At 36.9% G+C, this 72,089-nt stretch overlaps 1 protein-coding gene and 1 pseudogene across 1 annotated transcript; one reads left to right on the top strand and one right to left on the bottom strand.

Moving 5' to 3' along the window:
* The first annotated feature begins 7,896 nt into the window (after positions 1-7,896).
* LOC133799513 (phospholipid-transporting ATPase 2-like) lies at positions 7,897-12,128 on the top strand. The gene is made up of 13 exons (XM_062237525.1): positions 7,897-7,952; positions 8,029-8,171; positions 8,935-9,031; positions 9,211-9,320; positions 9,403-9,567; positions 9,864-10,018; positions 10,102-10,182; positions 10,348-10,471; positions 10,993-11,121; positions 11,214-11,247; positions 11,370-11,543; positions 11,683-11,734; positions 11,972-12,128. Exons 1-13 carry the CDS (start codon positions 7,912-7,914, stop codon positions 12,101-12,103), a joined length of 1,437 nt encoding a protein of 478 aa, XP_062093509.1. The 5' UTR covers positions 7,897-7,911; the 3' UTR covers positions 12,104-12,128.
* A 13,700-nt stretch (positions 12,129-25,828) lies between these two features.
* LOC133799514 (wall-associated receptor kinase 5-like) lies at positions 25,829-31,560 on the bottom strand (annotated as a pseudogene).
* Positions 31,561-72,089: the final 40,529 nt, after the last annotated feature.

The following is a 72,089-nucleotide window of genomic DNA, read 5'->3' on the forward strand; positions in this document are numbered from 1 at the left end:
TTGGTTGTTTAAACTTTTTTGTACTTTTTTTATGTTTTAATGATCACATGGAGTTATTGCAGTCGATGATTCCAAACAAGGTTAAAAATAAACTGAAATGGGTTATAGATGAGCATAATAAAATGTTTTTCCGGTGGCTAAATAATACAATTTTGATGAAGTTGGGAGAACAAAATCATGGAGTGTCGACTGAGTTGAAGCACATATCTCTTGGAGCAAGCATTGATGTAATAAAGCATCAAGCTTACATTGTCGGAGGGAAATGATTTCATACTAAGTCAAGAGATGATGCTCGACTGGTTCAAAATAATGGAGTAAATATAGTTGCAGAAGCTATACATTTTTCTAGTGCAAAAGATAATAACCCAATTTCAAACACAATGACATACTACGAGCTTGTTGAAGAAATATGAGAGCTAGATTATTCATTATTTCATATTCCTCTTCTTAAATGTTCTTGGGTAGACAACAATACTTGAGTTAAAATTGATGAACTTGGATTCACTCTGGTTGATTTAAGTAAGAAGGGAAGCAAGAGTTATCCTTTTATCATGGCTGCCCAAGCAAAACAAGTGTTTTATATAACTGATCCTGTTAATGATAAATGATCCATCGTTTTATCAGTTCCCGAGAGGAATTTCTCAAAAAAAGAAGATGATGATGAAAATTATGATTTATATCATGACTGTTTCATTGTTGGACAACCGATACATGAACAAGTTGAGAATATTCAGGACAATGATAATGATAGCGATAGCGATATCGATAATCGTGATTATCTTAGAAACGACATCGAAGAAGGAATATGGCTCGATTGTGAATCGACCAAAAAGAAGAGATCCAGCCCCTCGTAACCCCCGAGCCTTCGCGTCGTCCAGCCCTTTGCATCCCCGAGTCTTTGTCGATCAATGAGAGAGAGTGCGGCTGAGGGAGTTCGTTGAGGCTGAGGCTGAGAGAGAAGAGAGATAGGTTGAGGCCGAGAGAGAAGAGACAAGAAGCGGCTGAGAGAGAGTGGGAGAGTATGTTAAAGTTTTAGGGTTTTTAATTTTACAAATAAAAATTGTCTTTAAAAATATTTTAAAAAATTAATAAGTAGTTTTTTTTTATTTGAATAAGTAGTTTTTATTAGTTTAATAAATATATTATATATTTTTGTATTGGTTAATAGATTTTTCAGTTAAAAAAATATTTAATTAATTATATGATATAATAGATATTTTATTAATAGCTAATATTATATATTATTAATAATTTAGGAAAATTATTTAAATAACTTATTGTTAACTTATTACAAATTATTAGGACTCACAAAACGAGTCTTTAAAAGTCTTTTAGGACTCGCAAAATGAGTCTTTAAAAGTCACCATTCTTAATTTTTCAGCCCAGGTGTTTTTAGGACTCGCAAAGCGAGTCCTTAAAGAATATTAAGGACTCCCAAAGCAAGTCCTTAAAATTGTTAAGTAAAACACTCATTTTTTTGTCCAGATTATTTTAGGACTCACATATTTTTTTAAGACACTCATTGCGAGTCCTAAATTGTGTTTGCTCGGGACTTGAGTGTCCTAAAAACTCCATAAATATTTTTAAGGACTTGCATTTATGTACGTGTCCTAAAAAAGTGTCCCGTAAAGGGTATTTTGTAGTAGTGAAAAAACATGTTTAGTAATTTATATAATACTTGTGTTTATTTATTTGTGTAATTCATTAATACTTGTGATTATTTATTTGTGTAATGCATTAACACTTGTGAATATTTATTTGTGTAATTCATTAATACTTGTGATTATTTATTTGTATAATGCATTACCACTTGTGATTATTTATTTGTGTAATGCATTAATTTAAAATAATACTAATTGATTTATGTGTTGCAGATGGCAGATAAAAGAAATGACAATGAGAAACATCAAGGTCGTGGTAAAACAAGAATGAGTTACATGACCCAACAAAAAGCCAAAGGAATCAAGAAAGATCTTGAATGGAACGATTTGAGACAACCAATAGGTGATGTGTATACAAATATGATATCATATCTTGGATCTAGAGTACGAGCCACGATTTCTATCAACTCAGGTGATTGGAGGAAGGTCCCACAAGAACTTAAAGACAGTCTATGGAAGGATATCATTGTAACAAATTATCATTATGATATTTATTTATTTTTGTGTGATATCCAAATTCAATAATTACTTTTCTTGATTATATTCTCTTTGGTGGTCACAACATTCCTCAAACCTTCAAATGTGAGATTTTGAAAAAAGTTGGTCATATAATGAGGGATTTTAAAAGTGAACTCACTACCGAGTACATCAAACCTTTGGCTAAAATAGGTATGATGGAAGAACTCAAATTTCTCCCGAAGATGTATAGCGATATACTTGACGAAAGAGAATGGTTAAAATTTGTATCTAGCCGTCTAAGTCCAGAGTTTCAAAAAGTGCATCAAGAACAAAAAGCACGTGCATTACAAATGAAGTCAAGGCATCGAACATCTCGTAGAGGAATGACTAATATAAGAGAATATTTGGTAAGTATAATTGATATTAAAGTTTAAATAATGGTTGATATTATCGCAACATATAACTATAATTATCTTGTACATTGTAAAAAAAAAAAAGAACGAAATATTCAAAATCCAAAGAGGTATCAAGTTTGGCTTAGATCGCATGGAAAAAAATAAAGTTCTTGTGATAGAGTTGGATCGACAGATTGCCAATAAGATAGTAAGTTTTATATGGTTTTATAATTAATATATTGATTTTATTTATATAAACTAATTTGATCAAACAATATCTTGAGTAGGAGGAGGTCAAAGAAAAATTGAGTCATGGTAAAATTATAGCTCAGAGTCGAGATGACACCTTGACTCAAGCATTAGGGACACCGGAACACCTAGGTCGCGTTTGAGCTGGTGGGTATGATACTTTATAGTAGTTGTTTTATTTTAAGAATTATTTAGCTTGATTTATTGTTTGACTTGGTTGATTATTTTGTAGGTTCACTGCGACCGTGTCCAAAATGTTTGGAAAAAAACAAAAAAAAATGACTGCAAAAGAGGAGATTGCTTGGCTAAAAGCTAATATTAAAGAGCTAAAAAGACACAATTCTACAACAGAAGAGGAATTAGCTCAAAATGAGGAATACAATGAGGAAAACGATGAGTGGGGATGTTGAGTCTAGTTTTTTTCATGTTTAGGTGGTGTTTTAAGTAGTCTTTTATCTCATTTTTTCTTTCATTTAGTGCAGGTTTATGCTGTGTTTGTTTGTCTTTGTGAATATCAGGAAGAATTGAGTACTTGGAGGAAAAATGTCAAAGAAAGGGAAGAAATAACCAAGTTTTACAACATATTTTGAGAAAGGATGAATCTCAACATGATTTCGAGGTGTTGGTAATTTTTTGGGATAAAATCTTGAAGAATTGAGAAATTTCTTAAGAGCCGCGGCATGAGCAAAGTAGAGCCGCGGCTAGCTGGTGAAACAGAGCCAATGTTTTGAAGGAGAACTACGGGCCGCGGCATGGCTAAAGAGGGTCGCGGCATAGAAGGGCATCAACCTAGAAATCGTAGACACGGGCCGCGACATGGCTGAGTAGGGCCGCGGCATGGAAAGGACAAATCGCGAAGGAATTTGGACACGGGCCGCGGCATGGTGCATATAGAGCTGCGGCCCGCCTCTTTAAAAACTGAATTTTTAGGTTTTTATAAGGGGAAGGAAAGAAGAAGAGGACGTACGAATTTTTGGTGGAAATTGCTGGAAGGCTTGGAGTATTTAGTCTACATGTTTTTCTTCTACTTTCTGATGTTATCTTTAATTGTCTTTGTGATTAGCATTATGATTATGAACTAATTATCTGTTTAGGATTTTTAATTGAATCACTTGAATCCCTATTATGAACTAATGCAATTTCAATTTTCTTCTTCTTCAATTCCATATAACCTGTTCTTATTGATTGATTATCGATTGGCCATCTATAGTCATTATATATATGTTTTTAAATCAAAATCTGAGAAGTGAGATTTGAATATGCTGTGGTTATATTGGACATAATTTTAATTTGGAATGAAAGTATCCATATTAATTGTGTAACTGTTTATTAAGTTGTCGAGATTAATGCTACCTTTGTGGTTCAATTTACCATAGAAATATAGGAAATTGTCATCTAGGTTAAGTTTATAATTCATAGTATGATTATAGGCTGCTTTATCAACTTGTTAATTGAATTAGGCATAAAGAAGAAGAATTTAGTATTTTGCATTAGGAAATGATAGGGAAGATAGTTGATGAGATTAAATATCCTAATTATTTCTTCAGTGTTTAAATCCAAGGTTTTGCTATTAGTTGTTATTTTATTTAATTTTTAATTATTGTTTTTGAACATTATAGTTTCTTTTGCTGTGTCTATAAGAATCAAGAATTCTAATTGATCAAATAGAAAGAGAAATTAATTGACTGGTAATTGAGAATTCAGTCCTTGAGGACGATACTTGGTTTTTACCATATTATTACAAATTGCGACTGTGTGCACTTGCATAGCTTAAAAATTCGCAACAAGGGATACAATGATGAAGGACAATTTGAGAATCCAAATGATGAAGGAAAATATTATGAGAATCCAAATGATGAGTGGCAATGTTATGAAAATCCAAATGATGAAGTCTATTGTTACACCCAGATTTCGAGATTAGAAGTTATGACCTCGAAAATTGGGCTCATCAGGTGTGAGCTCGAAATATATGCAGACATCATATGGTTTAACCGTTGAATCTCTCTGAAGCAAAACAACGACCTCAAGGATGTGTAACCTCGAATATTTTCTGAGCTCGCGATGGGCAATGGCACGACACTTGAATATATTTTTTACCGATTGTCTTCAGACGAGATAGCTCAAGCTCGGGAAGTGCAAGCTCGGATGCAACAGCCTTGTATGCATCTACTTGTCCCGAGCATAGCGCGAAGTTGGGTGGCGAGCTCATGATTGACCCATAAGTCTTGACAGACTCAATGACAATTGCTGATCTCAAAGATCTGATGAATCACCTAGGATAGCCCATTACGTGTGAACATGTTTATTGCTGTGCAATCCCAATATTTAAGGGATATCATTTAATCTGTTATCCATTCCTGATCTTCATGGGACGTTTCCATGTATATAGGAGATAATGCATTTAATATCATTATCTCAATTGATTTACAGAGTATCTTCCCGAAATCTGTGGGAATGAATTCTGCAACCTTCTCTATAAATAGAGAAGGACTCACCACTTGTAGAGGACCAATTTTTTATTTCTTGAGAAGAAAACTCTGGGTAATTCATCTCTGAAGAATTTCCAAAAAACTCTCAAGTCTTAATAACATAGACTCGTGGACTAGGCAGAATCAACTGCTGAACCACGTAAAAATCCTCTTGCTTTTCTTCACTATTCATTCGCTTCATTGTTTTATTGTTTAATTGCTCTACAATTTAAGTTGACGAAAAACGGCGTCAACATCTATCGATTTGCCTCCTACGCAGATGATCATTTTCATCTAACCGAAGACTATCCTATTGGTGAATTCTACCAAACCATAGCGAATCCTTTTGATGAAGATGATCGATCATCAATTTATGAGTCCCCGCCATTGTCGAGCTATGAAGTGCGATTTTGTTATGATAATATTGACAATGTAGTGGCTAAGGGTATAATCATTGTACCAAACATGGGTAGTCAAATTACCATCCATGGAATTGTACTTGATGATTTAGTTGCGAGGGTTTAGCTTATGAATGTCTTATAAGAAGAAGTTGAGATCCTTATTCCCTTTGGTAACATATGATATGTCGGGGACGCACGAGACACATTCCTGCCTTGGCCAAAAAATTTAATCGTGACTTGTCAAGTATAAAATTATTTGCTCAAATATTTAAATTTTATTTTTAAACGGGTACACTATATTGATATGTTAAATGATATTATGTAGGGTCCATCGACATCTAAACACAAATCTCTATCACCAAGCCCACATTTATCATTAGCTGGATCTCTCGTAGTCATCCCCGTTGAAATAGCTCAATCAAAACCTTCAAATTGGTTAAATGATAGTGAATGAGTATTATTCCATTAACGGAATAGATGGGGTTGTACAAGTTCCCGTTGACCCGGAGTTTATAGGAGATCGCGAGGCTACCTTCATTACTTCGGAAGACGTTTATCAAGCAGCCTCCATGGATTATATTGGATCCTTAGCTTTGTTGTTTGGTATGAGGTATGTATCAATCCAAATTGAACTCAATCTGTTATGTCATTACAAACTATTAGAGGAATTTGAATATATTAGATATTCATCCGTAGTGAAGTAGGTTCTGAGATGAAATTGTGTGTTGCGAAGATAACAGAAGGTTGAGAACATGTGTGTCTTAGTGAAGTAGGTTCTACGAAATCTGTGTGATGTGGTGGCTTATGGTTGAGAACATGCATGTTGTTTGTTGTATGTTTTATTTGAATTGAATTTATAGGTACTAATAATTTTGGATATGCTATAGAAACAGAGGAAACTCTGCCTATTTTTTTTATGATATTAATTTATTAATTGAAAATGTAAAATGAATGATTGATTCTACTGATGCATTTAAGAATGCATGCACCCAAATTCACGATATCTATACAAATTTTTTGACACCGAACATCTTTCTATTTCACTACACCAAATACCCATTTCCATAACACATGAATATAATAGAAATGAAAAAGAGTTATGGTAAATGTTATGAATGTAGCAAAATAAAAAGGCGGTAATATTTTGGGAGCCCGCCACTCATACATTTTTTTTCAGAAAAAATCACACCAATTTCGGACTCACCATTTTCTTCTTCGGCTAAGCAAAGTCCGAACTCTATCTTCGGTTTCATCATCCCTGCTTCAAATCTGAGCTCACATCTCCTCCATCCCTCAAATCTCAGTCTCCATCCCTCATATCTCGTCCATCTCTCTCTCGTCTTTCTCTATCTCTCTGTCAGTAGGGTTCCATTCGTTGGGTTGTTTCACTCCTCTTCGGTCTTGGCAAGCCAGGTAAGGATATATAGTTTTAGGTGTTATTGATCTGGGTCATTGGTTTTTTATGCTAATCGATCTTACTTTGGGAATAAATCTAATGGGTTGTTTGATTTTCTGTTTCCCTCTACCTCCGGCCTCCCCCGACCTCTGCTCTCACACTCTCTCTCCATATTTCTCGGCAACGGACAGTCCAGCAAGCCAAGCAGCGGAGGAAGCAGAGCACCCACTGACGACAACTTCTCCAACAGGCTCTCGGCTCGCTCTCTCTGACTAGCAACGGTGCAGGAAGGGACTCCTCCAACAGGTTCTGTCAGCTCTCTTCTTTCTTTGTGTCTTGGACTGAATTAACTGGTCATAGCGAATTGAGATGGATGTGAATTTTGAAGCGTGGTTTGATTTTTTCTATGTAATTTTCTTCAGTCCAATTTTCCTTACATATAATACAATTTTTTCTCTTAGAGTGTCCCTCAATAATTTGCAAATTGGTTTCCTTCTCCGTCCGCCCCTCCTCTCTGTATATATACTATAAGCACATAGGCTAAATATTAGATAAATGTAATTTGCAGCAATGGTATGTCGAGTATCCCGACGAAGGTCCATGGTATGAACTGTTGGTCATTCCACTTCGTTTTGAGCTACTTTGTTCAATCATGATCCCCATATCAATTAAGGTATCCTTCTGTATAAAAATGTGTGAGAAACTGTGGTACATAAATCATTATAAGAATAAAAGACACAGCAATGCTTTTGTTAACAAAAGTTAGAATTTCTCTGTTTGAAAGCGGTTGATAGTCTCTAGTGTAAACTGTTATATCTTTGGCATGTGTCCCTTGACCTTGTGAAGAGCTTGTATGCAAATTTTATTGATTAGGATGATAAAATGATTGACCATGATACTATTACTCCAGCCCATGCAACAAAGTGAGTGTAAGTAATTGTCAATGCTTCCCCCCCCCTTTTGAATATATGCATATGAGGTTTATATAATATGTGGCAGTACAGCAATCAGCGAGGACTTGGGCCAAGTTGAGTACATTTTGACTGACAAAACTGGTACTCTAATAGAAAATAAGATGATCTTTAGAAAGTGCTGTATCAGTGGCATTTTCTATGGAAATGAGACAGGAGATGCCTTAAAAGGTATGGTGTTTTTCAGAACAAATATTTCTGTTAAACTTATGTAGTTATTAACTTAATTTGGGGTTGTAAATTGGTGTTAAGTTGACCTTACATCAAAAATGTATTTTGGGGATAATTCCCTTGTGTATATGCCCTAGCGGTTTATTCTGCTGGAAAGTTTTTTTTTTTTTCAATTACGGTTTGGATAGTCTATTTTATTTTATTTTTTTTAAATCACAACAAATATTTTATTATATTTTATTAATTAGACTAAGGATAAAATATGTAATCTAAGTTTTTTTTTTTCTAAAAAAATTAAAACTGAAAAACAACTTCCCTTTTTTATTCAAAAGATCTTTATGAAGAAGTTAATGGACATTTACTTCCTCGTAGAGTTTGAAAATTCATAAAACACTTTTGAAAATTCATCCAAGCACTCCTCAAAAAAAAAAAAAAAAAAAAGAACAAAATTCATCCAAACACTTATAAAAGTAACATTTAGGCTCTGGAAAAGTTTCAAAGCCATGTCAAACAGGCCCTCTGAATGATTTGTTTAAGACCTATGAATGTTGGGCTATGTGGTTATGTTCATAGTTCAATTGCTCATGTGTTAATATGTAGGTTCAAAGACAAATAATAAAGAAAATGTAGTATTTGTTTTAAATGGGCTTGGTGATTGGCTAATTTATTTCTGTCATTGATTTGATATCATTGACAGTTATAGGACTGTTTTGGATTATAATTTAACTTTATTTTCTGATTAGTTTTGTTTTATGATAAAAAGATGCAAGGTTGCTCAATGCTGTTGCAAGCGGTTCTCCTGATGTTATACGGTTCCTTACAATAATGGCAATATGTAATATAGTAATACCAGTACAGAGGTGATTTTGCTTCTATATGTATTTTTTTTTTCTGTTTTTGATGGTTTTACAATCTTTTGATTTTCCCATAGATTAAGAAGACTACCATTTATTGTGATAGCATGTAGGAGATATGAAAGAAAAATGAATGCAATTATTTACGGATTGTGATCTTTGCATATTTCTTTTGCTCTTTGTAGCAAAAGTGGTGCTATCATGTACAAGGCGCAGTCCCAGGATGAGGATGCACTTGTCCAAGATGCTGCTCAATTCCATATGGTTTTCTTCAATAAAAGTGGAAATATTCTTGGTACGTTGGTTTGTTCTTTGCTATTTGGATATTCTGTTTTGATCTTAGGTTTGACTATTTGATATTGATCAATATATTACAGAGATCAAGTTCAATGCTTTTACACTTCGATATGAGGTTTTGGAAACTCTGGAGTTTACTTCAGATAGGAAAAGAATGTCAATTGTGGTGAAGGATTGCCAGAGTGGGAATATTATTCTTTTATCAAAGGGTGCAGATGAAGCAATTCTTCTGTATGCAAGTTTTGGTAAATCAAATTGTACTTTTTAATGACCTCCCTTTCTTAGTCACCTATAAGGTGAAGTATGTTGGAGTTTCTTGGCTCAGTGGATTGATATATTTCTTGTTGAAACCTTCGCACTAATAGATTTCTTATAATTCATTTTAATATAAGCCCCCACAGAGTAGGTTTTGATTCTTTTTATCTGCTCATGTATATTAGTTCTCAATTATTTACTGCTATATATGCTACTAGATGTCTAGAAATATATGGTTAATGCATATTGCTCGTATTGGTGTTTGATGGTTTCTAATGTACCTCAGGGCAGCAGACAAGGACATTTATTGAAGCTGTGGAACAATATGCTCAATTAGGTCTTTGTACACTTTGTCTTGCTTGGCGTATTTTGGAGGAAGATGAGTATCAGGAATGTTCTTCGATGTTTAAAGAGGCCAGTAGTACAGTGGTTGATAGAGAGGTAAACACTTAAAGCACACAAACTCATTCACATGTCATGAGTTTTCTATCTATCCACTCCCTTTACTTCACTACTCTGTGCAGTGGAGACTAGCTGAGGTCTGTCAAAGATTAGAACATGATCTTGTGATCCTTGGGGTTACTGCAATAGAAGACCGTTTACAGGTGACATAATGCACTTATTACTTTTTTCTAACATATATATGTGTGTATATTTTCTACTAATTGCAGAGTGCTCAGTAGAAGGGGAAACATAGTTAGATTAGGGATACTATTGCTTGGATTGTACTAGATACTGATAGTTGTGATATTTTAAACTGTAATTGTCAGGATGGAGTACCAGAAACAATAGAGGCATTAAGAAAAGCAGGAATCAATTTCTGGATGCTTACTGGTGACAAGCAGAATACTGCAATACAGATTGATCTTTCTTGCAATTTTGTTTCACCAGATAGTCAAACTAATTGGATTATTAACTTGTGTTTTGTTCGTTTTATTGTTTGAAGCAGCCTAATTATTTAAGCAGAAAAATTTGTGTCTTGGACTGAAGAAGCAGAACAAAGGAGAATGGAGTGGATTATCTGAAATGAGATTGACACTTGGCCTTAATGTCTCTAGTTGTTTCAGATAATTACCTTGCTCCAAATACTTTATCAATTTTTTCACTTGATTGATTTTTTTATTTTGGTGTCTGTTTTTTTTCTTTCATAATTTTTAGTTCTTTCTGCAATTCCCTTTTATGTAATTGGTAAAATAACAAAAAAGTATTGGGGCTAAAGATTGACTTGCGTGGCTTAAATAGAGAGATGACTTTAACTTGCTATGGTGTGTTCTACCTGGCTCTATTGCTTAATTTAATGATTTGAGTTTGTTGCCTTCCATAGCTCTGTAAGGGATATGTTTCCTCCCTCTCTTTAATATTATCAATTTTCATTAAATATTATTTGCTTTATGTTATGCTTTCTGACTTGACAGAGCCAAAAGGACAACTTCTATTAATTAATGGAAAAACAGAAGATGAAGTCGGCAGAAGTTTAGAGAGAGTTTTACTTACAATGAGGATTACAACTTCAGAACCTAAGGTATTTTATATAGCTCCTAGTTGTGAGAAATCAACTTTAGATTATATTTGCCATTATTAACATTCTAGGCTGTATCAAAATGTTGAAAAAAGTTCATTGTTATACTTATATCAGACAGTTTAAGTTTCTTTCAAGCTCACTCTGTTGTGTGTTAATAAGTATAATTTCATTATTATATCTTTTATAATTGACATGTAAACATTATTCCTTCTGATCTTGTATATTATTCTTTTTTAAATGTCTGGTGTACTAACTTTGGCACGTTTTCAGCTTCTCTTTTGTTTCAGGTGTCTCAGGGACTAGTCTTTTTAATTCTGTTAGCTTGATGGCTTATAATGTTTTCTACACTAGTGTTCCTGTTCTAGTCAATGTCCTGGACAAAGATCTTAGTGAAGAAACAGTGATGCAGCATCCACAAATTTTGTTTTATTGTCAAGCGGGAAGGTTCTTTATAGGATAATTCACCTCACATTTGATTTTTAATGTTTATTTGAGATATTTTTCCCATTAGAATTGCCAATGGGAATTTACTGTCTAACCTAAAATGCTAATTTTCACTTTGTTTTTTTATTCTTGGGAACAGACTTATGAATCCTAGCACATTCGCTGGATGGTTTGGAAGATCTCTTTTTCATGTGAGTTGTGTTTTTTAAAATAGTCGAACTCCTAAACAACTATTTTTGCTTCTTTTGTTCTTTTATATTCAAGCCTGCTGAATTATTTAGTTTTAAGCACTTCGACAAAACTTGAACTTAAATTTAGATGTTACTTAGAGAACCATTACATTGACCAAAACTTTGGTTGCTCAAAATATAGAGATGGTTGTTGCTTTTGATCCACTGATACTGATTCCTGGCTTGATTGATGTCCAGGCAAATGTTGTATTTGTAATCAGCATACATGCCTACGCTAATGAAAAAAGTGAAATGGAGGAGATCTCATTGGTTGCTCTCTCTGGATGTATTTGGTTGCAGGCTTTTGTTATGATATTAGAAACAAAGTAAGTTTCTTTCTATTAAGCATGCTTTGTTGATTCAAATTTGACTCTTCATAAAGCCTTCTTGCTGCTTAATCTAACAAACACTGAAATGGTATTCTTTCAACATTCAAATATTCTTTTGAGAATGCCCTGACTTGAAAGCTGCTTAGAACTACAGAGGAAAATTCGTATAATTCAGTGTTATTTTATTTATCCTGATTTCCTTTTGGGTTGGGCGGTTCTGATTTTTTGTTAATATATCTGTATGGTTTTTGAAACATATGTTGCGTTTCCTTTATTTGAATTCTTTGTAGATTGGGCATTGTTCCATATATATTATGAATTTTCTACTTGTGTCATTATGGGTTCTGTTTAGATTGGTCAATGTGCTTGATATAGTTGTTGTGAAGATGATGGTACGCTTCCTTTTGTGACATTAGTGTTCCCTATAAGCAATGCCAGTTTAGTCCAAGACTCGATGCAAATAGCTGTATATTTGAATATTTTTTTTTGGGATGAAGCTTTATGCAGTGTTTTTTGTAACAGGATTCTATACACCGTTAGTATCCTTGTTGCTAACTTGGCACAAGTAGCTGAGCATGGTCACATGCTTCTAATTCAACAATGAAGCATTACGTCTACATCAATGATGATGAATCTTCACATGATCTGTATTGTGCCAATCACATTTCGAACACAAAATATAATTTGTTGAACTTCCTACCGAAGAATTTATGGGAACAATTTAGGTTATTTATGATTTGATGTTATCGATTGCTTGATATAGTATTTGTTGTGGTAATTTAGTCGATTTGAATTGTTATTATAATTTACTTTATAGCATTCCTGTTTTTCTTAACTATAAGAAATTTATTTATGCTAAACTTGTAGTATGTATCTATGTGTTGGTTAGTGTTTTTAAGTTTTTATTATTCAGGAACATGACATGATTGATAGGTTCGAAGTTTGGAAAATTTTAGAGAACATTTTCTTTTGATTTTATGCTGCAGCCTAGACCTTGTTTTTGTTTCCGTTGATTTTATGCAGCAAAACCGTAATTGTTATTATTTTATTTATTATTAGAAAAAGGGGTTAAAGTCATATACTTGGTATTGCATTTCAAATAAAATCTTGATTTTTATCTCTATCCAACGACATGTACTTCTATGTGATAACTTTGCTACAAACATTCTTATTTTCTTTTGTACTGCGTATCACTAACAAATAATATGTTTTCAGTCGCTTCATGAACCAGTACTTTCTGCTAATAGCATGCCTTCAGTTATGGTCTCTTATTACTCCAGTAAATCCTGCCAGTACATGGGGTCCACTTATTTTCATTTTTGTTGTCTCTGCAACAAAAGAGGCATGGGATGATTACCACAGATTTCTTTCAGACAAGAAAGCGAATGAGAAAGAAGTTTAGGTTGTGAGGCAGGGTATAAAGAAACATGTATAGAAATTTCTTTTCTTTACTCCTCTTTGGTTGCATTTCTTTTATTGTGACAAACTGACTGGTCATATTCACTTGTAGGTTCAAGCACAGGATATTCATGTGGGTAATATAGTATGGCTCCGAGAGAATGATGAAGTGCCATGTGATCTGGTTTTCATTGGGACATCTGATTCGCAAGGGGTACCTAAACCTCTGCACTTTCGGGGTTTCTTTTCTCTGACATTGTTTGGTGTTGCTTGCATGCTTAGAAGATTATTCATTTCTAAAGAGGCAAAAAATTTATAGTACATTAAATCTCCATTCATAATCATGCTTATATCGTAGAATTATTGCAATGGCAGTGTTTCTTTTTCTGCAATCCTGTAACTATTTTCCTTTTGACCTTTACAACTGCTTAAACATGTCAAGAACTTGATAATGTAACTTCCTCCAGACTTCTGCTCTAGATGGTGAAACTGATCTAAAGACCAGGTTTATTCCCTCAGCTTGCATGGGGATTGATCTAGAAGTCTTGCACAAAATCAAGGTAAGCTTTCCATGAAGATTTCTATCGGGTTTTATTTCACTTTAATAAGTGATGATGCATTTCTCTCTCTCTGCTGTGATTGCGTGCCCTGTTCCTGACAAGGACATTAGAAGATTTGATGCAAATTTACGGTTGTTTCCTCCTTTTATTGATAACGATCTGTGCCCATTAACCATTAAAAACACAATTCTTCAGTCATGTTACTTGCGGAATACCGAATGGGCATGTGGAGTAGCTGTTTATACAGGCAAGTTTGTTTATTCTAGTTGTCAAGGCCATATTTTAATGCATACCTCTCTGTTCATGCATGCACATATTTGTTTTGTTTTGAAGCAATAAGAAAAGGGAAGTTCTCATAAATGGTAAGTGACCTTATGCAGTATATGAAAAAAATTATGAATAAAGTATGAAAATTTGTACTTTAATCATGACATCTACTGGTGAAGTCGACAACTTTCATATTAATTATCAACATCAATATGCCAAGGGAAATATCTTAGTACCTCCCAAACTTGCTACTGTATCTTAAGAAATAATAATTGATAAAACTTGTATTTCTAATTGATGGGAATAGCACAAATTTAAGTGAGTCATGCTTCTTCTTCTTCTTCTTCTCTCTCTCTTTCTCTATCTATCTATCTATATATATATATATGTCTCTCTTTAAAGGCTGTCATGTGGTTGATGGCTTCAGTGCCTACAAATTTTGTACCTTCTCTACAATCTGACCAATTTTAGTTATGGAAGTTTCCAGAGGATTGATGCTATAATGTTAGAATATCATAATATATGTGTATCTTAGTGTTATCTCAACGAGTTTACATAGTGAATTATTCTTATTTTTTTTCAGGCAATGAAACCAAGTTGGGTATGAGTAAGGGCGTACCTGAACCAAAGCTTACAACTATGGATGCTATGATTGACAAGTTGACTGGAGCTATATTTGTTTTTCAAATTGTCGTTGTTATGGTTCATTTAATCTCTTCCTTGATGCAACATCTGATCGTTGGTAACCTGAAAATTCTATTATAGAGAAGTCAAAGTCAAGGCCATTGTTGGCATTGCAGTTTTATATACTAATAAAAACTATTTTTACTTTTTTTTTATTACAGCTCATAGTTGCAGCAGGGATGGGTCCGATTCTTGCTATAAAGTTCTTCCGGTAACAACAACACATAGGATTAGTGGAGTTCTTATTGTTTGAGTTCAAATTATATTTTCTGTTTTTGTCATACAATTATTAGTTAACTCCTGATATATTCTTTCCACTGCCTATGCCTGTTTTCATTCGCTGTTACTAGTTTCGAATTCAGGTATGTTAGCAACGAAGTTATAACGATCAGGTTGCGTTCTGGGCCTAATATCTGTGCTGTTGCTCTGCTATGAAATATTAGGTTCTCATATTGTTCAAGCCTCACAAAAGTTTTTTTTTTTATGTAAGAATAATCAGTGAGAAGGTGGACTATATAGCATTATAGCATATAATCTATTGCTCTGCTCTGGATTGTGTATAATGCTAGATTTGACATTAGGCAATTTCTTGTGCATCATTCTTTTGAATCTTATAATTCATGCAGAAAAATAAAATTGTAGAGGCTAGTTGATGGGATTTTTGAAGTTTTGATGTAATTAATTGTTTTTTTTTCCTGTTTTCATTCTAGTGTTTGTATCTAGAGAGATTTATTCTAATTGTCAAGATATATAAAACAATATAAACATGGAAAATTTAACTTTTTTAAAGCTATTTTTTTAATTTCTTGTAAGAAAATGAACTTTGTTTTGAAATCTTTGATGTGCTGCATATTAAACTTAGAATATGTTTTGGGTTGGAGATTGAAGGGGAGTTGCCTGAGAAAAAGACTTGTTATGAAGGAGTATTTTATAATTACTTTAGCATAGGTATGTTTGTGTGATTTTTGACTTGTCTAAGAGCTGATAATTATTCTGTATTAGTATATGTGTGTGTGTGTGGTTCGCTCCCTCTTAGTTTTATATGAAGCAGACCAGGGCTGTATTTTTTATCATTCTACACAAGCCTCCTTATTTTTTGGATCTATATTACAGGAATGGATGCTCAGGTGGTTTACGGCTTTCATCATTTACGTAATGAGAAACCTTACCTGGCACAAGGACCAATTTCTAATAAGGTCTGGTTTGTTATCTTATTATGTGAAAAGTCTTGTGATTACAGACTATTACCAATGATTTTTTAGAACTAAAATTGTTATTTGGATATTTGTATCTTCATGTAAATGTACCCTGCTGGAAAAAAGGCACAATGCTTATTCTATAAATCTCATTTTGTAATTATGTGTTTCTCTAGTGTAAGAGCTATTGTTGCTTTAAATCTTCATAACTATGGAAGTGGACGACATCCCTGGGGTAATCTGAAGCCAGATTACCTTTATCTTTATTTTTTCCATAGTATAATTCATGTCTTACATGTGTATATATATATAGATAAGTATTAAAACAGATTGTCATGAAATGATCAAATAAAACACAAAAGAAACAATTTAAATCATATTTTTTAATATGAAAACATAATTGATAGAGACTCTTGTAAGTAATCTTTGTAGAGTATCTTGTAACCACTTTAACATCATTTATGATTTTAGCAACTATAGAATGAAATCTTGTGATAGTGACTACTTTGAGGTTATTATTACTTTTATTACTACAAATTTTATCTATTAAGTGGTAGCCGCTAGATTTGTTATGGTTTTCTATGAATCTGTTAGTCTTACTCTAATTTTTAGCTCATTATAAGTGATGTATTCTCTTTTTCTATTTAACACTTCAATATATTTCAATAAAGTTCAGTTCATTCATTCTCTATCCTCTCTGAGTTTCTCATTCACTTTCATTTCTGAATTTAACTGTTTGTTTTGTGGGAAATTCATATGCTTAGATTTTTCTTTTTTAATAGGCTGATATGACCATGTTAGAAGACGAACTACCAACAAAAAGATGACTTTCATTAGCCCTTGTCAAGGTATAAAGAAGAAAGTCTTCTGTTGTGCTTTAGAATTATGCTGCTGAATGTTTCTTTCATTTTCATTAAGTTTTAGGTATTGATAGAGTACTCTGTTTGGCAGTGGAATTTTCTCTTCGTTCATCTCTTAGCTTATTGTTTTAAGTTGCATGTTTTGTTGCTTCAGTCGTTTTGCATGGTAGTACATCTTGCTATACCCTGCTGTTTCGTCAAGTTTTGGAGTTATTACAAATTTAATTTAAACTTTATATGCTTACAGGTGGAAACTAGCTTAAGTCTTATGTTCTTAATAATAAAATGATTTTTTTTTTACAATGTGCAGGTATATTGAGATGATTTCTTTGGAGCAATTCTTGACAACATTTGTAGTTGAAGCCTTTAGAATGGAAGAATGTATTTCACTAATTTTTGCATACATTTCTTGTTTTGTATTTAGTGATAAAGGAATCAGAATTGGGCATAAATTATGTTGTAATATGATTTCTTAAGCCTAGACTAGTAGACTAAATATTGTAATTACATTTGAGTAATTAATAAAAATCTATTTATGTTACCTTATTTGGCTTCAACTTTCATATTTGTTTTCTTAGTTTTGTGTAAGTAAAAAAAGATTATGTTTCTCAAAGCTAATATAACACTTGTGTTATACTAAAGTGTAGTATAACACAAATAATGTGTTATACTAAAGTGTAGTATAACACAAAAAATGTGTTATACTAAAGTATAGTATAACACAAAAAATGTGGTATACTAAAGTGTAGTATAACACAAAAAATGTGTTATGCTAAAGTACAGTATAACACAAAAAAAGTGTTATACTAAAGTGTAGTATAACACAAAAAAAGTGTTATATAATCGACTATAAATAACATAATTAAACACTTATCTATATATTAAAATAACACAGAAATTGTGTTATCGTTGACAGTACAATAACACATCTGTATAACACTGATAAAGTGTTATGTAAAGTACCCTGACCTACGATAACATAGTCGGTCTTAACACATCAGAAAGTGTTATCGTATGTTTTGATAACACATTTTCGGTGTTATTAAAAGAATTTTTTCTTATAGTGTTTGCAATGGTTAAAGTAAAAATTATACGGTGGATCTTATAGCCAAATGGATGATGACTATGGATAGATGATGCCAAATATATTTCATTCCTTGGATTGTTGAGTAAGAACGAACTACTTAAATATTATCACTACTATGGTTGGATTTTAATCTTATAATGATTATAATTTATTATTGTTTTAGTCGACATTGGATGTTGGTACTCGTGATGTTGCGGGGGATGACCATAATTTTGGATCCTTTGAAAAATCACAAATCTCCACCAATAATTAAGGAGGTTATGGAAAAGTAAGTTCTTCAATTTTAATGTATGCATTGTTAATTTTTAAGAGTTGAGAGTATAATATGTATTTAATTAATTTTAATTTTTGTAGAGTATACGCACAATGTTCGGAAAATGAATACATTGACACATTTACAAAATTACTGAGAGGCTCTTGTCCAAAGCAACTCGAAAGACATGAATGTGGTTCTTATGTAATAAGATACATTTATGATCTTGTAAATGTATCGAATCTGGCGGAAGTTATCAAGAAGAAAGTATGCTATATTTTTATACTATTTTTTGCTTAAGAAAAACTATATATAATATTTAATCATCTAATCTATATTAACTTTTCAATTTTGCAGTGGTCTGACAAAAAAGAATACAATGTCAAAGAGGATCTACTACCACTACAAAGTGATTGGTTAGCAAGATTATAATACCATTTATTTACGAAGTCTAATTTTTTAAATGTATGTAATTTGCTAACTTATTGACTTATATGTTAAATTATATTTGTATGTTCTTATTATGTATATACAAACTACTTGTATGATATGTGAATGTATATAATAATATGTTATCTTTCAATTAGATAATAATTTATCAAATTAGGTATTTCATATTATTAAATAAAATTTGGGTATATAAACGGAATTAAAAATTAGGTAATTTCTAAAATAAGATAATATAAACAGAATTGAAAATTTGGGTATATAATAATAATTAATAAAATTAGGTAATATAAACGGAATAGAATATATATAAAGAAGCACGTCCAAAAATTAAAAAAAAAACAAGTGATTTCTCTGCGGTTTTGTTAACAATACTGCTGAGAAAAAGAACACTTTTCTCTACGGTTTGTTTATTACTTTTCTCTGCAGTCTCAAACACTACGATTCTTGGTACTCCCAAAAACCGCAGTGTATTAAGGAAAAAAACTACAACGAAAAGTTTTTTATGTAGTAGTGTTTGTAAAACATGTGGGACTATATGGATTTTTAAAATTGTTAATTAATTTTTTTGTTAAATAAAAAAATTACAAATTGTGATAAAATAGATAAAACATATATAAATGATTCTAAGAAGTCACTTCACCTTCCTATGACTCTCATTTATATAAGTATATAGATATAGATATAAGCTCATCACTTAAACTATCTAAAAAATTCAATTTTTTTTTTCAATTTCCTAATACTTTTTTTCACTTATAAATATACAAATATAAATAATATGTTAAATATTAATATAAATTTAATTAACTAAAAAAATATTTGGCAAGATTGAGTTAAATCAATTAACTATATAAGAAAAAATATACTAATATATAGAAATATTACAAATTAAAATGAATGAATTGTACTTTATATATAGCCTCAAATTATAACATCACGATGGTTTGTAAACCATGTTGGATTATATGGATTTTTTAAATTGTTAATTAATTTTTTTGTTAAATAAAAAAATTAGAAAAAAAATAACAAGTTATGATAAAATGGATAAAACATATATAAATGATTCTAGGAAGTCACATCCCTTTTCTAAAGCTCTTATTTATATAAGTATATAGATTTACACTTTTGCTTGTATCTTTTGCTTTTAGAGTTGTAATCTCCTTTACATATTTTCTCTACTACTTCTAGTTTCTTTGTATTCTTTTGTTATAGAGTTGTATTTTTTATTTACTCTCTTCTTCTACATCTTTTTATATTTACATGTAATTTTTACAATAGAGTTGTAAGTTATTTAATCAATCATTTTATCTTTTGTATTCTTTTGTTAGAGTTGTATCTTATTTTCCATTGACACAATATATATATAACATTCCCGCTTGACCATTCCATCAGCTAACTGATTGTCCTTTCTACTAACAAATTTAAAACAACAATAATCAAACTTAGACATACTATTTCGAGTTTCTGAAAAACTCTTCCACGCCAACCAGTCAGGTGGAGAACTCGAATGTTGCAGTGCCTTAACCAATACTTGACTTGGGTCAATTGCCATGAATAATCTTTATAATTAAGAAATGTTTACCCGTTCTAGTTAAATGTTACAAATAGTCATTTCATTGGACTTTTTGCTCATATTACATGTATTCGTACATGGGTAATTAAGTGAAATAGATTAAAAATAGTATTTAAAAAAATAGACATTTAAAATTAGTATTTTCTCAGCAAGTGATATAAACAAATAAAAAAATAAGTAAAATTCATGAATTGATCATTGTGAATTTGCAACTGTTGTTTAACATTCTTTTTTAATTAAATTTTATAAAGAAAAGGCGGTTAATTTGGAAATTCTCTACTCTTTTCATAGTCTACAAATCATTGCATTTCTTTACTTATTTATTTTTTATGAAAATCGTTGCATATATTCTGTCTAGGAGTACTCAACGTTGGGGGCTGCAGACAGATTGCTTTGTTGTAAATTATTGGTTTAATTAATGAGAAATATATAATAAAATTATCCAAAATTTCTCAATAAAAATAAATGATCACTGCCAAATACACATGATACATAACCTAATGAATCTTTTCAAATATGAGCTATAAAGACATTTTGTTATCCATAAATATAATTTTGAGAAATACAATACGGAATATTCAACTGTAAATTCAAATGCCAAATATTAGAAAGGGCAACACAGCACTTATCGCCTGTTAGGATTAGTTAGTTGTCTGTTATGTCTAACTGACATTCTGTTATTTGTACTGTTACACTAACTAATTGTACAGCTAACTCCTAACAATGTATAGTATATATTCTCTGTAAATTACTCATTTATGAAATAAGATCAGATCATTTTCATATCACACATTCATATTCCTTACATGGTATCAGAGCCGATCTGATCCTCCATAGCCATTTTTTTTCCAAATCGTTTCCGCTTACTCTGATCACTTCGTCTTCAACTGCAATCATTCTTTCAATTCGTTGATTCATGGCAAATCCGACTGGTTCGTCAGCTCCGTCGTTTTCTCCGGTGGTGTTCTCGCACAATCTCTCCGTTAAACTTGATCTTCACAACTTTCTTCTGTGGCGTCCTCAAGTGTATGCTGCCATTCGTGGTCATTCACTCCATGATTTTATTGATCCTGATTATCAGCCGCCTGAGAAATTCCTAACTGAAGCAGATCGATTTGCGAAGAAGGTTAATCCAGATTTCATCAAATGGGAGCAACAGGATCAGCTGTTATACTCGTGGCTCCTTTCTTCGATGACTGAAGGGATTCTCACTCGCGTGATTGGTGGCAAAACCTCAGCTCAGGTATGGGAGATTCTTGATACATATTATACTACTCAGACAACAACCAAGGTAGATCAGTATCAAACTCAATTGAAAAATATCAAGAAAGGATCTCTTTCTCTGAATGATTATCTTCTTCGCATCAAAAATCTTGTTGACAAACTTGAATCTGTTGGACAATCTGTTTCACCAAAAGAGCATATCAGCGCAATCTTTAATGGTCTTCCCCCTGATTATGATGTTTTTATCATCTCCATTCAATCTCGCACCCAAGCTTACACAGTTGCTGAAATCGAGTCACTGCTTCTTGCGCAAGAAAATAGGCTGGAAAAACACAATCAAGAACTCGATTCCTCTCCAGCCATGGAAAATCTCACTCATATCCAGGCCTTCAAGAAACGGTCAGTATACTCTAATCCATTTGCTAATGCTCAATCTTCGACTCCTCCTTCTGGTGCTGGTCGTAATCATACTCTCAACAATAACAACCGTGGCTTCTGGAATCCGTATGCCACTGGCGGTCGAGGAATGTTCCCAGTCATGTCGTCTCAATCTGGAGGTTCTAATAGAGGAGGTTTCAGCAACTCAGGTGCACCACGCCCAATCTATCAACTGTGTTCCAAGCAGGGTCATTTTGCCTCTAAGTGCTACATGCGATTCAATCCTGAGTTTCCAGGTTATGGAGCTGCGCCTGTTGAAAAACCACAATCTCATATGTCTGCAATGATGGAAACTGCTGATATGGTAAATGACCCATGCTGGTATCCAGATTCGGGAGCTACAAATCACTGTACTAGTGATGACTCGAATCTCATTCAGAAACAAGAATACACTGGATCTGACAAACTGCATGTGGGTGATGGTACTGGTTTGATGGTATCCAATGTTGGTAAGACGTTTATACAATCTCACTCATCTTCTAAATTTTTTGTCTTAAACAATGTCCTTCATGTTCCACACATACCTAAAAATCTCATTTCTGTTTCTCAGTTTACTAGAGATAATAATGCCTTTTTCGAATTCCATCCTGATTTTTGCCTTGTGAAAGATCAGGTTTCCAAGGAGGTGTTGATGCAAGGCCACCTCAGTAATGGTCTCTATGTTTTTCCTACCTCCTCACTGTCTTTCCCTCATTCTGATTTGTCCACTCACACTGTTCCAGCTACCTCGTTGTCTATTGCTTTATCTGTGCAATCTAATCTGTCTTGTATTTCAAAATGTAATTCTGCATTTGTTGCTTCACATTCTAGTTTTCAATTGTGGCATAGCAGGCTTGGTCACCCTGCAGCCAAGACTGTAAGAAATGTACTTTCATTGTGTAATCTGACCATTCCTAATAAAACTACCTCTGATTTTTGTAATGCATGTTGTCAAGGAAAAATACATCAATTTCCGTTTCCTATATCTGAGACTACATACACTTCACCCTTACAGCTTATCCATTCGGAGCTTTGGGGTCCAGCCCCTCTTGTCTCCTCAAATGGATACAAATATTACATGCATTTCATTGATGCATATTCAAGATATACTTGGGTCTATTTACTTAAAGCTAAGTCTGAGGCTTTGCAAACATTTATCAACTTTAAGACTCAAGTAGAAAATGAATTTTCATGTAAAATAAAATCTTTTCAATCTGATTGGGGGGGTGAATTTCGTGCATTTTCCTCTTATCTAACTCAGCAGGGCATTAGTCATCGACTTTCATGCCCTACCACACACCAACAAAATGGTGTTGCAGAGAGGAAACATCGACACCTAGTGGAGACAGCCTTGACCCTTCTTGCCAATGCATCAATGCCCCTGAAATATTGGGATGAAGCAGTAAGAACTTCTGCCTTTCTCATCAATAGATTACCATCTCATGTTTTGTCTGGTATTAGTCCTTTTCAGATTCTTTTTCAAAAACTCCCAGATTATAATCAGCTGAAAGTTTTTGGCTGCTCTTGTTTTCCTAATACTCGACCTTATAATGCGCATAAGCTTCAATACAGATCCCTGGAGTGCACTTTTCTGGGATATTCGTTAAATCACAAGGGATACAAATGCCTTGCATCTATTGGCCGCATCTTCATTTCTAGAGATGTCATTTTTAATGAACATCTCTTTCCTTTTGCTAAGGTCAGTATTTCTAGTATCTCTTCTCCAAATCCCATCTCACCTAAACTTCCATCTGTTTCCATTCCAAAACCTCCTGCATCTTCACCTCCTTCCTCTAGTCGTTCATCTAGTTTACAACCCGAGACAATGTCTCAATCTCCTCCTACTATTACTGCTTCTCCCACTCCATCCTCTCTTCCATCCACCTCTCCATCTTCTCCATCTATTTCCCTTTCCACTCCTTCCACTCTTCCTTCTTCTGCTACCCTTCCCTCTAATAACTCTGTGCCACCGCATATGAATGAGATTGTATCTACTGAAGTACCAACATTACCTACCATCACTAATACTAACAATCACATCATGATTACTCGATCCAAGGTTGGTGTGTATAAGCCTAAAGCCTATATTGTGTCCAAAGAACCACTAACGGTTAAGGAAGCTTTGCAGGATTCTCTTTGGAAAGCTGCCATGAATGAAGAATACACAGCTCTTATCAAAAATGGCACCTGGACGTTAGTGGACCTACCTGCAAATCGCAAACCAGTAGGCTGTCGCTGGCTATTCAAGGTCAAGGAGAAGCCTGATGGATCTGTCTTGAAGCATAAAGCATGGCTTGTTGCTAAGGGGTTCAGTCAGAGATTTGGTTTTGATTTCACAGACACTTTCAGCCCTGTAGTCAAGCCTACTACAATCCGCGTGCTTCTTACTCTTGCTCTCTCTAAAGGCTGGCATATTAGGCAACTTGATGTCAATAATGATTTCCTTAATGGATTGCTTAAAGAGGAGGTTTACATGAGCCAACCACCAAGATTTACTGACAAGGAGTTCCCCTCAAAAGTGTGTAAATTGAACAAGGCCATTTATGGGTTAAAGTAGGCCCCGCGGGCCTGGTTTGAACGCCTCAAACATGCCTTATTGAATCTTGGATTCTCTGGTGCAAAGTTTGATCAGTCACTGTTTATCAATATTACTCCCTTCAACTCTACTTCTTCGGAGCTCTATAAAGGTGATTGATACTCTTGTTGCTGAGCTCAATGCTACTTTCTCCCTTAAAGATCTTGGTGAAGCTCAATTTTTCCTTGGTATTGAGCTACTCAAAACTTCTACGAGTTTGCACCTATCTCAACGGAAATATCTCATTGATATTCTCTGTCGGGCTAAAATGGAACATGCTAACTCACTTCCAACTCCTATGGCCTCTGGTGAACGATTATCTGCTCATGGTAGTGAACTGATTGATGATGTCTCCACCTATCGGAGTCTTGTAGGGGCGCTGCAATATGCTACAATTACCAGACCGAAGCTGTCCTTTGCAGTTAACAAGATCTCACAGTTTATGCAAACTCCCATGTTGTCTCACTGGAAAGCTCTTCGCAAGATTCTTAGATACATTAGAGGCACATTGGATTATGGTCTGACTTTTCATCCCATCTCTTCTCTCGATCTAGTTGGCTTCTATGATGCTGACTGGGCATCAGATGTGGATGATAGACGATCAACATCTGGCTACTGTGTTTTCTTTGGACATAATCTGGTTTCATGGTCATCTAAGAAGCAGCATACAGTTTCACGCTCAAGCACAGAGGCTGAGTACCGCAGTCTTGCTCACTTAACAGCTGAAGTTCTTTGGCTTCAGTCCTTGCTATCTGAATTGCAGATTACTCTTCCATCCACACCTCTTGTTTGGTGTGACAATTTGAGCACGGTTCTTATGGCAGCAAATCCTGTGCAACATGCAAGGACCAAACACATAGAGCTTGACCTTTATTTTGTGCGTGAAAAGGTGTCTTCCAGGCAGCTCATTGTTAAGCATGTTCCATCATCAGACCAAGTGGCCGATATACTCACCAAACCATTGACAGCTGCTAGATTCAATCTTCTTCGGCACAAACTTAGAGTCTCACTTCTTTCCCCTCTAAGTTTGAGGGGGGATGTTAGGATTAGTTAGTTGTCTGTTATGTCTAACTGACATTCTGTTATTTGTACTGTTACACTAACTAATTGTACAGCTAACTCCTAACAATGTATAGTATATATTCTCTGTAAATTACTCATTTATGAAATAAGATCAGATCATTTTCATATCACACATTCATATTCCTTACATCGCCCACTATTGTATGAAGTTAAGAGTTCATTCTGGATGTTTACATAGTCAACAGAAGTATTATTAGATGACTCACCATCCGCGTGAATACAGATGGGATCCAAAGCTGATCTGAGTAAGTACTCTATCTCTCTTCAGTGGGAAAACTAACTTCATTTTGTTGATGCTTTTCCAGAGCTCTTAACCCCTATAATTCCATTGCCACTTCTTTCATGGTAGGCCTTTCCTCACCTTTTAATCTCAAACATCTACCAGCAAGATTTGCCACTTCCTTCAAAGCCTTAACGTTTGCATCACTGACAATGTCAACGTCAAGAATATCAAGTATTCTATCACCTTTTAAAGCAGAGACAAAAAAATTGGCAAGATTTCTGTCTTTCTCAAGTCTTCTAAAATCAAGTGCCTTACTTCTTGTTAATAATTCTGCTAACACAACTCCAAAACTATATACATCACTTTTGTCCGTTAGTTGGCTTGAATGCATGTATTCTGGATCCAAGTATCCAAATGTTCCTTGCACAAGTGTTTGAAGTTGATCTTGGTCTAGAGGATTCAATCGAGAAGCTCCAAAATCCGAGACTTTTGCTCTGTAATTATCATCCAAAAGTATATTCGCTGTCTTCACATCTCTATGTATGATTTGTGTGATGGTCTGGCAGTGTAAATAAGCAAGAGCTCCTGCAGTTTCTGAAGCTATCTTTAATCTTAAGTCCCATGAAAGTGGGGAAATTTTGTTGCTTATGTTGTGAATACGTTCAAAAAGAGTGCCATTTGTGATATATTCATACACTAATAAAGGAACTTCAGTCTCTAAACAACATCCAAAGAGTTTGACCACATTCTTGTGATTGATCTGCATAAGCACAATCATCTCATTGGTGAATTGTTCAATTTGTGTTTGAACGTCCACCTTTGACTTTTTGATTTGCAACAAGTTTGTTATCCATCATTTCTCCTTTATAGACTATTCCATAACCTCCCTCTCCTAGGATTCTGCTTTCATGGAAATTGTTTGTTGCTTTCTTAAGTTCTTCCTAAGTAAAAATTTTAGTTGTATCCTGAGAACCTCCATGGCTTGAAAATCGTTGTTGTAACGTTATGCCTCCATTTTGTTTAAAGAATTTTTCTTTGAGCTTCATCAACTTTCTTTTCTTCATTGCCCAAAACATTAAACCTATTGTAGCCACAAAGGCTACAAATCCTATGCTTACACCTGCAACATATATACATAATGTATATTTAGTATAGATATTGTAAATCTAAAATTGGTAAATTTTATAGAGATATTCTTCTATTTAAAAGATGATTTTCAATTCCTTTTTATTATTGTTATTTTTGGAATTAATGTCTTGTATTAGTTGGTAAGGTTTGCAAATAATTTCTTATTTAATTTGATATTATCAAAATATGTTTATAAAATGAATTTGTATCTTTATTTTATAAAGAAAATATTCTATGTTTATTTGAATTCATTTCTGAATTATTTTTTATTGATTTTCGTGCTTTCCAAGATGATTAACTACAAGAAATACAATCATTGAGAAATTAATTGTTACTTCTATCTTGAGAACTTTGATCTGACTCAGGTATTAGTTGTCTCTGCAAAAATCGTGTCTGTCGGAAGAGAGTCAACTAAATTGGCAAATCTTCATTAATGAAGAATATCTTCAAATATTCTTGTTTTTATTGGAGATTCTTTCTCAACCTTTCTAAGCACGAAATAATTTCTATAAATAGGCTTCTAGGGCCTTGAGAAAAAATGAACTCTTTGGTGTATAGTTTTGTGAGTGAATTGTAATATTTGTGAGAGTTCATAGTTTGTATTCAAGATCATTATATTCAAGTGTTCTTGTAGTAAAATGAGTGTTTAGTTTTGTGGTGAGTCTATACCACATTCATGAGTGAATACAAGTTGTAATTTGAACACAATTCTTATAGTCTTCGGGAGAAGATTTTTACAAGCCTTGCTTTGGGAGGATGCAAACACTCACTGGTCATTGAAGGGAGTTCAAGTGGTTATGCATTTCAATCAAAATTAGATTAGTGAAGAGAAGTACAACAAAGTTGCAGCAAATCTCAAGAGAGAGTTTTGTTTTGTTTAAGTCAATTTTTTTGTACGTCTAATTCTTTATTAATTGGTTTTATTCTCTGAGCGTGACCCAAGGAGTAGGTTATCCGAAAAGATTTCTAAACTTATAAAATTTCGTTGTGTTTTTTATTGTTTTTGCACTTTCTTTTTATTGTGTTCAGTTTCCGTCATTACAAGTCTTTATTTTGTCCCGATAAATCTGAAATTTGTTTCAACATTTAATTATCATTCAACATCTTAATTAATTCACCTGGTTTAATTAATTTGACAATTACTAAAAAGGGAATTTCAGATATTTTTATTTTTCATAATAAGATAAAAATTACATAATAAAGAGCATGACTGTTGAACAGTCATCCCTTCCCAAAGATGTGGTTTAATGGTTGTTTCTGTCACTGATGTTAAAAAAACCATACTCTTTTTCCTTCTTAATTAATAGAAGTGTATTATTGATGAGTAACCTTTACTCATTAATTGTCACTTAAGATTAATATTTAGTTGGTTTTAAGGATTTTTAGTAGATGTTTGTCTGCTTTAGTGTATTAATACAATTATAACGCAAAAGAGAAAGGGAGAGCAATCAAGCTTGACACCTCCCCCATGAGATACTCACAGATCTGCCGTGGTTTCTTTTGCCAAGTATGTAATGAATTAGATATGCGGAAGCCCATCTTACCGGGTGTTATGATTGGTGAAGGAAGCAATGCCTTCTGGAAGGGCTTCGAATATTAGGGCCTACCTACAATCTGTTTGTTGTGGTATAATAATTAAAGACAAGGTTAAATAGTGGTGTTTTCAGGCTGTTTGAGGTCACGTGAAGTTTTTAAGTTCGTAATAGTGGAGCTTGAATGCATGAATTAGATAATATATATATATATATATATATATATATGTGTATATATAGAAGCATTTTGGGGTTACATGACCAGCAGTTACGCCTTGTGACTTGGGACATTAACGGTTCAAAAGAGCTAAAATCACTCAAAAATAAAATCTAAATCATTAACATTTCAATGCTAGGAATAATAGAGACACTCTTCAAAGAAGCGTCACAATATTGCATTAAGACTTGTGTAACCGACCTAAGATTTTGTTTAATTGAAAGTATTGAAAACGTAAATATAGAGGTGAAATGCATTAAAATTAAATATGAGTAAAAAATTTAAAAATAAATAATATCATGCATTAGAATTACTTTTGGAATAGAATCATATTCTAAATAATATCATTCATTTGGAATGTAATTCTATTCCTTTGTTCAAAGCAAACAAAGGAATTTATTTTCATTCCATTTTTTATTTTCCCTAACCAATCAATTATTAGTGAAACTTGAAGGTATTTGACTTCTTAATTAAAATATTGTTTTTTGCTTTTAAAAGTTGAAAACTATTTTTTGAAAAAAAATAAAAATGTTTGATAATGCTTTTAGAAAAAAAATTAAAAACAAAGTTACAAAAAATATAAAAATTTTGAGAACAATAAATAATTGTTTTATGTTGTTTTCAATTTTTTATTTCTAGTCAATTTTATTTATTTTCTCACATCATTTTATTAATTATTATTATTTCACATTATTTATTTTCACATCACTTTTTCTCTCCTCGCTTTTTTTTCACATTATTTTCTCTCTCTTAACTTTCTCTCTCATCACTTTCTTTCTCATCACTTTATTTTTTATTTTTTTTAGTATCAATTTGTCTCTTATCAATTTCTTTTTCATCACTTTCTATTTCCTCAAAGTTTTTCTCCTTACTTTCTCACTCTTTATATCATTTTTCCTTTCACATTACTTTATCTCATTATTTATTACAAACTTTTAAAAGATTTTTCTCTTTGTAAATATATTTATTAATTTTTTATTTAGGATTTAAAATAAATTAAAAAAAATATTTTTAAATAACATTAACTAAACATCTCTTGTTTTTATAAAACTACAAAAATGTTCTCATTTCTGAAAACACAACTTTACAAATAAAAAAACAAAAATAATACAAAACAGGCCATTGCTTTTTTCTTTTGACATAGATGTGTAGAAAAGTATAAATTAATAGGCATTCTTAGGATTATGAAAGGGACTATCTAGAGAGTCGATTTGGAGAGAGGGAAGTTGAGAGAAAGAGAGACAGCTTGTATCTTTAAAATGATTTATACAAACTTCCTGATCTCTTTTATGTTATGCTTTTGTGTCTTTTTTTCTATCATGTACTAAATAATTTGTTTTGCTAGTGATAAGATGTTGTCTTCAATTGATATTAAAAATCAAGGTAAATAGCGCTTAGGGTGATCAAGTTTTACATGATTTATTAGTTAGTTCCTAATTTTTATTTTGTAGCAATTAGATCTCAACATTAATTTCTTGACTCATATAGGTCTCAAAAGTTATATTTTTTAAAAAAAAAAATCCTGATTTAAATGGTAAAATAGGATTTTAATTAAAAAAAACCATTTTTTTTCTTCTCTTTAAACTCTTCTTTATTAATTAATTATTACAAAATATATTATTTTTGGTAATTGACCTATATACTCTCTTGAAATATTAAGAAATAATAATAAAACAAATTTCTATTATACCTCTAAAATATTTAATATATTAATTAGTTTGTTATTTTTAATAGAAATATTGAAATACTTTAAATTTCAAAAGCATGAAATTTATTAAGGGTGCTTCTATCTATGTCTTAATTTTTTTCTCACTACTCACATTTCTATTTAAACTCCTCATAAATTGTTAAAAATTATTTCCACACATAAAAAAATTAAGCCATAAATTGTAAAGGTAGAAATAAATTTTAATAATTTATGAGGAAAAAATAATGATATAAATAGAAACACCTTTAATAAATTTCATGCTTCTAAAATTTAAAGTAAGTAAATTTTTTTTATTAAAAATGATAAACTGATTAATATATAAGTGATATATTCAATCTTTGAGAGGTATATTTGAAATAAATTTGTATTATTTTTTAAAATTTGATAAGAATATTTAGGGTCAATTTACTAAAATCACATAATTAAAAATAATTAATTAATTAATAAAAAGAGTTAAAAAGAAAAAAAAATGTTATTTTTGTTTTTGTTTTTTTGGATTAAAAATCTCATTTTATCCTTATGAATTACATTTTATTTAATAAAATATAGCATTAGGACCTACGTGAACCAAAATAAAAAGTTTGGGTTGGAATCTCATTACTATGAAAAAAATGTTGATATCCTATTAAGTAATACAACTAATAAAACTGGGAACCGTAGGGACTATTTACCCATAAAACTTGTTGATGACCTATAAGTACTTTTTCATCAATGAATGTGCATCAGAAAATGAATTTCATGATATGCAACCATAAGATAAGACAACATAAAATTTTACAATGATAATAATAATAATAATAATAATAAAAATAAAGTATTTTGCACGAGAATGAAAAAGTGCCGGTAAAACTTTATTTTTTTGGGCATAAGACTTTGCCATCAAAGAATAGCCAGGAAGATCATGTTAGATTGTAAACATAGTGTCAAAACAGATTTCACAATCAATCCAAGAATACATTTTATTTAGAGTATTGATTGGGAATATGAGAACATACCTCCCATATTGCCAATTCCTTCTAGAGCCATTTCCTCCCTTAGAAATCTTCCAATTCACCTACAAAATCAAGTACAAAATGCAAGAGGAACCTAATGGACAACAAACTCTTACCACAATACCACACTACCCTCAACTTCCACCCATACAACATATATATATTATGCTCTTATACCTTAAGAGGTATTAGTAGGCTAATTGGGGCTCATGAAGTGGTGAACTATAGTTTAATGGGCCAACACATAGTTATTAGGGTGCCACCATGTGCCTCTAATACAATTAGTAAGTGTAAATCATCCCATTATGGTTATTGGTAATTAGTAATCACTTTAATTAATGGTTGTGATTATGGAATAATGTCTATGATTATATTAGTCCATAACAATAATTCTAACAGACGACAGAAAATGAATTATCCAGCGCATTTATAAAGCACCAAGAAAAGGAAGATTTTACCAAATCAACTTTTGAAAATATTTATTCTCCCATGTGAAATCACACACTATTAGTATATTCTCCTGTGAATTGTCTCTCTTAAACGTCTACAATATATCCTAGCTAGTTTGTTTTTTTTTACTTAATTTTGATCTAATTTTCTTGATAAATATAAATATTTTTCATAGAGGGTAGATAGAATGTTTGAATACTTACTCAATATAATATAATCAATAATGCGATTTCTTGAATTGTCATTCGCATCTGGGCTGCAACTAGTTTCGTTTTGTGACAAATGTCCCTTTTCACATAAATACTTGAAACTCCCGAGTGTGTTTTGACATAATCCATTCTTGCAGAGATTGGTATTTAGTATATCTGAAAAACATATATAAATGTAATATCAAATTAAAGAGACTCCAACTGCCAATCAGGCGATTTGGAAATAAGTTGGACAATTCCTCATACTAGCTACATCATTTTTGTTTGCATTGTCCTAAAATCAAATACGTCTTATGATTAACCGACCCCCTTTAAATAAACTCTGTTTGCACTATACTATATTCACTTTTATTAATTTTGTCTTAATTATCGTGAACACTCCGAATATAGAATTTATTAAAGCAAACTAAAATGGATTTAATCAGAAATTTTACCGGCTGATTGGTAAGGAATCCAGATTCTATTTTATTATTTTGAAAACATAAAATAGTAGGTCCACAATAATACTTATTGGTTATCTTGAAAAATTAATTTCAAATGTGTATCCTAATTTTGCGCTAGAACACTAAAAATAATTTTTTTTAACGTTTTCTAACATTTCAAATTCTACACCTCTAAAACTTATAAGAGCAACTTTAATGGGAGTTGTTTTAGGAAAATGCTTGTCAGATGTAGGAGTAGGTAAATAAGGTGGAGACGATTGTTTTAAAAGAAAATTGACAACGTTGCCCAGAAGTAATAACGTTACTTTTTTTTTTTTTCTTTTTTTTTTTGATTAGTTAAGTTTATTAAAAAAGTTATAATTTGACAACTTAAGCCAACTCCCATTGTAGATGTTCTAAAACACATTCTTCTCTTTCACTTGACCAATGGACAATCCACCACTGCACGCCAAACCCACACCCACGATGACACCACTGTAGGTAAACCCACCTCCCTCTCATACTCACTTCGGCACCTCTCTCACCACCTTCATTAATGTCACACTCACAGCTCACTAACGACAACTCTCTCCCTCCCTCCCTTTCTCTCATGGAGCATTTGGTGCTCCTTTTCTTCTCCATCAGATTTTGTATTATATATATATATAAAAATATATATATGTGATCTTTGGATTGTGTTGTCTTGGTATTGAGATTACATATAACTTATTTCAATTTCCACATGAAAATAATAATCATCCATGGTCTGTGCAATTATGAAATTAAATAGGCCTTTGATGTTTTTTAATATGGGAAAGTAGGTTTCGGTTCTATATTTTGGCAATATGTTATATATAGTGTAGTTGGCCTAGATGATGTTTGATAAAATGATTGTGTGAGTAATTTGTTTATATAGTCAAGATACTTTATAACCATTGTTAATGCTTTCTATTTTAGTTTTTATTTATTTATCTGAATATTTATGTATTTTGCTTATAACTCATGTTTGTGAATTAATCAATCTAGTTATTATTAGTTGTTGATTTTAATAACATCCTTTTATGCTTCTAGCTCATTGGAGCATGTTCCATTTTCTGTCATATGCATGATGGCTTCAGCTCCCTTTGTTAAGCTAAACTTTTATGGTGTTTTTCTTATTTCATCTTTGTCTCGTTGAAAATTGAGAGGTGTACTCAAGTTTCAGGGTTCATAGGCTTCTCAATGTTCTTGGTACTTGTCTTATAATTGGAGATGTACTTGTCAATGTTCTTGGTATTTGTATGTATTAGAGAAGTTCCCTCAGTGGTTAGACCAGCTCATTCTGTTACAACCAATTTGTCATGTATTTGTTATAACAACTGTATATTAGTTTTGAAAGCTGTAAACAATTGTAACCATTTAGCTTCTCTTGTACTATTCTACAATATATATAATATATGAGCTTCAACGTTTCAGAGGTTGAGCTCTCAGTTTGTCTTTTCCTCTGTGAAAGTTGTTCTTTCATTTTTTCTCTGTTTACTTCATTTTGTTCACTTCAACTTGGTATCAAGAACCAATTCTCTAGCGGGCATTCAATTCATACCGATCCTAAAGAGTGAGCCAAGATGCACGAGATCCGCATAGTGCAAAAAGACACTTGAGATAAAAAAAATAAGCAAGCTGAAAAAAAAATACGCCACTTGTGATCAGGTGATTCAAGATTAGTGAGCGAAAAATCGCCACCTTCTTGAGGGAGGATATTAGACTATTGTGTCCCACATGGAAAAAATGTAAGAATATTGAACCATTAATAAGAACATGTGTAACTCCACTAATCACCAATTGGTTTTTAGATGGAGTCTCATGATTCTTGTCTTGGTATCAGATGCCATGGCGTCCGATGGATCATCCTCCACAAAACACAATGCTTCTGATGCCACTACTCCGGCGACTAATGCTCCTCCGCTGCATGCTTCTCCTCCGCCTAACGCTGCTCCTCCGAATAATGTTCTTCCGTTCAATCTGAGTCATTTGTTTCCTTTGCAAATTCGTCTCGATCGCACTAATTACTCTTACTGGCGATCCTCGGTGCTTCCCGCTGTTAGAGCTCATGACCTTGATGGCATTCTTCTTGGTACCGTTCCTCCTCCACCTCCAATGGTGAACGGTAATCCCAATCATCTTCATGCTTCTTGGCTTAGATGTGACCAATTTCTAATGAGTTGGATGATGAATTCTCTTACCGAACCGATGATTGGCTATATTACTGACTGTCATTCTTCACATGAGATCTGGTTTGTGTTTACAAATTTGTTTGCTAGTAAGTCCAAAGCAAGACAACTACAACTTCGTGGACTTCTTCAACTCACCAAGAAAGGATCCACTCCTATGGATGATTTCATTCTCAAAATGAAGAGCTATGCTGATTCTCTTGTTGCTGCTGGTCACAAGATTTCTGATGATGAGTTGATTATGTACATTCTTCCTGGTCTTGGATCTGAATATGAATCTATCATCGTTAATATTACCTCTCGCTTTGATAGTCTTACTCTTCAGGATGTTCAATACCTGCCTCACAATCACGAATATCGCCTCGAACAACTTGCTACTCATACGCTTGATACTGCCCACGCAAACATGGCCACTTTATCACTTGGAGGACGCGGCAATGGTCGTGGTAATGGTCGAGGATACCGAGGCACACCTCGTGGTGGCAGAGGTGTCTTTGGTCGCAGTGGTGGTCGATTCAACAAAATTATTTGTCAAGTCTGTGGTAAACCAGGTCACTCGGCTCTCAAATGATTTCATCGTTTTGAAATTCGCATTCAAGGCAATGACTCCACCTCCTCTGGTGCGCAAGCTTCTCAACCTCAAGCTTTTACTACTACTACAACACATCATTCTGATGGTGCTGGTCATTGGTACCTTGACACTAGTGCTACACATCACATTGCTACTAAGGCTTCCAATCTTGACTCTAAGACTGACTACAAAGGAAAATCTAAAGTAGTTGTTGGTAATGGCTCTTTTGCTCCTATTCTTCATATTGGTTCTTCTACCATTTTTTCTTCCAATTGTTCTTCACCTCTTTTGCTCAAAGATATTCTTCATGCTCCTAACATCTCCAAAAATCTTCTGAGTATTTCTAAGTTTACTACTGATACAACGTTCTCCTTGAGTTTGATTCTTTGTCTTATTTTGTTAAGGACAAGAGGACGAGGCAAGTACTTCTGGAGGGTACTCTTAAAGATGGCCTCTATCATCTTGATTTTTCCAAGTCTCCCTGTTCCAGGTCTTCACTTGTGTCTACTAAAGATTCTTCTGCTCGTGTCTCATCTGGTTGTACACCATTTGTTTTGTCTTGTACTGTTAATAATAGGAGTGATGTAAATAAAGTCAAAGAATTTTCACTTTGGCACCAACGACTTGGTCATCCATCCAAGTCAATTTTATCTCAAGTTTTAAAAACTGTACATGTAATGCCCCGAATTCTCCGATGTGGTTTAATGGCAGGATTAGTAGGTCGAGAGGGTCATACTTGTTTAATTATGCCATTAAATGATATTATGCATGTATATGTGAATTATATTATAATATGATGTTAAATGCATGCATGTGGGTCCACATTTTAATTATAGGGGAGTGATGGTAATTTGGCCCATTGAGGGTATAATTGTATAATTGTACGCATGTCGATGATATGTGTTGAGACCACATTATAATGTGGATTTGTTTGAGCTATTTGGCATGAGACGATCTTTGAATATTAAGTAGCGGTTTAGTCATAACGAGATTAAGTTCGAGGCTCGGGGTGAGTCTCGGGATGTTTTAATGATTAGAACGTTGCCGGGAGTAAAAGGGTAACAGGATATGAATTATTGGTGTTTGGGAATTTTGAGAATAGCGGGAATTGGAGAGCGTTAATTATGATTAACGAAATAGGTGAAAGATGAAGATTTTACCCTTGGGGAGACTTTAGAAGCTTTAAATGACCTAGGGGAATTAAGGTCATTTGGCTTGGGTTATATATGTTTTAAGTTGCTGTAGAAGGTTATAGAACAAAAACAGAGCAAGGTCTTCTCCTTCTCGTACATCATTTTTCTCCCTATGTTTCTTTGAGGTTTTGGTCCCAAATTGAAGTAGCAAGCTAGGAAATCAAAGCTTGGAGGTTGTGGACTTAGTTATTCTACTAAGGAGGATTAAAAACCAGTTGGAGGTAAGGAATTGTCCATGAATTTTAGGTGTTACTCTATTTTTCTTTTAGTTTTCAACTCTAGATTTTGATGTGGAAAGTTGGAATCAAGGGGAGTTTTTGTGTATGTTTGATTGGGTTTTGGTGAGGGGGTGATGTAGATGAGGTTTAGGGGTTGAATTGGATGTTTTGGCAAGGTTTGAGATTGGTTTGGAAGGTTAGTTTCAAGAGGAATCGCAAGGAGGGAAATTCAGTGTAGCTGCTGGTCTGAAGCTGGCGCCCCAGCGCCAGTCCTAGCGCCCCAGTGCTATGCAGGGCAGAGAGCAGCCCTCTCTGTTTCTGGGGCAGCACCCCAGCGCTAGTGGGCAGCGCCTAGGTGCTAGGTCAGTTTCAGGGGAAGTTATTTTTAGGGCTCGGGATGGTTTCTAAGGCTCGGGGGTTGGTTCCTTTGCCCCTTTTGAGTGGTTTGAGAGTCCCGAGAGTGGGGGATTGGTCCCGGGAGTGTGGTTTAGATTGTGAACCATTCATTGATTTACTTTATTAATGGTTTCTAATTGGTTATGATTAGGTAACCGCTAAAGAATCTAAAGGTTGATCGTTCTCAAGTGTAACGCCCTAGTTACCCCAGAACAATTACGATGAACGGTGAACCGGAAATTTGACTCATTGCCTGAGTCCTTTGGTTAAAAACGTGTTCTAAGTGTTATTAACAGGTTAAGGTGAAAACCAGTAAAAAGGAAATGTTATGTTTTATTGACACATAAAACTGTTCATGGGCCCACAAGAACATTTACAAGTTATTTACAACTCAAAAAGGTCATTAATGTTAAAAAATTTCAAACCCCGCCGACCTAAGCGGCAAAAATAGGGTAAACCCCCTAGTTCCTCTAAGAACTCCTTGGCCGTGGTGGTCAAACGGCCGCATATGTACACATCACCACCTAAGCTCTCCACTCAGGGTTGGGTGAGCTTTTCTTTTCCTTTACCTACACCACATAGCACCCACGAGCCAAAGCCCAACAAGAAAACATAACATTATATGTAAACATCATCAAATGATTATCATTATAATCTCATAGAGCTCATAGCTTCCAAGCAGATGAGTGAATATCACTTGAGGTTCTGGTAAACTATACTGAGTGACTGACAAGCAAGTCACTAATTCAAATGGAAGAGTGGTGGGTAAGCCACTAGCCTTCAACAAATGAGAGACTGACGGGTAAGTCTCTATTTTAACAAATGACTGACTGATGGGTGAGTCACACAAGCGCTTATAATATTCATCGAACTTGAGGTCGGTCCGGCATTAATGCTCTTGGAGTCATCCAATGCAGAAAGTCGATTAGATCTAATCTTTATTGTCTTGCGTTGAACACGCTAAGGCCGTCCTGACTAATGAGTCAACACTACGTGACAAGTGCCCAGTACCACTGCCGAACCTGACTAATGAGTCACAGCTTCACAGTTAGTACTAGCACCTTTTCCAAATCTGACTAATGAGTCAGTACCATGCATAAGTGAGCAAGATTTGCTAAGTATTCCACAAACAGTTCATGTCCACATTTATACAACCAACATGCCTCATGAATAACCACACATGTCACATTTGGGGTGCAGTTTTCTTACCTCTGGTTCGAGCTAGAATGAATAAAAGAATGACCCTTGAGAACGATCAACATTTTGGTCCTTTAGCGGTTACCTGGTCATAACCAATTATGGGATTCCATCAATAAAATGATCAACAAAGGGTTCCCAAACCAAAACCTAGCCTCTGAGACATCAAACACTACTAAACCGGGTAGTAGGATCGACCCCGAGGCCTAAGGCTTGCATCCCCAAGCCAAAAATCCACTTCTGGCCAAAAAGCCACTAAGGGCTGTGACCCTCCTTGGCCATGCCGCAGCCCGCGCCTCAAACAGAGGTGCCTAACTTCAGCATCCTTCAAGGGTCGCGGCCCTCCCTGGCCATGCCACAGCCCGCGCCTCAAACAGAGGCGCCTAACTTCAGCATCCTTCAAGGGCCGCGGCCCTCCCTAGCCATGTCGCAGCCCAACCTCCAGTTCAGCCATAACCCTTGTTTTTCTTCCCTTGCGATTTCTCTTGGAACCAACCTTTCAAACCAAGTTTAAACACCACTCAAACCTCCAATACAACCCCTAAAATTGATCTATATCACTCCTTTAGCAAAACCCAAGATAAGCCACAGTCAAAACTTCCATAAATTCCAACAATCCACCACAAAAACACAAGCTGAAAACTAACACCAAAACAGAGTATACCAGTAAACTAATGGCTGGAAACTTACCTCAAACTCAGGTTGTGATGCTCTTCAATGGTGGAACACTCTCCCAAACTCCCAAGGTCTACTTCCCAAGCTTGAATCCTCAACAAGATCACCAAAAATCACAAAGAAAATGGAAGAAGGAGAAGGTACGGGAAGCTCAAGAACTTGCTCTGTTTTTCTCACCAACTTACTGCTGAACTCAGTTTATATCTATCATAGGAGTAAAAAGACCATTATACCCCTAGGTCATTTAAGGGTTACTAAAGGCTCCCAAGGGAATATTTTTCCTTTCCAACCTATCTCGTTAATCATAATTAACGCTCTCAAATTCCCGCTATTCTCAATAACTCCAAACACCAATAATTCACATCCCGTTACCCTTTAATTCCCGGTAACGTTCTAATAATTAAAATCACCCCGAGACTCCTCCTGAGCCTCGAACTTAAACCTGTTATGACCAGACCGCTAATTAACATACCATGGTCGTCTCATGCCAGAAAGCCCGAAGAAACCCACATTATAATGTGGTCTCAACACCTAACATTGACATGCATACAATTATACAATTTTACCCTCAACGGGCCAAATTACCATCACACCCCTGTAAATAAACATGTGGACCCACATGCATGCATTTAACATCATATTATAATATAATTCACATATAGATGCATAATATCATTTAATGGCTTAATTAAACAAGTATAGTCCTCCCGGCCTACTATTCCTGCCATTAAACCACATCGGAGAATTCGGGGCATTACAACTATCCCCTCCTTACTGAAATTTCATCCTCGAAATTTACCTGAACAGCTCGGGATACTGACTCTGCATATCTGACTCCAGCTCCCAGGTCGCCTGCTCGACCTTGCTATTCCTCCACAATACCTTAACCAAAGGTATCGTCTTATTCCTGAGGACCTTGTCTTTTCTGTCAAGTATCTGAACAGGCTGCTCCTCAAGGGAGAGATCTGGTTCAAGCTCCAGATCTTCATAACTCAAGATATGGCTCACATCAGATACATACCTCCAAAAAGCTGATACATGGAACACAATGCTGGAGGCAAAGCCAATCTGTAAGCCACCTGATCAATCCTCTCCAGGATCTCAAATGGACCTACAAATCTAGGGTTCAGCTTGCCTTTCTTCCCAAACCTTCTCACCCCTTTCCATGGTGAGACTCTGAGAAAAACATAGTCTCCTACCTAGAACTCCACGTTACTGCGCTTGGGATCTGCATAGCTCTTCTGTCTACTCTGAGAAGCAAGCATCCTAGCTCTAATCTTCTCAATAGCCTCACTGGTCCTCTGAACTGCCTCAGGACCTAAGTATCTCCTTTCACCTGTCTCATCCCAATGAATGGGAGATCTGCACTTCCTACCATACAACATCTCATAAGGTGCTACTCCAATGGTAGACTGATAACTATTATTGTAGGAGAACTCTATCAAAGGCAGATACTTACTCCAAGATCCACCAAAGACCAGCACACATGCTCTCAGCATGTCTTCCAATATCTGGATCATCCTCTCAGATTTCCCATATGTCTGAGGATGATAAGCGGTACTGAACTTCAATTGTGTCCCCATGGCCTTCTGCAAACTCCCCCAGAACTTGGAAGTAAAAGTAGGGTCCCGATCAGACACGATCGACCTAGGCGCACCATGGAGCCGCACGATCTCTCTCACATAGAGATCTGCATACTGGTCAACTGTATAAGTAGTCCTAACCGGCAGAAAGTGAGCTGACTTGGTGTAGCGATCTATTATCACCCAAATGGAATCATGCTGACCAACAGTCCTGGGTAAGCCTACCACAAAATCCATTGTGATGTCTTCCCACTTCCACTCTGGAATATCTAGGGGCTGCAGTAGCCCTGCCGGTCTCTGATGCTCAGCCTTGACTTGTTGGCATGTTAAGCACTTAGCCACATACTCTACTACATCTCTCTTCATCCCTGGCCACCAATACAATGATCTCACATCCTGATACATCTTCGTGGTGCCTGGATGCAAAGAGTAAGGTGTAGTATGAGATTCATCCAGAATCTCTCGTCTCAATGCAGTGTCTAACGGAACACATATCTGCCCCTTGTATCTCAACAAGCCTAACTCAGACACTAAATAATCTCTAGACACTCCAGCCAGAAAATTTTCTCTAATCTTGATCAGCTATGGATCACTCAGCTGACCCTCTTTGATCCTATCTAACAGCGTAGACTGTAGCGTAATGTTAGCCAACTGGCCCACCAGCAACTCTATACCAGCTCTGGTCATATCATCTGCTAACTCCCTGGCTATCAGCCTCTACCATGAACCTGCCCCGGACCCTTCCGGCTTAAAGCATCAGCTACCACGTTGGCTTTCCCTGGATGATACAGGATCTCACAATCAATCTTATACTAATTCCAGCCAACGCCTTTGCCTCATATTCAAGTCTTTCTGGGTGAAGAAGTACTTCAGGCTCTTGTGGTCTGTATAAATCTCACAATTCTCTCCATAGAGATAGTGCCTCCATATCTTTAAAGCAAAAACCACAGCCGCCAACTCTAAATCATGAGTAGGATACATTTTCTCATACTCCTTCAACTGACGAGAAGCATAAGCAATAACCTTTTCTGATTGCATCAAAACACAGCCCAAACCCTGATGAGAAGCATCACAATAAATCACAAACTTCTCCTGATCTGTCGGGAGACTCAGAATTGGATCTGTAATCAATCTCTGTTTCAGTTCCTGGAAGCTGTTCTCACACTTATCTGTCCACACAAACTTCTGGCTTTTGTGTGTCAGCTCAGTAAAAACACTAGCAATCTTTGAGAACCCTTCCACGAAACGCCTGTAATAACCTGCCAATCCAAGGAAACTTCTAACCTCAGAAGCATTCTTTGGCCTTGGCCAATCTTTGACCACTTCGATTTTTGTTGGAACTACCTTAATCCCCTCCTTACTGACAACGTGTCCAAGAAAGGATACCTGAGACAACCAGAATTCACACTTCTTGTGTAACACCCTAGATAGCCAAGACCGTTACACTGTGTACTTATAAAGGTGAAGGACTTGCTAATCAAGTCATTATTTTGAAAACGTGTCACTAAACATGTAGAAGCTAAGGTTAAAAAGGTTTTGGTCTCAAAAGACTCATTTCATATATTTAAACTGTAGTAAACATGGGATCCCGTACAAAACAAAGTTAGAATAAGTTTACAGACTCCCAAAAGTACAAGTGTATCCACTAGCCATACTAAGGCAAAACAGACAATCTTCAGGTTCCAAGTCCTTGCCTAGATCTCAACCGTGGCGGCCGAGCACCTGGCTATGTACATTCTGCTCGCTGAGTTCTCCAATCAGGGCTGATCCAACTTGCCCTTGCCTTTACCTGCACCACGTAGCACCCATGAGCCAAGGCCCAGCAAGAAAACATCGTAAACAACTCAAACAGTAATAACAGACAAGCAGTTCAATATGCATGTATTCCCATCAGATAATTCTCAACATATATTCAGCATGTACAATCCAATTCAAGATACATTCTACCACATATAATACTCATGTCACATAATATTCAGGGCCGATGACTTAGGTCGCGCTCTCTGTTTAACCCACTGACTCTGGCCCGCTTAAACCGAGCTCAGTGCATAATAAGCTGTCCTCGGCTACCAGTGGCCGAGCCGCGCCCTGTGCGCAAGTGAAACCCTTGGCGCCCTTAGGCCGTTGGTTCACTAATTGGCTTGCATGGCATAATACCATCTTTTCAAGCATTTACATTAGGGAGCCCTTAGTCCCGTCTCATATAATCAATCAGGTGCAGTTTTCTTACCTTTAGTTTGTGCGATTACAAAATTACGAGCGACGCCTCTCAAGCACGATCCGTTCCTGAGCCTAAGACTTTATCACCTAGTCACAACCAAAGTATAGGGTTCCATTAATACTCCAATATAGGTTTCCAGTTACAAAACTAACTCCCGAGATTCCAAATTCCACCAAGCACGGTGGTGAAACCAAACCCGAGCACACTAGACCACTTTCCCGTGCTTAAAACCCTCAAAAACTCATGTGTGCAACCAAGGGTTGCGGCCCCCAAAGCCTAGCCGCAGCCCTTCCCAAAAATAGAACCAACACCCATGCTGAACCACACACGCGCTGCGACCCTTGCCTTGGGCGCCACGACACTCCCCCTTGGCCGAGCCTCCTTGGCTTCTTTGCATGCTAGGGCCGCAGCGCTCTAGAACAGAGCCGCGACCCTCCCCTTCGAACCCAGAATTTACACCATTCCTAAGCCTGAAACCTCACTTTAAACCATCCCAAAGCTTCCCAACTCTTCACCAATTAATTTCCAATTTCTTTAGCATGATCTAAACAACATAATTCCCAAGAAAACACAGCCTAACACACTCTAATCTCCTCCTTTCAATTTCTGAAACCCAAGTGCTATAAACACCCAAACCAGCCACTCAAACTCAATTTAAAACCTCTAAACCAGAAGTTGAGACTTACCTTTGCTGCTGAATCACCTCACCAAGCCATAGCCAAACTAAGTCCCCAAGTTCCCTTCTTTAATTCTGCCTTAAAACATCAATACCAACTTTGTCTCAACACTTAACTAAAACCCAGCTAAAACTCAGAATTCAACCACAGAAAAGATGTTTAGATGCTTACCTTAATCCCTGTTTTAGTTCCTTGATTTTCTCCTGAGCTAAACCTCCAAATTCTCACCACAAATCCCAGAAATTCCAGCTTGTTCTCCTTAGTTTTCTGTGTTTCTTTCCTTCCCCTTTTGTTTTCCTTGAGCATGAGAGAAAGCCGAGACAAGAGTGTTTAGTCGGTTTGTGTTTTCTAAAAGCTTCCTTTTGTATATCTCATACATTAAGTTAATTCCGAGGCTCGGTGTGCCGGAACCGTCCCCGAGGCCAACATTGTAAAATCCCCCAATGTTCCCGCCTAGACATCCTAACCTCAAATATATCTCCATATATTTATTTTCATGACCCGATAGTCCAAATCGCTACCCGCTATCTAAAAGTATCCCCGACTTCTCCAAAGTCATATCTTAAACCCCGTTGTGACTTTTCCCACTATCTGACCCTAGAATCATCTTAAGTCGTGCTCAGCGAACCTGTCCACATAATAATGTGGTTCTCACATATATCACATATTTATTTCATATCATATTACCACACAATATAATCAATTTTCATATAAACATTATTAAACATATAATTACTCATTAAATCACAATTATTCCATTAATGCCCTCCTGGCACACTAATCAAGGCCCTTAAGCCTTATTAGCGAATTTGGGTCGTTACAACTATCCCCTCCTAATGAGAATTTCGTCCTCGAAATTTACCTGAATAACTCGGGATACTGATCCTGCATCACCGTCTCTAACTCCCAGGTCGCTTATTCGACCTTGCTATTTCTGCATAATACTTTCACTAACGGAATCGTCTTATTCCGCAGAACCTTCTCTTTCCGATCCAAAATCTGAACTGGTCTCTCCTCATAGGACAAATCTGCCTGCAACTCCAAGTCCTCATGCCTCAACACATGTGTTGTATCAGAAACATACTTCCGCAACATAGAGACATGGAACACGTTATGAACTCCTGATAAGGACGATGGCAAGGCCAGCCTATAAGCCACCTGCCCAACCCTCTTTAGAATCTCAAAGGGTCCAACGAACTGAGGGCTCAGCTTGCCCTTCACTCCAAACCTCCTCACACCCCTCAACGGTGAAACTCGCAGGAACACGTGGTCCCCAACCTGGAACTCCACGTTCCTACGCTTAGGATCAGTGTAGCTCTTCTGTCTACTCTGTGAGGCAAGCATCCTAGCTCGAATCTTTTCAATGGCCTCATTAGTCTTCTGAACCATATCTGGCCCCAAATATCTGCTCTCACCCATCTCATCCCAGTGAATAGGCGATCTACACTTCCTTCCATATAACATTTCATAAGGAGCCACTCCAATCGTGGACTGATAACTATTGTTATATGAAAACTCAATCAATGGAAGGTACTTACTCCATGAACCCTCAAAGTCAATCACACATGCTCTAACCATGTCCTCCAATACCTGAATTGTCCTCTCAGACTGTCCGTCAATCTGAGGATGAAAAGCTGTGCTAAACTTCAACTGAGTCCCCATGGCTCTCTGTAGAGCTCCCCAGAATTTAGATGTAAAGATAGTGTCTCGATTAGATACAATAGACTTTGGAACCCCATGGAGACGAACTATCTCCCTCACATACAGCTCTGCATACTGTTCCACGGTATAAGTTGACCTCACTGGTAGAAAATGAGCTGACTTGGTGTATCTATCCACTATCACCCACACCGAGTCATGAAGTCCAACTATCCTGGGTAATCCTCCCATGAAGTCCATCGTAATGTCCTCCCACTTCCACTCTGGGATACCCAAAGGCTGCAGTAATCTCGTTGGCCGCTGATGCTCAGCCTTAACCTGCTGACATGTCAAACATCTAGATACATACTCAACTACATCCTTCTTCATCCCGGGCCACCAGTATAATGTCTGTAGATCCTGATACATCTTCGTGGTACCCGGATGAAGTGAGTATGGCGTAGTGTGGGACTCATCCAATATCTCACACCTAATCCCCTCATCTGCCAGAACACATATTCGTCCCTGATACCGGAGCAAACCTGTCTCTGAAACTGAATAATCCTTAGCTGTCCCCGCTAAGGCCTGCTGCCTACTGTCCTGGAACTGTACATCTGTCAACTGACCCTCCTTGACCCACTCTAGTAGGGTCGACTGCAAAGTGATATTAGCTAACTGGCCCACCACCTGTTCTATCTTTGCCCTGACCATCTCATCAGCCAATTCTCTCGAGATCTGAGTAGAACTACACAACTGTCCTGGGCCCCTCCGGCTCAACGCATCTACCACCACGTTGGCTTTCCCAGGGTGGTAAAGGATATCACAATCATAATCCTTAACCAATTCTAACCAACGTCTCTGTCTCATATCCAGATCCTTCTGCGTGAAGAAATACTTCAGACTCTTATGATCAGTGTAGATCTCGCACTTCTCTCCATACAGATAATGACGCCACACCTTCAGTGCAAACACAACTGCTGCTAACTCCAAATCATGAGTCAGGTACCTCTGCTCATACTCCTTCAGCTGTCGAGACGCATAGGCTATAACTTTCTCATTCTGCATCAGCACACAGCCTAAACCCAACCTCGATGCATCACAATAAACCACGAACTTCCCTTCCTCCGAAAGAAGACTCAACACAGGCGCAGAGATAAACCGTCGCTTCAACTCCTGAAAGCTGTTCTCACACCTTTCTGACTAGACGAACTTCTGATTCTTTCTTGTCAACTCTGTCATCGGCGAGGAAATCTTCGAGAACCCCTCTACAAACTGCCTGTAGTAACCAGCCAACCCAAGGAAACTCCGCACCTCAGAGGTATTCCTCGGCCTCACCCAATCTCTAACTGCTTCTACCTTGGACGGATCCACCTTAATCCCTTCTGCCCCAACTATATGTCCAAGAAAGGTCACCTCTGGTAGCCAAAACTCACACTTTCTAAACTTGGCGTACAACTGATGCTCCCTTAACCTCTGTAAAACCTGTCGGAGATGCTGCTCATGCTCTGCCTCTGAACTGGAGTATACCAAGATGTCGTCGATGAAGACAATGACGAACTGGTCCAAAAAGTCCTTGAACACCCTGTTCATCAGATCCATGAAAGTTGCTGGGGCATTGGTCAGACCAAAAGACATGACCAAGAACTCATAATGCCCATAACGCGTTCGAAAAGCTGTCTTTGGTATATCCTCATCCTTGATCCTCAGCTGGTGATAAACAGATCGAAGATCAATCTTTGAAAACACCGTCTTACCTTGCAACTGATCGAACAAGTCATCAATCCTTGGTAAAGGGTACTTATTCTTAATAGTCAACTTGTTCAATTCTCTGTAATCGATGCACATCCTCAAGGTCCCGTCCTTCTTCTTAACAAACAACACTGGAGCGCCCCATGGAGAGTAGCTAGACCTGATAAAACCCAAATCCATAAGTTCTTGCAACTGTATCTTCAACTCTTTCAATTCTGCTGGTGCCATCCTGTATGGTGTCCTAGATACTGGTTCTGTCCCTGGTGCCAACTCAATCTCAAACTGTATCTCCCTACGCGGCGGAAACCTTGGCAAATCCCCATGAAAGACATCCAAGAACTTGCATACCAATCTGGTCTCACCCGGCCCTGCCGGCATAACCCTGGTGGTATCTACCACACTAGCCAGAAAGCCTATGCATCCCCCCTGCAGCAAGTCTCTGACTCTCAATGCTAAAATCATAGGTACACGGGGTCCAGACACCGCCCCTACAAAGACAAAAGTGTCCTCGCCCTCCAACTCAAAAGTAACCATCTTCTTCCTACAATCAATCGTAGCCCCATACCTAGCCAACTAATCCATTCCTAGAATCATATCAAAGTCTCCCAAATCTAATTCAATCAAATCCACCAAAAGTTCCCTACCATCAACCATCATTGGCAATGCCTTAATCCATCTCCTAGAGACTACCATCTCCCCTGTAGGTAACAAAGTCCCAAACCCCGCAGTCCGATACTCACTAGGTCTACATAGTCTATCAATCACTTTACTAGAAACAAAAGAATGTGTAGCACCAGAATCAATCAATACTGTAAAAGGAAAGCCAGCACTAGAAAGCTGACCTGTCACTACTGAGGGGCTAGCCTCAGCCTCTGCCTGAGTCAAGGTGAATACTCGAGCTGGAGTCAAGCTATCCACCTTTCCTGCTTCACCTTTCTTCATCGTTGGGCAGTCTTTCCTGAGATGCCCCACTGCCCCACACACAAAACACGCCTTGGCCCGACACTCGCCCAGATGGCGTCTTCTACACCTCGGGCACTCTAGATAGGTCTGCCATGCCTCACCGCCACCCTGACGGCATCCTTGACCACCCCGACCCCTCCTATCAAAACTAGGAGCGGCCGACGTGTCAGGAGTCTTCCTCTTGAAGTCACTGGGGCCTCCGCCTCTACCTGTCCCTGAATAAGGAGGCACCGCCCTGCGACCCTCACGCCTTACCGCGCTCTCCTTCCATATCTTGTTCTCCGCTTCCTCTACAGTAAGAGCCCTCTTAACGGCCTGGGCATAAGTTGTTCCTCCAGGTACCGTTGTGATCCTAACATCCCGGGCTATCATAGCATTAAGCCCCCTAATAAAATGATCTTGCCTAGCAGCATCAGTAGGCACAAGATCTGGTGCAAACTTCGCAAGCCTATCAAATTTCAGGGCATACTCAGTAACAGTCATACTGCCCTGTACCAAACTCACAAACTCGTTGACTTTTGCTGCCCTTACAACGCCATTGTAATACTTCTGGCCAAACAAATCCTTGAAACCTTCCCAAGTCAAAGTGGCAACATCTCTGGTCTGCGATGCCACCTCCCACCAAATACGAGCATCCTCCCTCAGCATATAAGTGGCACAGGCCACTCTATCCTGTCCCTCAATTCTCATGAAATCCAGAATTACTGTAATCATAGTTAGCCACTGCTCGGCTTTCAACGGATCCAGTCCTCCCTCAAAGACTGGGGGTTCCTGCTTCCTGAACCGCTCCTATAGCGGTTCCCACTTGTTAACAACCTCCCCAGGCTGCACAACTAGTACCACTGCAGGTGGTAAAGAAGGGGCAGCACTCCCTGATGGAGCCTGCTGTTGCAGAATACGAATCAGCTCATCTTGGCTCTGTAATCGAGCCTGCATCTCAGCCATTAACTGCTGCCAGTTCTCAGGGACTGGCGGAGGTGTCTGGCCCTGGTCATTGCCCTTGGTCCTGGACCCAGTGCCGGCTAGTCGTGAAGATTTCCTTGGATGCATAGCTATCCAAGTCAATCTGCAAATATCGACTCGGCAGTCAGACCACAATGACAGGGTAAAAGCTTCTCCAAAACTCAACATTAGAACATAATCAATCACAAGTAACCAACACATATAAGCATCCAGGCACCATAAACAATTAATCATCGATATACTCATTTACATGCACGACAATGTTAATAAACATGCCTCAATATTTTCACACAGCAGTCAAGGGCCATGCCCTATCAGTATCTCATGCTTCCTAGCAATTCAGTAAATAACATCATACATAGCTCATCCCAGGCACATAAGCACATATATACACATTCCCAAACCCTGACTTGAGCTTGTCTCCAGCAGCGAATGTACATATCCAAGCTGTCTTTAGGAACCCTTAAACCTAGGACGCTCTGATACCAGGTTGTAATGCCCTAGATAGCCAAGACCGCTACACTGTGTACTTATAAAGGTGCAAGACTTGCTAATCAAGTCATTATTTTGAAAACGTGTCACTAAACATGTAGAAGCTAAGGTTGAAAAGGTTTTTGTCTCAAAAGACTCATTTCATATATTTAAACTGTAGTAAACATGGGATCCCTTACAAAACAAAGTTAGAATAAGTTTACAGACTCCCAAAAGTTAGAATAACTATAAATTCATATAATTATACCATTTAAAAAAAATTAGGGCAAAAAAAAATATAAGTAGAATTTGGCCATTTAAAAATAATCAGAAATAATTATTAAAAAAATGGGGGTTTTCTACTTCGGTTATTATGTAAAAACTGAAATAGAAAGTAGGGTTTCTACTTCGGTTTTTACATAATAAATGAAGTAGAAAGTGCCCAGCAAGGAAGCGTACCCCATTTTTTACTTCAGTTATTATGTAAAAACCGAAGTAGAAAGTGGAGATTCTGCTTCAGTTTTTAACTACTTTTTACTTCTCTCCGAACTACTGCGGTTGCGAATTTTAGCGAAAACTGAAGTAAATCAAGCTTAAAAATCGAAGTAAAAGACTTTTTCTTGTTGTGAAAAATATATTCTCTAATAGTCCTCTGGGGATAGAAGTTCGGAAACAGCCTACGCCACAGCAAGACTTCAAGTCGATTTCATCGACGTAACTGCAGAAGGATATGCAACCAGTAGTGTAGTTTTTATCGCGGTAGGAGCCATTGATGGCTGCCGAATTGTCATAACCTATGGAGTAAAACTTGTTTTCGGTGTAGGAAACACTGAAAAATTCATTCAAGCTTCGCGTGACGTCTCTGGTACCGTTAGTTAACGGTGTGCCATTTTCACTGTAACAATCTTGGGCAATAGGCAGAATGATGGTTACCTCGCCTTTTAAGACAGATATGTCCTTGACTTTGAAACTGGAGTTGAACAGGTACGCCTTTTAAATCCGACAATTAACCTTTATATGTTATATAATTTATACGAATGATTTTTATATATTATTTTACAAAATATTATTCTTTTAATAAGTTTTAGATAAGATATCAAGAATTTTCGATAAAATTAGTGTTTGGAGTTGATTTTTTTTCCTCTTTGTATAGTTTATATTATATTAAATACACTAAATATATGTTAGAGTTAAATTTTAAGAAAAATAGTAATAAACTCCCTAAATAAATTTCAGGATTGCAAATGCTTCAGGATTGCAAATGATTTCTCTAGACTTGTAGTGTTATACATTCTAAGCATAATTAGTACTATCTGATAGACCCTTTAATTAGTACTTTCTGACAGTATATTCATATCTTCAGATATATATATATATATATATATATTTACATGGACTTTAGGTAGGGGTGTTCATTGGATGACATCCAATGTTTTTAAGCTCATCCGATCCGATCCAATCATCCAATTGGATGTTGGATTTTTGGAACCGATCCGATCCAATCATCTTGAACCAACCGATCCGATCCGATCCAATGGATGATTGGATCGGTTCGGTTCCTTCCATTGGATGCATCCATTGGTTATCCGTTGGATCAGATCGGATCCATCCGATCTTTTAAAACCTTTATTTAGGCTGATTTTTTTAAAAAATATATATTATTTCAATTATAAAAACACTAATTACTCATCCAAATAATAAAAATATTTAATTGTAATGTTTAGTTTAGGGTTTTTTTAATCATCCCATGTGTGCAAGCCTATAGTAAGCTACAGTGAGGTATTGGATGTAATTGGATAGAAATTGGACCGGTTTGGTCGGTTTTTATTGGATGTGGGATGGTCATCCAACAACCGACCGATCCAATTTGGATTTTTAAAAATTACATCCAATTTTTGGCGGTCGGTTTTTTTTGGATCGGTCGATTTTTATTGGATCGAATATTTTCTGCACACCCCTAACTTTAGGTATCTGTAAAGTGTTTCTTTTTTCATTTTATTATTAGTTTAATGTGGAGTATAAACTGTGCTTCATTCATCATTATTTAACCAAAAAAATACCTTAATTCATTTTGGAATTACTATTGTTGTGAAATGAGTAGTTTACTAGGTTGCCTAGTTGTTAGATATTTTATGAGTCTAGAGTTTCCATTCTAGTTAAGGCTTTTTAACTCAATGTATTAATTGAGGCATTTCTTCTACATTAAAAAATGCATTCTGGCCTCCCAAAACCATAGCTTATGTTCTTTATGCTTGAATCAAAAACCTGAAATATGCAAAGCAGCAGCGATAGTAAATTGCCATTTTTTTTTTAATGGTAATAGAAACTAAACGACAAGTAAAGCAAGAATAATGCACTGCAAACTGAAAAATTGGGTAGACGAGGGAAAGTAAGGGAGGGCATAATTTGCAGATGCTTTAACAAGGGATATAGTACTAGGGACCATTATTGGAAAAAAAATTGGTGACAATCAATGATAGAATAAGAATTATTTTTAAAGGGTGAGCATGTATTGTATGTTGTTTATACATTCTTCTTCTCTTCAAATGCAGTGATTGCTTCGTCACAAGAAAACACGTGATGAGTAGCTCCAAATTCACATAAGAATATTCAATTGTTTAACCAGAAACAAGAGAGTAGAAAGTAAAGGATAAAGTAAACCATTGATCAACCAAACCAAGTAACAGAAGGGGAACGCTATCATTTTAAGTATGTAATTATCATATATATTTATATATATATATTTTAATGGGTATAAATAAAAATTCTATCGATGTACAAGATCAAAGGTTTCAGTTCTACTCGGCATTCCCAATGTAATTCAGAGAATTAATAAATCCTTTGCTAAAACCAGATCCCCTACCAAAATTGATGATAATATGTTGGTTCTTGGGAATTGTTTTCTTCATCTAATTGAGTTTGAATTGCTTGTCTAGAGAAGTAACTTTTTCCAATGTAATTTGATGTTTTTTATCAGGTGGAAGGTTGGAATCGTGATATTGCTGTTGATTATTTTATCGATTTCCTTGATCATTCTGGTCCTCCTCTTAGTTTTCCATAGGTAAAGTTTTGACCGCAATAGTTTAATTTTCTTTTAGCTTAAAATTTCTTATATAAGATTTGTGTCTTCTTCCAAGCCCTGTTTTTGTAATGTTAAATGGGTCAATCACTTATCCCCACAAGTCTTTCTCAGTTAAAAGCAAAGTGAGAATCAATTGGCATATTTGTCTTCTATCCTGCCCTGTTTTGAACAAGATTGTTGGGCTGGACACGTTGTGTGACTTTATTAATATTAGTTCTTATTTATGCAAAGACATATATTACCAGCATTAATTTTAATACCAATATATAAATATACATATATTTAACTAAAATAAAAAACATATTTTAATTGTAATGACAATGAGTTTTTTTTTCTTAATATAAATGTCAATTAACAAGAAGAGTTGGATGATTGTGAGGAGTCGTTTATCTGTTGAGTATATATGAGGTGTAAAGGCATTTGTTGAAAGAGCTAAAGCTTATGTTAATGAGCAAGGTCAAATTAGATACCCATGTGGGCTTTGTTTGAATAGAAGTTTCCAAGATTTATGTATAGTTGAGCATCATTTGGTACAAAATGGTATTCAACAAACAGATACTGTTTGGTCATACCTTGGGGAGTCTTTCCATTCTCAACAATCTGAAAGTAATGACATGGTGGATGATGATGATGATGATGAAATGGTTGATGTGTTACGTGATATTGGCAGACATAATGAATTTGGAGAAACAAAGTCATTTTGATGAGACATCAAATGAGGGTCCTATGGATGTCAATGAAGAGATTGCCAAACTTGATGAATTATTGAATGAAATGGAAAATGAGTTGTCACTGGGTTGTCAAAATTTCTCGGCACTTAATTTCTTAGTGAAATTGATGCATGTAAAGGTGATTAATAAATGGAGTGATAAGTCATTTGATCAGCTTCTCTCTTTATTAAAGAAAGCTTTTCCAGAAGGGACAAATTTGGCAGAATCTCATTACGAAACAAAGAGGAAGTTACATAGTCTTGGGCTAGGATACCAGTGCATTTATGTTTGCAAGTATGATTGTGCTCTATTTTAGAAAGAAAATTCTGAGCTGCAAAATTGTCCAATTTGTGGCGAAAGTCGTTGGGTGGATAATCATGGAAATGGAAAAAAAGTTCCTCATAAAGTGTTGCACTATTTTCCACTAACTCTATGATTGAAACGTTTGTGTGGTTCTAGAGATACTGACAAGGATATGAGGTGGCATGCCGATGAGAGACCAAAAGAAAATGTTATAATGTGACACCCAGCAGATGCTCAAGCTTGGAAAAACTTTGATCAACAATGCCCAGACTTTGCAACAAAAGTAAGAAATGTGAGATTGGGCTTGGCAACAGATGAATTTAATCAATTTGGAAACATGAGTCTTTCATATAGTATGTGGCCATTTATTGTAGTTCCATACAACTTACCACCTTGGAAGTGCATGAAACCAGAGTCAATGATGTTGTCTCTTTTAATACCTGGTCCTAATGCACCTGGGAAAGACATGGATGTCTTTTTGAGGCCTCTTATAGACGAGTTGAAGGACTTATGGAAAAATGGTGTACTTACTCGAAATGTAATACATGACTTTGTATTCCGAATGCGTGCAACAATAATTTGGACTATTAATGATTATCCAGCATATGCTTTAATGTCCGGATGGAGTACAAAAGGGTATAAAGCTTTCCCAACATGCAATAAAGAAACCCCATCTGTTGGAATAAGGAGTAAAGTTGCATATATTGGGCATAGACGTTTCCTCCAAATGGATGATCCAATAAGGCAGAGTACACACTTTGATGGAAAAGCTGATTTTAGGCTACCACCTACACTATATTCTGTAGATATGATCTTGAGACAGTTAGAACAATTACAAACCAAGTTTCCTGGAAAGCACAAGATGTATGGAGGTGTTAAATAGACTTGTTCACCCATTGAACTTAATTGGACTAAAAAAAGTATCTTTTTTGAGATTGATTATTGGTCACATCTATCAATGAGATATAACCTTGATGTAATGCATATTGAAAAAAATGTGTGTGATAGTGTTTTAGGGACTTCATTAAGCATTGCTGGAAAATCTAAAGATACAGATAAAGCGAGACTTGATCTTTCATATATGAATATTCGAAAAGAGTTGCACCTTTATAAAGTGGGTAACAAGTGGAAGAAACCTCGAGCCCAATATACACTAAGTATTGATGACAAGCGTAAATTTTGGAAGTTCGTTAAATCAGTTAGATTTCCAGATGGATTTGCTGCTAATTGGTCTAAGAATGTGAATGAAGCAGAGGGTAAGATATCCGGTCTTAAATCACACGATTGTCATGTGTTATTTCAAAGATTGTTATCTACAGGAATTCGACCATATTTGAAGAAATAGATTTGTGACACGATAACATAATTTTGTAATTTTTTTCAACAACTTTGTGCGAGAACTTTGAATGTTAGTGACCTTGAAAAGCTTCAAGAGAACATAGTAATCATTCTTTGCAAGTTGGAAAATATATTTCCCCCAGCTTTCTTTGATATAATGGTTCATTTGGTTTTGCATTTGCCACAAGAGGATATACTCGGTGGACCTGTGCATATGCGATGGATGTACCCCTTTAAACGAGCTATGTCTGTTTACAAGAAATATGTACGAAATCTAGCGCGTCCTGAAGGTTCTATAGCTAAAGCTTATATTGTGAATGAAGCCCTAACATTTTGTTCCATGTATTTTTGTGGCATTGAGACTCGGTCCAATCGGCCAGATAGAAATCATGACAGAGTTGAAAAGCAATCATATCAACAACTCTCTATTTTTAAGCATCTGGGTTGTGGATTTAGGAAAAAAAGGTTATAGTTTTAAAACCAAATGAACGCAAAAATCCTGAATGGTACATCTTGAATAATTGCTTAGAAATTCGCAAGTATCTTGGTGAACACATGGAACAACTAATAGTCTGAGGGAATCAAAATTTGAATCAACTACAAGAAATTGAGTTTCCTCGGTGGTTTCGAAATCAAGTAAGTATCTATTTATAAAACTAACTTATTCTTTAAGTTCATATTAATTAACTAGTGGATTGAACAAGATGACAATAATTTTTGTTTTGCTTTTATTAGATCAATCAACTACGTAGGAGTGGATCGGAGGAGGTGACATATGAAATATATGCAATAGCAAATTGATAATATTCCTCAGCATATTCATATTCTGAGTGTATCATCAATGGCATTAGGTTTGTTACCGAGAAGCGATATATTAATCATAAAACAAAAAATAGTGGGAAAATTCATGCCTTCGCATTTTAAAACACACGTGATAAGTGAAAACTTTTTTCGATGCGTTTCGTTGCGCCGGCAAAAGTCCACTTAAATGAACGACACTATTTTGTATTAGGGCAACATGGATGAATTTTGTTGGCACAATTTTTTACTTTTGTCGGCGCAACGAAACACGCCGGCAAAAGTTTAAGGATATTTTACCACCCGCCCCCTTCCTTCTTCCCCATTCTGCCAACACAGTCTCTCTCTCCCTCTCTCTTCACTGCCCTCCACCACCTCAACACCCTACCCCAACCCGTCGACACCCCACCCCACCCCACAAACCCAACCCGCGCCTCACCAAAAACTCAACCCACTAGCCTCACCTCCGTCCAGACCCACGAACGTGTCGCGGCTCACCATGAGTCCAGCCCCATGCCTTCGCCCAAACCTTTTGCACAACCACAACCCGACGCCCCGACCACCACGCACCTAGCCCCTCACCACACCTTCGACCAACCCACGAACCTAGCCTGCGGATCAACTGCGTCTCCCCACGGTTTGTTTTTTTTATTTTCTTTTTCATTTATTTAGTTTTTAAATTATTTTTTGGTTATTTTATTTTTATTTTTGGTAGAGACGACCCCACTACTGGTGCTGCCGACCTCGAGCCGCTGCCAATCCCGAGCAATCCCACTATAATTTTTTTTTCTCTTTGTTATTTAGTTATTTTTATAATTTATGTTATCAGTAATTAAAAAACAATAGCTTTTGTAAAATAAAAAAATAGAATTTGTATTTTTGTTTTATTTTAATGCTATATATGTATAGGTTTTTCTTTTAAAAAAATATTATATTATTATGTTCTATTGTATTTTTTTTTATAAATATTTATTAAATAAATTATTTTGATTTTAATGTAAAAAAAGATTTGATATATGTAATTATATTGGTTTATGTTGTGTATGCTCTGAGAATATTTTGTATATTTTTGTGTGTAGTTTGCATGTTTTATAAAATTTTCGGATAGTTTAAAATATAGTCGTTATGCTGCCCAAATTTTGTTAGTCTTAGGAAAATTAACATTAATTATAAAAAATAATAATTAAATTATAAGTAAACTTTAATTTTTATTTTAAGTAATGTTGAAAAAATAATTAATTAAATAAAATACAAATATAATAATTGTTATTAAACAATAATTAAGTAAATAATTAAATAAATTTGAGGAATAATTAAAAATAATTACAAAATGAAATTAATATATAATTAAATAAATTTAAAATTATATTTTAATTAATTCATATTTAATTAAATAATGAATAAATAAAACCATCAATTAATTAAATGATTTACAAAAAAATATAATTGCATAAGACATAATTGAACGATTCTTCTATAATACATCATAATTTGTTGTTTTGAAAATAAGAGATCGTAATACATTATAAATATTATTATCACTTAGTGATAATTTTTTCTCTTAATAATTTTAGTTGAAGATGGCGAGCGACATAAGCTGGATGAGTGCGAGGAATCGTTGGTCTCTGGAGTATAGAAATGGTATTAAGGAGATCTTCGAGGTCGCTCAAAATATAGTGAATGATCGGGGTTTGACTCGTTGTCCATGCAAGAAATGTGGGAATGTTATGTTCCAGCCAATAAATGCAATTTAGATGCATTTATTCAACAATGACATCATATAGTCCTACAAAGTGTGTCATTACCATGGAGAGGCGTTGCCGCCGCTACCAGATGTGGTACGAGATCAAGATAGAGATGAGATAACAGATATCTTGGAGGATGTTTACGCTGAAGATGACGCTCCCGCTGGAAACTATAATGATCCTCCCCAAGATGATGTTCAACATCGCGACAAGTATGACAATTTATTCAAGGAGATGTCAAGTGAACTATACCCGGGTTGATCCCCCTCCAGTAATAGGTGGAGAAATAGCCACCATTTCGGGTGGAACTCATCTGGCATGCACGAGAAGATGGGCCCAGAATAGGTACATTAACGAACTGAAATCCCATAATGGAGTGGAGTTCGTCCCAGAGCAGCGGCTATCGAAACAACAACTATTAGAAAAATGACCAATCATATTTACAAAAGAGGTTGTTAGTCATGTCCAGTTCCCACATAACGATCCCTTGGTCATAACCGTTCAGCTCGCCAATCGGAGAGTACGGAGGACACTAGGAGATAATGAGATTTTTTTTAATCTACTTTTTAGGTCTACCTTGGAAAAATGGGATTATCTGTAACCGAGCTAAAGGCGACCTCAATGATTCTATATGGGTTTTCTGGTGAAGGATCGACTGCCATCAGAACGATTGAATTAGTGGTGACATTGGGAGAAGGTTCACGAACTGTCTCCAAGCTGCTTGAATTTGTAGTGATCGATACAATGCAATTTTGGGTCGGCCTACGCTGACAGGGTTTGAGGCCATAACTTCTATCCGCCAATTAACAATCAAATTCCCCTCAGCTGCAGGAATATGCACCATTAGAGGTGATAAGCTCGCTTCCAGGGAATGCTATAGCATTTCTATGAAGGGAAAATCACAACCCAGGTAACAAGCTATGGCCATAAGTAACAGAGGAGATGAGTCCTAGGAAGTGGAAATTACTTGCGAGATGGAAGAACCTTAGGAAACAAAGGATAGCGACGTCGCCCCATGTGATGACATTGACCCACGAATGGGCGAGGATAGGTCAGAGCTCTAAGCTATTGAGGAGCTTGAGGAAGTAAACATAGATCCCAAAGAAGCTTCAAGAGTTGTTAAGATTGGAAAAAATCTTGATAAGGAAAGGAAGAAGGAGCTGATTAATTTATTACAAGGGAATCCAGATGTTTTCTCCTGGTCACATGAATACATAGTGGGAATAAGCCCGAGTGTAATCATTCACACTCTTAACTTGGGCCAGAACGTGCCTGTAAAATCCCAAAAACAGAGGCGTTTAGGAACAGTCCGAGCTGAAGCACTGGAGGAAGAAGTAGATCGACTGTTAAAATGCAGGTTTATTCATGAAGCAAAATACCTGATCTGGGTTGCCAATCCTGTGCTGGTCCCAAAGCCAAATGGAAAATGGAGGACCTGCATCGATTTCTCCGACATGAACAAAGCTTGTCCCAAGGATTGATTCCCACTGTCAAGGATTGATCAGTTGGTAGATGCCACGGCAGGTCACGAGGTCATGTCCTTTATGGATGCGTATTCTGGATATAACAAGATCGTGAAGAATCCTGCGGACCAAGAACATACTAGCTTCATGACTCCAACTAACGTATATTGTTATAAAGTCATGCCCTTCGGGCTGAAGAATGTCGGAGCTACCTATCAGCGATTAGTCAACAAAATGTTTGTTGATCAGATCGGGAAGAATTTGGAAGTGTATGTCGATGATATTCTTGTCAAATCCAAGACTGCCATTAACCATGTATCCGATCTGAAAGAATGTTTTGAGATCTTAAGGAGGTATGATATGATGCTGAATCCCCAGAAGTGTACTTTCGGAGTAGCATCGGGAAAATTTCTAGGATTCATAGTCAATACAGGGGGGGGGGGGTAAAGGAGAATCCTGATAAAATAAGATCATTGTTAGAAATTCCCTTGCCTAGGTCATGTAAAGAAGTTCAAAGCCTGATGGGAAAGGTGGCAGCCCTGAACCGCTTTATTTCAAAATCCACTTAAAAGTGCTTGCCATTCTACAACCTACTCAGAGGAAACAAGAAATTTGAATGGACGGAGGAGTGCGAGCAGGAATTCCTTGACCTAAAAACACACTTGGTCGAGCCCCCAGTATTGTCTAAGCCTATGTCTATAGAACCTCTGTTCCTTTATTTGGCCGTGACAGAAAATGCAGTCAGCGTCGTGTTAGTTCGAGAAGAAGACCGTGCTCAAAAACTGGTGTATTATATAAGCAAGAGACTTCACAGAGCTGAATCACGGTATCTACTGATAGAGGAGATGGCATTCTGTCTGATATTAGCTTCTAGAGAGCTCCAGCCATATTTCCAGTCCCATTCAATCAACGTCATGACCGACCAACCATTAAGGCAGGTATTGCAAAAACCTGAAACGTCGGGATGTCTTTTAAAATGGTCAGTTGAACTCAGTCACTTCGAGGTATTGTACGTGGCACAGACCTCAATCAAAGGTCAGGCCCTTGCTGATTTTGTGGCTGAATGCACTGGATTTCAAGGGAACCAGTGCAAGAGTTGTGCAAAATATTCGTAGATGGATCGTCGAACGAGAACAGATTAGGAGTTGGGATCATATTAATCTCCCCAGAAGGGCATCGATTCCATACATCCCTAAGATTCGGATTCGAAGCGTCTAACAATGAAGCCGAATATGAGGCCTTGATAGATGGATTGAGAGTGGCAAAGGAGCTCAAAGCAAAGGTCGTCCAGTGTTATAACGATTCTCAGCTCGTGGTTAATCAGGTGTTGGGAGAGTATCAAGCTCGAGGCACCAAGATGGCGGCTTACCTAGCTAAGGTGAAGGGGGAGCTATTTGAATTTGAGTATAGTACTGTTGAACAGATACCTCGCAAGCAGAATTCCAATGCTGATGCTTTGGGAAGGCTTGCCACCCCCAAGGAAGCCGAGACCTTGAATGTAGTGCTAGTAGAGTTCTTGGAGAGTCCGAACGTGACAGAAAAAATGGTAGAGCTCAAGATGATCGACACAACCCAACGGGAAGGCTACCTGAGGACAGAAAGGATGCAAGGAAAATACTATATCAAGCTCCTAGAAATGCGAAAAATGCCACCGCTTCACCACAGTTGCCCGAGCTGCTCCTGTCGAGCTAACGATGATCTCATCCTCGTGGCCATTTGCAGTGTGGGGAATCGACCTAATAGGGTCCCTACCAATGGGCAAGGGAGGAGTTCGTGAATAAAACCCTAAAGGCAAACCTTAAGAAGAGGTTAGATGAGGCCAAAGGAATATGGCCTGAACAGCTCCCGCAAGTACTTTGGGCATACCGAACTTCTCACAGGACCTCCGCGGGACACACTCATTTCTCCTTAACTTTTGGAAGCAAGGTCATCCTTCCAGTCAAAGCAATGGTAACCACTCACAGGAAAATGACATTTAGCCAGGAACGGAATGATGAAATACTTAACGCATCTCTCGACTTTATTGATGAGAAGCGAGAGGATTCACAGTTACAGCTCGCCCATTATCAACAAAAAATCACTCGTTACTTTAATTCTAAAGTCAAGAGACGTAGTTTTGGATTGGGCGACCTGTTTCTCTAAAGAGTCTTTCTTGCGAATAAGGATCCCAAGGAGGGCTATTTAGGCACGAACTGGGAAGGACCATATCAGATCGTGGAAGTTTTGCGTGAAGGAACTTTCAAGACAGCTCGACTGAATGGAGAAATAGTCCCACGGACCTGGAACCCCATGCATTTAAAAAAGTATTATCAGTAGTATAGTCATCCATGTAAGGCTTAATTATAAAAGCCATTTAATTAAATAAGAGATGGATTATTAAATGATTTTTCTTGTTGAGGTGGTTTTAAATATTTTTTTCTTGTTAAGGTTGTAGTCGCTCATGTATTGATGTTTGTAAAAGCAACCAAGAAAGTCTCTACATCCTGGTTTGGGGGGCATATAACCTGAGGTGGATCAGAATAAGATCAATGGATAAGTTTAATTTACTTGAAACCTTGGATACAACCAGGTCAAAAACTTAGAAGCTTTGAAAATTGATTATTCGATGGCTTTTTAAGAGCTCGAGATGTCAATAAACCTAGCACTAACTAAGTTTAAATTACATGAAACTCTAGATACAACCAGGTCCAAAACTTAGAAGCTTGGAAAATTGAATATTCGATGGCTTTTTAAGAGCTCGAGATGTCAATAAACCTTGTTCAAACTCAGTTTTGATCATTTAAAACCCTGGATACAACCAGGTATAAAACATGGAAAGTTGGGAAAATTGTTTAAAATTAAGGACTTTTAAAGCTCGAGTTATCAATAAACCTAACATGAACTAAGTTTAAAATATTAAAAATCCCGGATATAACCGGGTCCAAGGCCTGATTCTTAACAAGTATGATATAAATCAACACATAAAGTTTAGATATAACCGAGCTCAAAACATCTATCCTGATCTAAAAATCGATTCCTAAAATCTTGAATGTACAAGTATAAGGAGTCATAAACATGAGAGATAAAAAAGGAAAGATAAATAGATAAAGAGTTAGATATAAAAATTGAAAATAAAATTATCCCGAGGAGAAAATCCTCAAATTAAGCCCAAAGGAAATTGTTTACAAACAAATAAAAAGAAAAAAACCATAACACCCATAGAAAAAAAAGGTCACTGAGCTCCTCTAGGTCGCTCTGAGGATGTAACCTCCTCGCCATACCGTTCTCCTGCTGCAAAAGTCTCCCCCATTTCAGATGGATCTTGCCAAATTTGAGCCTTGAGATTTTCAAGGTACGGATCCCACAGCCCGGGAGCCATGAAAGAAATGTTTCCATCCTGGTTAAAAGCCCAGCAATGGTACAACATATCCTCCATGGACGACAATGTGGCCACCCTCTCTTCTTTGATTGCGGCCTCTCTCTCAAGCAGTTTAGCTTTGATCTCACCCACCTCGGTCTGGAGTTGCACCAATTGATCCTGGAGGGCTGTCAGGGCAGCCTTTGCAGCTTGCTCGTTTTCTTGAGACGAGGTGAGGGTCGCTTTGGCATCATGTGCGATCTTCTGAGCGGCTTGCTTGACTTCTTGAGTGGCTGCCAGGGCTGTGTTGGCAACATTTATCTCGGCCCTGGGCTCATCATTTCTAGCCCTTGCATGGGCTATACTGCAATGTTGAGCCAGGGCAGACTGCAACATAAAAAAGAACAAGTCAAAGATATCCTTGGTAAAAAAAAAAAGAGGAAAGAGAACAAGATTTTCACCAAGGAAAGAAAACTTACAGTGAGGCTCATTCCCATGGCAGACTCCATGACGTTCTCCGGGCTCCGCTTCTCTATAGTCCTCAGGCCCCTCGAGCTGGCCTTATAGGCGTGCCCCACCATATGGCTTTCTGTCTCGTAAATGATTCCCCGAAAGGCTTCAGGGATTTTCTCTAAATGCTGGGGGTTTACTGGTATTCGAACGGTTGCAGCTGGGACAGGGGGAGCTGGAGGATCTCTTTGCATCACTTGGGCAGGCATGAATCACGGCGGAGGAGGGGGATGAGGAACCCTCCTATCAGTAACGAAAGACACCAGAGCTGTCGAGCTCGTGCCTTTCCCCGTAGCAGGGGATTTTGAGGCATTTTCTGCTATCGGAGGGGCCTTCTTCGTAAATCTGGCCCTCTTCACAACGGGGCCCGAGCTAGTTTTCCTGGCTTGGAAGGTCGTACGGAGGTCAGGAGCTCTGGTTTGTTCCATCTCTTCACCTGAAAAGAACAAAAGGGCGTTAGTTCACGACTAAAGTTATCAAAAAACACACAAACAAAATAAATAAAGATCCTACCCTCTGGACTGAGGGAGGAGTCTATAACCATGACCTCCAACCATAAGACTACTGGAGGAGAATGAGAGTCTACGATTAGCATTTCTTGGATCCTAGGAGGTTCAAGCTCCAGTTCTACCTCGGGGCTGGACTCATCTACGTACTCCCTAAATCCAAGGGCAAAGGTGCCCTGGAGCAGAGAAGGCTAGGTCCTACAGTTGGTCCCGTACTCCTCAAAGGTGGCGGGCCTAGAATTTAAGGTATTGTCAACACCAATGGTGCCCTTAGGGTAACTACTGTCATGACGCACCACCAAGTGGTATACACACTAGAGCAGGGTGATATTACAGTCTGGGTTGTGAGGATGACGGTGAACGAGCTGATTTGGGTTATATCTAACTGACCTAAAATTGGCAACAACCCTATCTAGTTCCCTATAAGGATATCAGTTACCTTGGCCGGAGGGGCCAGCTGCTGCCCCTAACGTAGCTCGGTCTAAATTGAGTTCCCGAACAACCTCAGGAACCCACCTCTTTTGCACAAGAGGCACCTCATCCTCTTCCTCTTCCTCACTTTCGATGGTCGACAAGGCCTCTTCTTGAGAGGATGGGAGCTCGTGGATTACCGGGAGGGTAGCCTGGGTCCTTAAGGCCAACATCTGGCCTTCGCCAATCAACTGACACGCTAGCATCGTGACATCATTCATGATCTGGCGGTAGTCCTTATTGCAGGGTGGAAGCCCAGAAAACGTCTTGTATTGACCCCCGAGGGTCACAGATTTCGCCGTCCTCGCAAATATGGTTGCGCGAGAAATAAACTCAGTTAATGCATGTACAAGGAAAATATCTTGGAAATAATAAATTTCACGAGTTGAGATCAGGGACAAAAAGAACTTACAAGGACAGTTGAAGTATCTGTGTTCACAGTTTCGGAACCTGTTCTACATAAAGAACAAGTCTTTATAGTCGTTAGGGTGGCTTAGGAGCTCGATGACAGGAGCAAAGTTGGGGAATCTGGTGAGATAGTACAACCCGTTACCTCGACCTCTCTATTCCGAGCTAGGTTTGAGGTAGAAGAAATATAATATATCTGCTAGAGTGGGGACCTCCCACTCGTGCTTCAAAAACAAGTATTTTAACCCCACCAAAAGCCTATAATAATTTGGGGGGAGCTGAAATGGAGCCAACTTTACAAAATTCAGAAAGTCTGGGAAGTATTGGTCCAAGGGGAGGAAGGCTCCTGCCTTCAGGTGTTCGACACTCCAGGCTGCAAAATCGTCCTGGATAGGGGAGTAGCTCCATTCCCCTTCAAAAGCAGGTCGGGCAATGAGAACACCGGTCCCGACCTCAATGTTGTGGCTTAGCATAATTTTGTTTACCCTCCCCTAGGTCGTAATCTTGGATGCAATTCTTTCTGCCTCGAAGTAGGCGTTAGAGTCAACCACCACCTCCTTCTCCACCACTGGACCAAAGTGGGGAATGGGGGATTCTGAGAAAACCTCCTTCCCTTTATTATTTTTTTGAGAGGATGAGTTGGATACCTTCTTCTTGCGAGCCATCAGATCGCTTAATGAACAGAACGACCTAATTAGTACGCGACCTAGGAGGATTTAAAGGTTTCAACACGGAAGAAACAAGGGGAATGTTTTATTTTTGATATTCGAGTTGAGTTGGCTTTAGCCATGTCGCGTGATGCCACGTGCTACCCTAAGTTATGCGCCTTGGTTTCCTAACAGACCCCTAACATTTAGGGATCCGTGTGTCAAAATGTCGGACTACTACTTTCCTTGGGAGGCGGTTTAGTGCAAAACCACCCAAGAAGCATGACCCCTAAGAAACCTTGTTTGAACCCTAAAAAACACTTTTCATCTCCTATATCCCGAATGGGTATTTTCTAAATTTGCCATGCATTACCCAACTTTACCCAGAAATTACCCAGTTTTATGAATCTCATAGTTCTAAAGATATTTTAGGACTTACTCATTGAATCCAAGTTGAAGCCTATTGGCTAAAAACATTTGGGAAATAGCCTAATATTGACTACGGTGAAGTGTGGATCAACATGTTAAAGAACAAAAAAAAAGACCAGTAAAAGAAAATTTTCTTCAAAACCAAAAGACGAGGTACTTATAGTATGTTCTTCGATAAAAAGAAGTAGACTTTGCAGGGGAAAGTTCCTGGAAGACTCCTGAGTAACTAGGTGCAGCGAACGATTTTTGGGTTTTTCTGAGAAAGAAGAAGGATTCGAAAATACAAAAGAGAGAAAATATAGAAAAAATTCAAATGAAAGGTGGTGAAACCTTAAAATTTCCTACTCTATTTATATGTAAACGACATAAATTAATTTGGGCCATCCGATTTGGTTAGAACAAGATCTAAGGGCTAGGGTTAAAAAGACAAAACAGCGGCAAAAAGGTGACAAGACAATTATTGTAGGCCTCGAAACCTGAACAGATTCCAATTGTGGTGTACCACGTGTCCAGTACTCGAGTAGTGGGCAGGCATGCTTCAATGCAACAGAAGTCTAAAAGTCCCTACTGTGTAGGTCAGAAGGTGAAGACATGAACCACGAGCAGGGACTTGGGGGCAAATGTTGTACCCTAATTTCAGCACGAGTCCTTCACTCAGCTTGGGTACAACTGGCAAATAAATGTATGGAAAAAATAACCAAGGAATCCATTTGTTGTCCACGTGGGCAGCTCAGTTTGCACATTGGTCATATGAGCTAGGGATACAAAGGTTGTGAAGCACAAGCTCATGATATTCAAATGGCTGCCGAAGTACGAGCTCAGAGAAATATCCAGCTCGTGGTAACTCATAAATATTGCATACCTGCGGATCCCCAAACACTCGGGTACTTTTATACGATTATTTATGACCAGTCTGTCATATTTAATGTCCCAGATATGAGGAGACCATTTACTTTATGATCAAATCATATCCTAGTATAAATGGGAATAGTTTATATTAAATGTAATAAATATGTAAATCTGTGATTGACTCACGCAGTTACCCAAACCTGTCCATGGAATTTCTCTATAAATACTGGAAATATTGGATAGGGAAGGGGACGATTATTCTGTAATACAAAAACTCTGCCAAAATAGAGAGAGAAACATCATTAATATAGACTCGTGGACTAGGTGGATTTTAACCACTAAACACATAAAAGTTCTGTGTTCTTGAGTGAATTCATTTTATTTTTCATTACGATGTTGTTATCCCCAAAATTTCAGTTCGATGACGTGGTAATCAAAAGTGACAAGTGGCAATGCATGGTTAGTAAATGACACATTAATAGTCAATAAATGTATTGTCTCTTCGGAGTTGTGATAAAGTGATCTGATCGACCTGATAGAATTTCTGTCCGACTGGTAAAGATTTTTGACTAACCAGCTAGGAGTTTGGCCGACCAGTCAGTCGTTTTGACCGACCAGTCATCTGTTTTGGCCGACCAGTCAGTCGTTTTGACCAACCAGTCATTTATTTTGGCCGACCAATCATTTGTTTTGCCCGACCAGTAAAGTGTTTTGCTAGACCAGAGATGTGTCATGCTAGACCAGAGGTGTGCTAGAGGAGTGCTTTGCCTATACCGACGAGAGGTGTGCTTTGCCGACGAGAGGTGCTTGCCTATGTCCTCAGTAACAGCTTCAACCTGAATCATTCTCAACTGCCGCAGGAATCTCTCAGATATCCCGGAATAATAGCTATATTATTGTAATTTAAATTCATTTATATTTTTTCAATTAAAGTTTGTTGGAAGAACCAAGGACCGGGTCAAAGGAATATATCTGATGTACAATCCATGAGCCTATAAATAGAGGGCTCATGGCATCATTTAGGGTGATCTGATTTTTTTTTGGGAGACTAAAAGAACTGTCTAGTTTTTAGACTTTGGGACTGTTATTGTTGGAAAAAACTTATACAGGATCTTTATTTATTTTCAAGTATATCTAATATTAAACAAATTAATACGAGATAGCCTAAAACATGTTTCTAAAATTGAATTCAAAGAGAAACAGAGAATAGAATACTTACAGTATACGCAGCGGAATTAAAGAGTCATTCCTTCAGTTTCTCTAACTCTTGTATCCTCTCTGTTGGAGAGTATTATCAAGAAACTGAACCGATCTTCTATTTTCTTCACGATCTTCCAATGTATCCTTAGAACCACCTAGACTAGTGTAGGCAATTCTCAACACATGAGATAGATATAGAGAGAAGAAGAGAAAATAACAAAGAGGCTTAGAAAATGACTTGTGTTTAGAGAGAATATAAAACTATCAGAAAATCTGACTTGTGACTTATCTGTCGTCTCTGAAATCTTCTCTCTAAGCACTCCTTTTATAGACTCAATTAGGCCATTTAATTTAATTAAAAAAATCAATAAAATAACAGCCATTTTGAAGCCCTAGGTCGAAATTATCATGGGCTATAGGCCCGTGAAATTTCCCATTTGATTATAAGCCCATTGGACTTAAAATCAAGGCCTATATTATTTTCTATTGATTTAATTAATTAAATAATTATTTAAATCCTTTATCAAATTAATTATTTATAATTTGAACCTTGATTTAAATTTATTTATTAATTTAGATACCAATTTATCTTAATTAATAAATCTGCCATAATTTCTCTTTTCTTCTCAAAATTACATAACTCTGTGAAACTATCCAAAATTGACCTGGTCAACTTTGATAATTCTAATTGATGATTAAATCAATTAATTGAGACTATCTAGATGATTTTATCCAAGGTACAATGGGGACCATGGGCCTATGAAATCAAGCTCCAATAAGTTATCATAAATCTAACAAATAAATTTACTAACTTATTAATTCCTCGTGACTCCACTATAGACTTGGAATTGCACTCTTGAATTCATAGAACGCTCTATAAAAAATATAGATACGCTATTAATTATCCATTGTTACAACCATAATTGTCACTCGATCCTCTATAGACGGTCTACAATGAGATAAGACTAAAATACTGTTTTACCCCTCATTGTATTTTATCCTTAAAACACTTAGTTCCTTGTAAATGATATTTCAGTAAACTAATTTAATTACTGAAATGAGATCTCTATCATTTATCACCTTGAACCAAACTAAAAGGAAACCATTGTTTCACTTCTTCATCAGAAGCTATAGATGTTCATATCTATGATTAACATTCCCACTCAATTATACTACCGAGTTTCCAAGATGTAAGTATGGGCTAGTCCGTAGGGTAAGCTGGTAACGAACAAGTCAAAGAACTCAAATAATACAATCAGTTAGAATACTAACCACTCAGAATTGAGATTGAATTGACCTATGGTCAACTATATGATATGACTAGAATAGATAATAACGTTATGTTTACTTATCTTATCAACTGTCAATATCGGTCCTGTCTGATGTAACAAATACATCCGATCTTATCTACTTTGCTCATGTTCTGGAAAGAACATAACACTATAATGTGTAAGTAGATCATATCGTAGATTGGCAAGTCAGTGTAAATCCGGTGCACTGACTAATCTTAGGACTAACTTATTTTGAACATATAATCATATTTATATTCCACTGTGATTATGTCACTATAAATAAGATTAGCTATATGCTCGGGATTTAATAGAATTTTAAATTAAACAAATAACATGATAATAAAACATGTGAGCAAAGTGATTGACCAAGTCAAAAAATGATTTCTATTCTTTTATTGATAATAAAATGAGATTACAAAGAATTTGGGTTTTAATTAGGGCATAAAACCCCAACAGTTACTTGAGGCATTCTGGGGGCATTTTATGATAGAGCTTAGAGAGAGAAAGCTTGTATTCTCTAGAGAGAGAAACTCTGTATTTTTCTACATACACTTAAGAAACTCAGTTAGCTCAAGTTGATCTGATCTTAAGTGTAGGATCTATATATCACAACTCCAAGTGGATTAGGCTATTACCAATAAATTAGGGTTGAACCACTATAAAATTATCATTGTCGTATTTTCTCTTGAAGGTTTATTGTAGTTTTGACGTCTACTCGTCATTGGCCAAAATCGTGGTCAACATTTTGGTGCTTTCATTGAGAGCCTGAAGAGAAGAAACACACGACTATCATATCAAGATGGCGCCCAAGAATACCAATGTGGCATCCAAAAAGTCAGGCACGTCAAAAGAGCCTGCTAGATCAGAAGGTCCTGGACCGCAGAACCCAGAGACTAAGCCCAGGGTCTCTCTTGAGGAAACCACTCCAGAAGTTGAACAACTCTAGGAAGCAATAGGCACTTTCCAAGAGGAGATGATGCAATTCAATGCTCGGTAGGAGTCTTTCGCTGAAAAGATGGCCAGGTAGAGAGCGGCGTTAGAGCAGCAAAGGCACGATATGGAGGCCAGAAGCGAAGAGCTTAGACAACGACAAGAGGAAGTTGACCGGAGACATCGTGAAGCAGCACTTGCTCTAGAAGCGGCTACCCAATTGGCCCGAGCCAATGCTCAAGCCACGGCACAAGCAGCCACCCAGGGAGCAAGAAATAATAATGCTGGTCAAAGGACCACTGACAGAGCCAATTCTCAGGGACCGGACAGAAGTGGGAGTAACCCCCCTGGTCGGGAAGATGATGGGGTCCGATCCGGAACTGCCTCAACGCAAAGGGAGAACTCTAGAACCCCCTCCAAGAGCCACCGATTAGAAACTTCTAGATTAGGGAGTCAACGATTGGGCAGTAAAAGGACTCCACCCAGGCAGGATCAGACCAGGACTCCTCGAGATAAGAGGACTTCACAGTTCAAAGATGGGCATGGTCGTGATGAGGCTGATAGTCATCACACCAACCAGTCAAAGGATAAAGAAGACAACAACCCACAAGGAGGAAAAGACTGCCCAGGACGTACCGAAAAGCTTCCATTGCACCCCAGCCAGCAACGTAGTAGGAGAGAGCAAGTCTCGCGTAGTAAGCCCTCTGAAAAATCGAAGAGTACGGTGTTCGATCGGGCAGGAGAGCATGCTTCCTAGAAGGATCTAATGGACATTATCACCAACAAGAGAAGGACCGTCCCGGTCGAAGGGCAAAATCTGAACCGCCCTGCCAGTCAAGTAGAAATACTTGACGACAGTGTACCAGATGGTAATGCTCGACCAAGCGGTCAAGACCTTGGAACTTTGTCAGTTGCACAAGCCATCAAGCCCAGCTTGACGTGCTAACAGCTGTAGTTCAAGGTTTGTCAAAACGACCTTCTGGGATGGATGCGATAGACCACCGGAGTGGCAGCCCATTTTGTGCTCGGATTAGAGCAGCCCAGCCGCCGGCAAAATATAAAGCATTGATTCTGCCAGTATATACAGAAAAGGCAGATCCCATTAGACATGTTGGGAAATTCGAGGACCAGATGCAACTGCTCGGGGTAAGTGACGATTATTGGTGTAGAGTTTTCCCGACTACTTTGTCAGATCTTGCCCAGGAATGGTATTGGAAGTTTAAGTCGAACTCCATTACCTCTTGGGAAGCCTTCAGGAAAAAATTTGTAGACAATTCAACACTCCCGGACTCCACCAGTTTATGCCAACCACATGGAAGATATCAAACAAGGAAAGATGAGTCTTTAAAGAATTATATACAGAGATTCATGAGAGAAGCCAATAGAGCAACTGCTTTAGGAGACGAGGGGAAAATGGTTGCCATATCTCCTGGGATAACTTATCAGAGCCCTTTGTTGGATAGTATACATAGAAATCCAATTTCAACACTTCAACACTTTCTTGACCGAGCAGACAAGTATATGAAATTGGATGATGCAATCGAGAAAGAGGATAATGGCATAAACAATCCGGGCAGATCAGCTAACCCTCCTAAGAATGGTGGGAACAATCATAATGGTGGAAAGAAACGTGGGATTAACTGGTCTGACCACCATGAAGAAAAGAAGGCTAAGTTGAGTTCAAACGAAAAACCAACCAAGTATGAGCCTTAGTTCACTAATTACACCACTCTCTCGACTAGCCGAATAGAAATATATCTTGCTAGTCATGAGGAGGTTCACTGCAAGAAACCCCCACCCATGAGGAAAGAGATATCCAAGAGGGACATGAACAAATTTTGTCGGTTTAATGGAGATTATGGCCACGATACAAATGAATGTTGGAGAATATATTTTATTTCAATGGAAAAGGTAAGATAATACATCTCTATGCAATATATTACAAATAAATAATGATTGATTAAAAGGAGTGTTACAACTCTATAACTGAAAAATACAAACAAACAAAGAAAGGAAGAGGAAGAAAGAGAAGAAGAGAATGGTGAAAGATACAACTCTAAACAAAAGATTAAAAGTAAAGGAAAGGTGTTTGAAACAAAAGAAAAGAAGATTACAACTCTAAACAAAAGTTACAAGTAAATAGAAAATGAAAATAAGAAGAAAAGCAATAGAGAAAAAATGCAAGAACAAAACAATAGTAAACTCTCACTTACACAACCTAAGTGAAGAGGGTTAGGGATCACCAACTTGAACAAGGTTTAAAACCTTTGTCCAAAAGCTTATTTCCCCCTAACTCAAGCACTAAGGGATCTCTCACAGATTTTTGGAAATGCTTTCTGGAATAATCAAGCCTCAAGGTGTATTTTCCAGCCAAGTGCTTTGTGGATGGAAAATGATGTGTCTTACAAGTGAGCATTAGACTCCTATTTATAGAGTATGAGATACCCATTTGAATTTCAAATTCCACCAACCCCCATGGTTGTTACCAATGTTTAATTGGATGTTTATGGAATTAAAATGGAGATTTGGGATGTTAGAACCGTTCAATTTGGAAAAAACTGAAAATTCACATAGGTTGTCAGCCTCACTGGCCGCGGCCAGGATCATCAGTGGCTGCGGCCACTGGCCTCTGTCCTCCAGGCTGCGGCCAGGGAAAGACAATGGCCGCGGCCACAGCCTAGTTTCAGCAAAAAAATTGTCATTTTCCAAATCGTTCCAAAACGTCCCAAATCCTTTCCC

This window comes from Humulus lupulus, chromosome 9 (assembly GCF_963169125.1).
Source record: "Humulus lupulus chromosome 9, drHumLupu1.1, whole genome shotgun sequence".
NCBI classification, from domain to species: Eukaryota; Viridiplantae; Streptophyta; class Magnoliopsida; order Rosales; family Cannabaceae; genus Humulus; species Humulus lupulus.

What these genes read in the sequence shown, in the direction of transcription:
- LOC133799513 (XM_062237525.1), top strand. Translation starts at nt 7,912, where the DNA reads ATGATTGACCATGATACTATTACTCCAGCCCATGCAACAAA. An exon ending in CAATTTTGTTTCACCAGATA is followed by an intron (nt 10,472 to 10,992) that starts GTCAAACTAATT and finishes CTGACTTGACAG; the next exon opens with AGCCAAAAGGACAACTTCTA. An exon ending in TTGGAAGATCTCTTTTTCAT is followed by an intron (nt 11,735 to 11,971) that starts GTGAGTTGTGTT and finishes ATTGATGTCCAG; the next exon opens with GCAAATGTTGTATTTGTAAT.